This window comes from Drosophila obscura, unplaced genomic scaffold (assembly GCF_018151105.1).
Source record: "Drosophila obscura isolate BZ-5 IFL unplaced genomic scaffold, ASM1815110v1 contig_109, whole genome shotgun sequence".
Classification (NCBI taxonomy): Eukaryota; Metazoa; Arthropoda; class Insecta; order Diptera; family Drosophilidae; genus Drosophila; species Drosophila obscura.
Genome location: NW_024542690.1, coordinates 95,398 through 167,486, shown reverse-complemented (window position 1 = coordinate 167,486; position 72,089 = coordinate 95,398). Strand labels below are relative to the sequence as shown.

At 43.5% G+C, this 72,089-nt stretch overlaps 3 protein-coding genes across 3 annotated transcripts; all 3 read right to left on the bottom strand.

The window, feature by feature from the left end:
* Positions 1 to 23,574: 23,574 nt before the first annotated feature.
* Positions 23,575 to 28,431, bottom strand: LOC121404913. Its single transcript, XM_041595336.1, has 3 exons — positions 28,214 to 28,431; positions 23,779 to 24,807; positions 23,575 to 23,701 (listed from the first exon to the last, which is right to left on the bottom strand). The coding sequence occupies exons 1-3, from the start codon at positions 28,268 to 28,270 to the stop codon at positions 23,693 to 23,695; spliced, it is 1,095 nt and encodes a 364-aa protein (XP_041451270.1). The 5' UTR covers positions 28,271 to 28,431; the 3' UTR covers positions 23,575 to 23,692.
* On the bottom strand, positions 26,982 to 27,668 carry LOC121404918. Its single transcript, XM_041595342.1, has 2 exons — positions 27,186 to 27,668; positions 26,982 to 27,108 (listed from the first exon to the last, which is right to left on the bottom strand). Exons 1-2 carry the CDS (start codon positions 27,645 to 27,647, stop codon positions 27,100 to 27,102), a joined length of 471 nt encoding a protein of 156 aa, XP_041451276.1. The 5' UTR covers positions 27,648 to 27,668; the 3' UTR covers positions 26,982 to 27,099.
* A 7,019-nt stretch (positions 28,432 to 35,450) lies between the features above and the next one.
* Positions 35,451 to 39,356, bottom strand: LOC121404834. Its single transcript, XM_041595207.1, has 3 exons — positions 39,247 to 39,356; positions 35,829 to 37,815; positions 35,451 to 35,690 (listed from the first exon to the last, which is right to left on the bottom strand). The coding sequence occupies exons 1-3, from the start codon at positions 39,354 to 39,356 to the stop codon at positions 35,451 to 35,453; spliced, it is 2,337 nt and encodes a 778-aa protein (XP_041451141.1).
* Between the last annotated feature and the right edge of the window lie 32,733 nt (positions 39,357 to 72,089).

Genomic DNA, 72,089 nt, shown 5'->3' with positions numbered 1-72,089 from the left:
GGTTGCACCAACAACACTAAAACAACTACATAGTTTTCTGGGGCTAGCATCGTGGTATCGAAGGTTCGTACCTACCTTCACCGAGAGAGCGAAGCCACTACAGGAACTACTGAAGAAAGGACAGAAATTTACGTGGGGAGAAGCCCAAGACAGCGCTTTCAACGACCTGAAACACTGTTTAACAGAGGCACCCATTCTGGCCTGCCCAGATTTCAGAAAAACCTTCATCCTACAAACAGACGCAAGCGATTGCGGACTAGGAGCGGTTTTAACACAGGAGGATGCAGACGGAGAACACGTAATCTCATACGCAAGCCGCAAGCTAAAAAGCGAAGAAACTAAATATTCCGCTACAGAGAAAGAATGTCTCGCCATCTACTGGGGAATTCACAAAATGAGGATGTACCTTGAGGGATACCAGTTTGTAGTGATAACGGACCACTTAGCCCTGAAATGGTTAAATTCCATCGAAAGCCCATCCGGCCGAGTAGCAAGATGGGCGTTGGGACTACAACCATTCACATTCGAAATACGCTATCGGAAGGGGAAGCTTCGCTTACCACGCGAAGAGGTGAGAATCACAGAGCTGGTGGAATGCGCTTGGTACGAAGCAAAGTGGAAACAGATACAAACAAACCCGAAAATAGCAGAAGACTACACTATAAAACACGGACGATTATACCGACACATACCAAGCCAAACGGATGAAGACATCCAACCATGGAAGCTATGCGTGCCAAAACAAGAAAGGCATAGGGTATTAACGGAAAACCATACGAACCCAACGGCAGGCCACCTAGGGATACGACGCACAAAAATAAGGATCCGACAGCGATATTTTTGGTCAGGGATAAGCAGAGATGTAACAAAATTCATCAGAGAATGTGAAAGCTGCCAAAAATTCAAAATCTCGCAACAAGCAGCGGCGGGAAAAATGCTAACAAAAGTCGCCGAGGCCCCGTGGGAAACGATATGCGTCGATTTCGTAGGACCCCTACCAAGAACATCGCACGGGAACACAGTACTCGTCGTATTCATCGATAAATTTTCGAAATCGATAGAGGTGACACCAGCGAGGAAAGCAACCGCCGATACATTCATAAAAGCGTTCCGAGAAAAAATACTAGCACGAGGAGGAACACCAAAACAGCTGATATCAGACAACGGCGTGCAATTCACAAGCAGGAAAACCAAACAGGTAATGCAGTTATGGGGAATTAAGCAGCAATTCACGGCACCATACACGCCCCAAGAAAACCCGACCGAAAGAGCGAATCGATAATTGAAAACCATGATAGCACAGTACGCGGGGGGAAAACATAATAAGTGGGACGAGCACTTAGCAGAATTAACACTCGCGATCAACAGCAGTCGATCGGAATCAACAGGATTTACGCCAGCATATTTATTGTTCGGACGAGAGCTACGGCTGCCAGGAAATCTGTTTGACGAAGTAACATTAGGATCAGGGCTCACAGAACTAACGACACAAGAAAGTGCAGAAGCGCGACAAAGCGCGGAAGCAGTAGCCAGACAAAACATGGAGGAAGCAGCAGCAAAACAGACGAGACACTACAACTTAAGAAGACGAGACTGGAAACCAAAGATAGGGGACATAGTATGGGTCAGAACTCACCCTCTCTCAAAAAAAATCGACAAAACAACTGCAAAACTCGAGCCAAAATACAACGGTCCTTGTAAGGTCCTCGAACTCTTGTCCCCAGTAATAGTAACAGTCAAAGACACCTCTACTAACAAAAAAATTCGAGCGCACATATCACATCTAAAACCCGCAAGCAAAGAAGAGCAAGAAACAGTCACAATAACGACAACTCTCTTTCTTTGCAGAACCATGGACAAATTTAATAATAGCGCACGGAAATTCAAGCAACAAATGGAGGAAAGTAAGGCGAAGCAACGCAAGGTGGAAGTCATACCAGCGCCGCCACAGCTAGGAGGAAGGATGAGGGTGTCCGGCACCAGAGTTGTGGCACCACGAACAACAGCAAAAGCCAGCGAGACCACGGCCAGTCCAGCAACCATGTCACTAGAGGCGGCAGGGACCGAAGGGACCAGAAAGAAGAGGATAAGCTGGGCCAACAACACCAGACCCGAACCGGCTCAACCAAGGGCCACTGAGCGGATCAGCTGGGCACGACAAGTCGAGCTGGAAGAAATAGACAACGACATATTGGACATCGGAGGACCAGCCAAGAGTCAAAACACAGAAGTACGGAGGCCAGATCCGACACCAAACACGGCTGTTCATGCCGAAAAGCATGCACCATGCGCCCGATCATCTCTGCCAGCAACTCAAACTCAAACCTCAAACTCAAACCTCAATCTCACACGTACAACCCGAAAGCTCTGAGCTGAGCAGCGGCCTGCGCGCCCGACTAGAGTAAGAACTTAGAGCTTAGAATAAAATTAGTGTCACGAATAAACATAACTGAAGCAGACGCACGCGCACCCTTTTTACTTTCGGCGATACAGCTATTTTTGCTTGTCATATTTTCCTTCCCAACTTACTGGCGAACCTCCCCCCACGAACATTGGTCCTTCGAGCCGGATACTCATCATTGGATTTTTTATTTTTCACCGAAAAATCACGGAGATCATCCCCCCAATCCGCTCGCCCCAGCTTGCTCAAGAGGAATTGCCAGCTAAGTATATAAAAGCCGTCCAATTTGCAACCAAAAAGGTTCTGTGTAGTGTATAGTGTGTGGAGAAACTCCATAGTGAAAAAGTGAAAGTGAAGACGAAAAAAAAAACCGCTATTTGTTTCCCTTTTTTTTCCCTTTCCAAACGTACCTGGCATATGTACATAACGGCCTATTTCCATATATATAACCTCGCCATCTTTTTTTCCGCCAAAAATCGGACAAGTGCAACGACCCATCAGGCGCACATATGTACGTACTTATATACATAGGCACACGCTGATCTCCGCTAATTCCATTCCGCTTAGAGAAGCACTGCATCGAACCTAGTGCATCGAACATGTTGGATCGCGACTAGGGTGGCGAACATACATATGCACATACATACGGTTTTTTTCTTTGGCGCTCTCGTCTCTTGCACTGTACACACATATGCATAATCCGCACAAATTATTTTAAATAAGAACCAAACAAAAAAAAATTCATAAAATAAAATAACGTTTAAGTGCATGTACATAGTACCACCTTTTTTGTAGGTGTACTTTATGTTTTTGTTCCTTTTCCTCCGCCAAAACTAACTCCATTCACCCAATCACCTTATATTATTTAAGTGCATGCTACATCCATTTAATACTTCAGCAATTTTGAACCATCCGCAGCCTGCAATAAAATAAAATATACACAGCGCTTTTCCTCTATTAAAACAACGCATATCCACACAGTACGGGACCAGCCTCAAGCATTTACATACGTACATACATACATACCGCGAGCTTAGCTTACAGCAGCTGCTCCATTCCTCTTTGTGCTTATGGTGATACCCTGTACGACGCGGGTATATAGTTTTCATGAAAAGGTACGGCACTTGGGACATTTCCAAATATTTATTTATTTTTTTTAATTTTTTTTAATAAATTTTGTTGCCAATCGTGAACCTCTTTGAACGTTCCATTCCACTGTTCCGGAAGGAATAATAATACGAAATCAAAGAGGGCTTTGGGAAAAAAAAAAGAACTAAACTAAAACTTTGTGCCAAGTACTTTTGGGTGACACTCCATAAATCTCTCACTCGAACGGTACATGTTCCATTCCACCGTTCCAGAATTTTTGGTACATATACAGTATAAATACAAAATATAATTGTAACATAATAACCTCTCGTTTTTCCAAATTATTGCTCATACCATCTCCGTTTCGTTTCCACCGTTCCACTTTCATACGCGTCGCTGATAGCTTATTATGTCCAGTGAGCGCGACGCGAAGAAACGCCTCACAGTTCCAAGCACGCGACCATCGCCACATTCCAAGACTCCATCGTCCTCCGTTAGGAAAGATCCTTCGGGTTCATCGAAAGACGAATCCAAACTTACTCCAGTCAGCATTACTCGCGCCCTGGGACAAAGACTTGCGGAGGTCAAGAGAATGGCATTAGCGGACTTTATCGCGGCATCAGACCGACTCGGCAGTTTCGAGGCGAGGCTCGCTACTCCATCCTCTGTGGTGGTGTCCACGTTCACCCTTAAGATCCGCCTAGACGAAGTGAGGACATTGTGGGAAAAGGTACGGCTAGAGTGCGAGCGTTGCACCAAGGCTCTCAGTGAAACTGAACCCGATGGTGATGCTATGCAATCCATGCAGGCCAAATATGAGCATTGCTACTCAGTATATGAGAGGTGCGCTACAAGCCTACAGAGCAAATCGAGAGCGCTTTGGCCCCCCCCTATCCTATTTAGTTTCTCCCCTATCCAAAATGAATCCGGGGCCGCTTTAAAAGAGCTCCAAAGTGCCATCCAGGGATGCCTCACGGCCTTAGAACACTCAGAGGTGCCCATTGATAATCGGTTCGCGGACGGCGTTCTGGTGTTTCTGGTTTCCTCAAAGTTGCCGAAAGTGACCTTGTCTCTTTGGGAACAGTCACTTCCGAGCAAGAGCGAGATACCGTCGTGGAGCGCCATGAACAAATTCCTGAGTGAGCGATATTTATCTCTCGAAGCAATGGAGAACGCGAATGCCTCCATGCAAGCGCTTTCCAGGCCCGAAAGAAGGGAAAAGAACGGGAAAAAGGTTAATTCTTTTGAGGCAAAAGTAAGCGCCGACCTCCGCCAAAGCTCCGTCAAGATTCGCACCTGCAATCTTTGTTCCAAAGAAAACCACCCGGTGCGCCAATGCCCACGCTTTCTCCAAATGTCAGCTCATGATCGAGCCGACTACATCAAGCAGCAAAAGCTATGCATGAACTGTTTTGCAAGAGGGCACCAAATAAAAGAGTGCACAAGTCAGCATAATTGCTTCACGTGCAAACGTCGCCACCACACGCTTCTGCACCGTGGCAGCCCTCCTCCAGATCCCTCTACCACAGTTCCTCCCAAATCAAACCCAATTCAAGACATACAGTCCACTCCATCCTCCAATGTCCAAAGTTATTACACAGCAAACACACAAGCTGTTCTGCTAGGCACGGCTATAATAAACGTGTGCCACTTGGGCACTAATTATAAAGCTCGTGCGTTGATCGATTCTGGGTCAGAGGCGACGTTCATCTCAGAGCGCCTCTTCAGAATCATCAAGCTTCCGTTTCAACCAGTTCAAGTTCAAGTTGCGGGCTTGAACCAAGCAATCGCCGCCAGGCCTCAAAAGATATGCCACTTCCAAATCGGCTCCCCATCCAAACCGAGGGTTCATGTAGAAACCTCGGCATTCGTACTTCCAAATGTGGCCGGCGCCGTACCCTCGTATCCAATTCCGCAAGGGTTCATAAAGGACCTGCCAAATCTTCCATTGGCTGATCCTTCTTTCCACAAAAGCTCGCAGATAGATGTGCTCCTAGGTGCAGATATCCTTCCATCCATTTTGCTTGGCGGCTCTCAACACAACATTTGCGGATCACTACTCGGCCAAGAGACCATTTTTGGATGGATCCTTACCGGACCAGTAGCTGAGTCAACTCGCACCTCAATTTCCTCATTTGCTACAAGGATCAATGTCAGCGCAGAACAGCGTTTAGAAAACCTTCTAACGAAGTTTTGGGAGGTGGAGGATCTTCCAGCCAGTCGGGTTGAAGATTCTTCGGAGTCTTTCTGCGAGGACAATTTTGTTCGAACCACCCGTAGAGATGCAAGTGGCAGATATACGGTGTCGTTGCCCTTTCGGAATCCCGAATGCATAAACTTAGGGCATTCAAGATCAATTGCGCTAGCTCAGTTGCTAAAAAACGAAAGTCGGTTGAAACGAAACGTTCCGTTGAAAGAGCAGTACGATCGAGTCCTCCAGGAGTACCTAGACTTAGGTCATATGCGCCAAGTGCCACCAAGCAACGATTCCGATAACTTCTATCTGCCCCATCACGCTGTCCAAAAGCCGGACAGCACCACTACAAAATTGCGGGTAGTCTTTAACGCCTCCAGTAAGTCCTCGAACGGCAACAGCTTAAACGATATGCTTCATCCAGGTCCTGTTCTCCAATCCGATCTGACCATTCAAATACTAAAATGGCGATTCTTCCGATATGCCTTTGGTGCTGACATCACAAAAATGTATCGGCAAATTACCCTCGACCCTTCGCATACAAGATTCCAACGAATTCTGTCTAGGAATAAAAATGGCGAGCTCTGTGATTATGAGCTCACCACTGTTACTTTCGGGGTAAACTGCGCTCCATTCTTGGCCATTCGTGTGCTGAAGGACCTTGCGCAAGAAATCCTAAAGCGATTCCCACTGGCAAGCGACATCATATCCAATTCGATGTATGTCGACGATGTGCTTGCGGGTGCCCACACAATACAAGGTGCAATAGCATCTATAAAAGAGCTTCGCGCTGCACTTGACGGTGCGGGTTTTCCGCTGAGGAAGTGGACTTCGAATGCAAAGCCGGTCCTCCAAGACATTCCTACGGACCATTTACTGCGTGCCGATTTCCTTGAGATGGAGAACTCTAGTTCCGCGAAGACCTTAGGTATACGGTGGCAGGCGGATAGTGATGAATTCTTTTTTCGGCCATCCGGGGTAGCCATAAGCTCCTCCTACACAAAAAGAGAAGTTCTATCCCAAATATCCAAATTATTCGATCCAGCAGGATGGCTGGCTCCCTTCATAGTCCGAGCAAAGATCTTTATGCAGGAAATCTGGCTTAAAGAGCTCGGGTGGGATGACTCTCTGCCAAAAGACCTCCTCACAAGATGGCAGGACTTCCTCCTTAGCTATCCTGCTCTTCAACAAATTCGCATTCCGAGATGGGTGCAGTATCACCCTCGCACGAAACTACAATTTCATGGGTTTTGTGACGCATCCCAGCGCGCTTTCGGTGCTGCCATCTACGTTCGTGTAGAGAGGGATACCCAGATCTCCGTCCATCTACTAACAGCAAAGACGAGAGTTGCTCCTGTGAAGACCGTGTCTTTACCACGCTTGGAATTGTGTCGGGCCGTTCTTCTCGCTGAGCTGTCCTCGTCTCTTCTTCCTCAACTGTCCCTTGAGAGCTACGAATGCTTTTATTGGACAGACTCCACAATTGTGCTAGCCTGGCTAAACAAAGCTCCATGTAGATGGACAACCTTTGTGGCCAACAGGGTGACTAGAATCACACAGTCCGTCATCCAGGGAACATGGTCTCACGTAAGATCGGAGCAAAACCCAGCGGATCTAGCTAGCAGAGGGGTTTCATCCCAAGATCTGGCGAGCAGCGATCTATGGTGGCACGGGCCAGAATGGTTGCAACTCAAGCAAGACCAATGGCCCATCCCAGCTGAACCTCCGCACGAGACGGAACTGGAGCAACGCACGGTGAAGTGCAACTTGTCCAAGCCGTCACCGGAACCCAATGTAATCGACCGCTTCTCAGATTTCGGAAAGGCCATGAGGGTCCTATCCTATGTCTTCCGTTTTATAAAGCTGTGTCAGAAGCCCGATCCTATAGTTCCAGTCCAGCTCAGTAGCAACGAGCTCTCCGAAACTCAAGAGCGTATGGTCATCTGTGCTCAACGTGCCGAGTATGCAAAGGAATTCCAGCGCTTGCTAGACAAGCAGTCACTTCCAGCGTCCAGCACCATCAGTAACCTCAACCCCATTATAGACCAAAAAGGTGTCCTCAGGGCATGCGGTCGGGTGCGAACCTCCGAGTCATTGAGTTATGATGAGAAACACCCGATCATTCTTCCTTATTCCTGCGTACTCGCGCGTCTCCTCGTTCGGTTTACTCATCGCATCCCCTTGCACGGTGGAAACCAACTTGTGATGAGGCTTGTCCGATCCAAATACTGGGTCCCGAAACTGCGGACCTTAGTGAAGACGACTATTAATTCCTGCCGAGTTTGCACGATTTATCGCCAAAAATTGCAAACCCAGCTTATGGGGGACTTGCCCAAGGAGAGGACATCCTTCTCTCGCCCATTTATTCGAACGGGTGTCGATTTTGCGGGACCGTTCGATGTCAAGACATACACTGGTCGAGCGTGCCGTATAACCAAGGGATATGTTTGTGTCTTTGTGTGCTTCAGCACGAAGGCGATCCATTTAGAAGCAACCTCCGACCTTACAACCGAAAGGTTCCTCGCCGCCTTTCACCGGTTTGTGGCAAGACGTGGTTGCCCTCAGCAAATATACTCCGACAATGGAAAAACGTTCGTAGGAGCCTCAAAAGCCCTGTCCCATGACTTCCTAGTAGCCACAAGAGAGTGTTTTATTTCCGCCTATCCTCAACAGAACCTCACGTGGCGTTTCAATCCACCAAGCGCACCTCACATGGGTGGCTTGTGGGAAGCGGGAGTGAAAAGTTTCAAGACGCTTTTCTACAAGTCCACGTCGACATCGAAGTACACTTTTGAAGAGTTGTCGACCCTCCTCTCCAAGATTGAAGCGTGCTTGAATTCGCGGCCGATTTCTCCCATGTCAGAAGATCCGACTGACCTCCTAGCCCTTAGTCCAGGCCACTTTCTGGTTGGCGGTCCGCTGATCTCCATTGCAGAGCCAGAAATAAAAGATGAAGCAGGGTCAATAATCAATAGATGGCAGCGTCTGAAGGCTCAAAACCAGCAGTTTTGTCTCCGTTGGAAGGACGAATACCTAAAAGAGTTACACAAAAGGAATAAGTGGCAACTCCCAACAAGAAATCTTCAAGCAGGCGACATGGTTGTCATCAAGGAAGACAACCTACCCCTCAGTGAATGGCGCCTAGGAAGAATTGAGCGAACGTATCCAGGGGTCGATGGCATGGTCCGCGTGGTCGACGTTTTAACTGTCCGCGGCACCATTAAGCGGCCAGTAGCGAAACTCATTCTTCTTCCGGTAGACAGTGCTGTCCACGTCCCAGTATCCAACTAACCAATATGTTTGATGTTGTTTGTTGAAAATGATCCACTCGCTAATATTCCACGATCTCTCTTTTTCAAGCATGACACCTCGCCAACGTCCAGTACAGCGCAACCAGCCGAGGGGATCCAACAGCTTCCGCTGTCGGGTCTGCCGAGGAGTCCACGCGCTAAGGAAGTGCCAACGGTTCCTGAAGCTGACCGCGGAGAAACGACTACGGGCAGTGCTGATCAACAAGTACTGCCACAATTGCCTGGCTCACCAGCACTCCGGTCGCTCATGCCGAAGCGGCGACAGATGCCGGGTGTGCGGAAAGGCTCACCACACACTCCTCCACCTGGGCGGAACGCCCCAGACTTCACGTCCGAAGTCACGCTCTCTTCCATCAAGGGAAGGCACTCCGCCAGCTAGATCGACCGCAAGATCCACTGCTCCTCCGACGACACTAGCATCGCTCCTGCAATCCAGGAGCACCAGCATCCTCCCGACGGCATGGGTCGTCGTCGATGCAGGGCACAAGACCTTCGAGGCTGGCGCACTTATTGATCCGTGCAGCCCAACCAGCTGCATCAACGCATCATTGGCAACGGCCTTTGGGCTTTCCGTCACTCGCGTTGGTGCCGAAGGTGCTTGCACCGCCTTCATCCAATCAAGGACAAGGAGCGATGTCAGGCTGGAGGTCGTGCTGTCTGTAAGACCTCAACTCCAGATAAGGACTCCGGCGAGACCCTTGGACGATCACGTCAAGGACCACTTCGCTAACATGCACTTGGCGAATGAGAACTTTCATCGGCCGAGCACGGTGTCAGTGGTACTAGGGGCAGATGTCTACCCCAAGATTATTCTGCCGGGAGTGATCCCAAGCAGTGAAGGCTTCCCTGTGGCCCAGAACACGGTGTTCGGATGGACCCTCTCCGGAACATGCAGCACGGCTTAACGGAGAGACGAATGTCCTCCCCCGTTCCTGTTGCGCCCCCTTCTTGTTGCAATTATATTGCAAGGGGGGGAGGATGTTCATGCACCATGCGCCCGATCATCTCTGCCAGCAACTCAAACTCAAACCTCAAACTCAAACCTCAATCTCACACGTACAACCCGAAAGCTCTGAGCTGAGCAGCGGCCTGCGCGCCCGACTAGAGTAAGAACTTAGAGCTTAGAATAAAATTAGTGTCACGAATAAACATAACTGAAGCAGACGCACGCGCACCCTTTTTACTTTCGGCGATACAGCTATTTTTGCTTGTCATATTTTCCTTCCCAACTTACTGGCGAACCTCCCCCCACGAACAACGGCATCTCAGGGTCGACCACCACGAAAAGCAGAGGCACAGACATCCGGCCAGGAGACAACAAGGACCCACAAAACATGCATAAAGGCCGCCATACCCAGCAACTGGGAGGTTCCCCAAGGTTCAACGCAACGGGGACATCCGGAAGACCCACCCTAGAAGGGGAGGGGGGAGTGTGACGCCCAGCTCGACCCAGCGCCAAGCGTCACAAAAACAACAACATTCCGCAGAGTATTATGACATTATTATTTCATTATTCATTATTCATTATTATTCATTATAACCGTTACTTAGACTTAAGAGAAACAACATGAAGATTAATTTAATTAAAAAAGAAAACAAGCAAAAACAACAAACAACCTGACTTTTAAATGTGACCAGCGATCAGAACCACACGGCCACACTACAAAATTTAAATCTTCGCGCCGACAATGTGACCAGCGATCAGAACCACACGGCCACACTACAAAATTCAAATCTACGCGCCAACAGTGTGCCCAGCCCTCCGAACCAAACGGCCACACTAGCAGCTGATCATAACAACGCGTTAGTACCAGAGACCGGACCCAACAGCTGACTTTTGGCAATAAAAGCAACCGCAACAGAGCCATCAGGACCATTCCATTCTTGGACTGCCAAGGGTTGATTCGCTCCCCAAGGCTTTTGGTAAGCATTGATTGCTGTGGTTCTTAGAGCGTACGATTCCTCTATAACCCCACTATCCCTGCTATATACCGTCCATTTCGTTGGAATGCATTGATCACCGTGTTAGAGCGTACGATTCCTCTACCCGGTAATCTTTGCTGGTCTTCTTCAGATACATTCTCGGAGTGCATTGTCCTCCGGCTTTCCCCTTCCTACTCAGAGCGCATTTTCCTCTGTCTCCCCAACCTTCTCCTCGGAGCGCATTATCCTCCGCAACGAACACTTCTCCTCGGAGCGCATTATCCTCCGCAACGAACACTTCTCCTCGAGCGCATTCCCCCACACCCGGCCCCCACACCACCCCCTCGGAGCGCATTATCCTCCGCAACGACCACTTCTCTCGGAGCGCATTATCCTCCGCAACGCCCACTTCTCTCGGAGCGCATTTTCCTCCGCAACACACTTCTCTCTCGGAGCGCATTTTCCTCCGCAACGCATCTCTCTCTCGGAGCGCATTATCCTCCGCAACACACTTCTCTCTCGGAGCGCATTGTCCTACGCAACGCATCTCTCTCCCGGAGCGCATTATCCTCCGCCACGCATCTCTCTCTCTCGGAGCACTTTATCCTCCGCAACCCACTGATCGCCCGGAGCGCATTATACTCCGCGACCGATCCCCACCAGGTACGACCTGCACGCTGCGAGTAGCCACGTGCGGCCCTGTCGACCCTGAAGGAGGACATCAAGGACGATCCAGTGAACCATTCGAGCCATATAAAAACTCTGTACGATTAAGCTAAATAAACATAGAAACCTACTTTTGTCACCCTACCCGTGTCGCCTTCTTCTTGAACCTAGAGCCTTTCTTTCAGCTACCACATCCAGAGATCCAACAAATTTCTGTGAACCCCGGCGCGGCGAGCATACCCCGGCCAAAGCGCCGTCACAGGGTAGCGCGTCACTTTCCAACTGAGAGCCAAAACAATATACCCTAAGAATGCAGGGTAGCGCGTCACTTGCGAAGTGACAAGAAAAACAATATACCCTCGAAAAACAGGGTAGCGCGTCACTTGGCGCTCCGTTTTGATCAAGCGCGGCAACGAAATTCTCCCACCAAATACACAGCAAGCAACGGTGGATAAGCGAAAGCGAGAGACGAAAAGAATGCACCGGTGCAGCTGCTTGTATGTATGTATGTATGTATGGAAGTAAGTGTTATACACCGCGGCTTGGGTTAACGAACCAACTTTTTGGCGAATTTCACACAACGAGAGGGGAAAGGGGGGTAAACGATATATATATAATTGTGCGTCCAAATAGCGGTTCAAATAGAGTATGGTATGGTTTTTGTACATATGTGTTATATGGTGTTATATATGTATGTATGTGCACTAATAAATTAAATGCATGCAAATCAAACTCTACTATATCATACGGCTGTGCCAAGAATTGAAAGCGAGGTGCAATTTTTTCAGCACATAACAATTTATATATGTATTTATGTATGTCTTCGGCTCTAGCTTTCAATTTTTTTGCACAACGAACGCTCTGCGTTCGGATCTTTAAGTCCAGCTGCCACTTTCCTCTTGCAGTCCGTGCAATCACAAGGGGCCATAGGTCTTCTAGGTTGCAGCTACGGGGTCTGTTTGGGAAGCAGCAGGTATGGCGGTGAAACAGCAAGTATAGGCAGGGTAGCAGCAACGGTGAAGCAGCAGGTATGACGGAAGGGTAGCAGCCGCGATCAGCAACAGGCGGTGAGGGTATTGCGCGGCCGACACGATGGTTTTGGCAAGGATTTGGATACACAAACGACACTTTTATTCTATAATAAAATAAACTAGTTATATTTATTATAACTTTCTGTATGTGTACGTATTTTTTTTTTGTTACACTCTTTTTACACTGTGTCACTGTCACTTTTATTTGTTGCCTTTTTAATTTATTCTTTACGTCCACCCGGGGGCGCCATGAAAATTTAGAATAGTTTTTCTAATAACACAAAACCGAAATACTTGGGTGGCGTAAAGATTTATTAAAAGCGGGGACGAAATAATTTAGGTGCACTCGATCGAATTCAATTTCAACGATTATTCTAAAAATTCATTACACTTCATTCTATGCCTAACTAACCTACGGTGGCAAAGCGGGGCGAATTCGCCTTGAGCGAAAGAGCGAGCTTTTATTGCGCTCCCGCCTTGCCCTAACCTACTTACACTAGACTTCAAAACAATTCAAAAATAATCTTAACTTAAAACATTGACTAAGACGACGACATGACGAAACAACAGGCCCTCAAGAAAATTTGGTCTTTGTTCATACCGCTCCAGCAATCCTTTGACGAATATGTCAGTAGAATCCTGATTCATATTTTGAAGGTTGCTTGTGGATTTGAGCATTCGAACTCGTTGCTCTGGAGGGAAAGTATTTACTTGAACACGTTTGTTGCTGGTTCCGGACAATGGAATGCCTAGACAACAGTATACGGCTTCCTGAGCAGATATCTCAGTGCCAGAAATAAATGTATGACCAATGTGCTGTAAGCTTTTCTCTGATCGTGTAATTGCCCCCTTGAACTTCGCTTACCGCCGCGCGCATAAGCTTTGAAATACCCCTTTGGGATTTATTTATATAGTTAATTATATAGCTACAGCACGCATAAGGGTCCAAAATGTATTTGATATCCATATTGGCCCTTTGCATTGAAAGAATGTGTTTATTATAAGCATTAATATTAATCTCAGCAAATGACCTTTTTAGAAAAATTGTTGGTTTCTTCAAACCAGAACATATTGCATATTTGTAGTCCTCGTAATTGAGGCTCACTTGTTCGTGCGAAAGAATGTTTTCAAATATGCTCAAGTGATCAATCATATCAGGGGATTGATCAGAATTTAATAGGTCTTTAATTTTCTTAAAATTCCCTTGGTGAAAATCAAGGTTTGGAGTTTCCTCCGGCAATGGACTCAATATCTCCGTTTGGGGCATTGGAGGGTATGGAATACCGAATCTACAAACTTTGTTTCCACTTTTACCAACTGTCTTAAGACATGACCTGTTTGTGTGCTTATGCTTTTGGTATTCAACATACGGAGCTAATTCTGAGTCTGTTATATCTACTGTAATATGTTTATTAATGAAGGCTACAACTGTTGAAATTGACTCAGTACTGGTTAAGTCCACTGCTGGGGCATCTTTCAGCCAAAACATGCCGTGAATATGGGGAGAACCTCTCTGTTGAAATTCAACACGCCAATAGAATTTGATGACAAAGTTTTCTCCGAAAATGCCCTCTGGACTCCTCATAACTTTTAAAACCTCGCGATACCTATAATCGAAATACCTAGCACAAGTAACTGGATCTGCCCTAATAAGACGCGCCTTTTCATCCCAAACTAAATCAATTGCCGCTTCTTCGCTTATTACACTAGTCAACACGATTTTTCCTCAAGGAACAAAACCAACTTTTTATTAAAGATTTGGGGCTTAGAAATGGTTTGATGATTTTTTTTTTTTTCTATGGCAGAACTTTTTTTTGAAGAATTTTTTTAATCTGGTATTTTTTTTAAAGCTTTTTTCAGAGGTAGCGATAGTTTTTTTCACATAACTTTAGTATCTTACGTCTGGTTGTAAAGAACTTTGCTATTGTGAAAAGATAATTAAAACAGCTAGAAGTTAAGCCCAAACACTTTGTGATTACAGCTTACCGTCTGGGAAATATAAAGCATTGAAATGCAAAAATGATGATTTTTGTGCGGTATTTTTTACGAAATTTTGACTTTAAAAACTCAGGAAAAGTCGAAGAAAAATTATATCTTGTGTCCTCTTCTTTTTTGTGTATAGGTGCGTTAATTTGGCGCGTTTAAGGTATCGCTCATTAAAATCTATGGAGAGACTTTGGAGCTAAAATTCGTTAACCAAACCTAAAATATGGAAAAAATAGCAAAAAAAACCTTTTGTGAGTGGCCCAACTACCAATTCGAAAAAAAGCGAAAGAAAAAGGGTTGTACATTTGGTACCTGATCGCGTTCCTTTGTTCCCAATGGGCAGTTGAGTTCGCAACCTTCCAAAAGGTATTTTTTGTTAACTATCGCTACCTCTGAAAAAAGCTAAAAAAAAAATACCAGACTTCAAAAATTCTTCAAAAAAAAGTTCTGCCATAGAAAAAAAACCATAATTCTTTAAAAAATTTTAAATCCCCATATCTATCAGAAAAAGTCGGTTTGGATCCTTGAGGAAAAAAAAAGTTCGATTTTGTCGAGTAGTGTTATCACTCTATCTACGTTTTTTTTGAGCAAAACAAGCAACTCTGGCCACCGCGTCTCAGCAGCAGACAGAGTGATGAAAAAAGTCGGCAGGCCGAACTGACGAATCATGGCCATAACCTTCTTCTTCTCATCCTCCCAGTGAGCCGGAGACGAGCGAATATCTCGAAGTATCCTATATCCCTCATCGTGGTTAATAAGTCCCCCTATGAAATTCTCATTAAGAGCGTTGGCTGCCGTTACTGCACAGGAAGTGCTCCGCTTACGTAAGCAGATTGAAATGTTATTGCGAATCTTAATGAGTTCTAACTTCTTGTAATTAAAAAACAATTTATCAGTTCTACAACCTCTCCTATCTACATTTCGAAGCTCTGATCTAACTATGGTTGTATAACTTTCGGAGCAGGGTCTCTTGACGCCTGCGTAAATGGTGGGAAAGGATAACTCTTCCGAGTCAATATCTAGGACCATATCGAGAGGTCTTTGGCCTTCGCCTGGTGCTGTGGTTACAGGTCTATCATTAAATGCGATGTTATTTTGAAGCAGAGTTTCCTGACCTCCAGGGTTGAGCTGTTCAGCTTCCAAATCCTCGTCAGGATGGGCTGGCTCTGCGTCTACATTCCTATCTCTATTTTGCATCTCTTCTAATACGACAGCGTCTGCCTGAGATGCTACAAATTGAACATTATCGGATGTAACTCTAGACATCCATTCCACGTTAACTATAACATCATGCTTTTTATATAAATCTGTGGTAACTAAATAACTGAGAGCCTCATAAACCTTTAAAGGTCTAATGGTTTCAGCCATGAAATCAGGACCAATTGTCCTTCTACGTTTCAGGTGGAGCTGAACAACCTTCACGGCTGTGTTTATCGAAATAGGGACGTTTACTACTGCTCCTTTTATGGCATTTTGGCCTAGTCTTTTGTGTAATAGACTCATAATTATCATAAATGGAAGTCGAGGAGAAATCAGTCGTTCCTCTAATGTTGTAAGCCCCTTTAAGCAGTCGGGCAGTATGGGGAAATCTAATCCATTTTGGAAGAAAAGCTTAGGTTTTTGACGTTTTTTTATGTTGCTGTGACATGTTCTGCAGAATTTTAATGTTTGGCAGTCCGAAGGGAATTCTAGAAGGCTTTCAAGGGCGAAAATTTCAGCACTAAACTCGCAATTATCTTCCAAAAAGTTGCGTTTTATTTTACAAATTTGCTTGGGGAACCACAGGCCTTTACAAGAAAGGCAAACCTGATCAGGACCCAGCTTCGTTCATTATTCCTATGTATGCGCTGTCGCCTCTCTGAGATAATTGCTCTTTCCTGCTGCTTGGAGGCGTCTCAGTTTTCTCAACCTGTTGCTGCTACCTGGGGCCCGCCCTCCTAATGGCGATAGCGCTGACACGGCACTGCTCGTGTCTCGCCTGCTCTGCTATTTTCTTTCTTGGGCCTGCCTCTATCCTGCTCTCTTCTAACATCCGTCTCCGAGTGGACCGATGCGCAGTATTGGCCGCTTGCTCCTCACGTCTAATCTGCGCGTCCGTTCTTCTAACTATATGTTCTACTGTATTTTGCGCCTGCTCTCTATTCCTATAGTCTAAGTCCTGTCTCCGAGTGGACCGATGCGCAGTATCGGCCACTTGCTCCTCACGTCTAATCTGCGCGTCTGTTCGTCTCACTATATGCCCTACTGTGTTTTGTTCCTGTTCTCTAATCCTATAGTCCAGGTCCTGCCTTCGTGTGGACCGACGCACAGTATTGGCCGCTTGCTCCTCACGTCTAATCTGCGCGTCAGTTCTTCTAACTATATGTTCTATTGTATTTTGCGCCTGCTCTCTATTCCTATAGTCTAAGTCCTGTCTCCGAGTGGACCGATGCGGAGTATTGGCCGCTTGCTCCTCACGTCTAATCTGCGCGTCCGTTCTTCTAACTACAAAAAAATACTCCCCAAAGCGGAGCGAGCAGCAGCGACGTCCGTGGGAAGGCAGCGACGTCCGTTGGAAGGCAGCAGCGACGTCAGCAGCGACGGCAGCAGCGGCACCGAAAAGCGCGCGCGATTGCACTGACGGAGTTAGCAACTGCTTATAGCGTCTAACTCACGATCGGCGCTGAAAAACTAAGTCCCTATATCACTCCCTACCAAGCACTACTTTTAGCTATTAATCTAAGAGCTAAACTAGTTTAAATATGATTAATTAACGCACTTTATCGCAATCGGCAATCGGAAAGTCTCTATCGCTCACGGTGGCTCGATATCGACTGGTCAAACCAATACAATTGCTTACTGAGATTCCGCGGTTTTTTTACTCAAGAGCAAGTAAAAAAGTAGAGCGCAAAAGGAAGAAAAAACCGAGTCAAAACATGCATGCGTAACGGACAATTCAATGCATATGTATGATGTATTTACATATATACCGAAGAAGACCAATCTGTCTGAGCCATTTTTATGCAAATTTTTTAACTAGAATATGTTTATACTTCTAATTGCATTCCTATGGCGTGGGGTGGTGGGTGGTAAATGATTTAATTTACTATTTCTCTTTGCTATCGCTGTTCGCTGTATGTATGTGCATGCATGTGTGTAAATATACAGCCGCGCATATTCTCAATTGAGAGAGCACTTGCCTGAGTGGGCAGAGAACTCTCAAGTGGAAACAGAGAGATAGAGAGAAAGACTCAAAGACATTTCGGCGTTTTTTTTTCTCATTCCTTTCACAGGAATTTTAAGAGTCAAAACATTTGCGTGTCACCCCTCCCCTACGTAAATAAACGGCTGATTTTAACAGCGCATGTAAAGGCTAAATGAAAGATTGGCAATATCTTAAATATATATTTAATATTAATATATTTTATTACTAACATAATTATGTAAATATACATGTACGTGTAGTCATACGTGCATATGCATGTAAATTTATGAAATTGCCAACAAATTGTTTACCAATTGCTGGGGTGGAAGGAGAAGATGCTCTATCTCTCTCTCTCTCCCTCTCGTTGGTCGCGCTGTTGGCAAAAGGGCCATATTGAAATGTTGGTTAACGCGGGAGGAGAGGAAGATCATGCAAAAGACATGGAAAAGCAAACAGACAGCGCATCGCGCATCTCTCTTTTGAAATTGTGGACAGGGCCGGAGTTACGTGTTGGCCAAATTGCCAAATATAAACGAAATATTTCGCATTCCATCGAGCTATACTAATATACATTTTCAATAAATTTCCCTTCGGAATCTGGCGGCCCCTTAAATTTTGCGCCCAGGCCCTGAAACCGGCCCTGATTGTGGAAGGGATAATATAGAGAGTGTGAGAGAGAGAGCGCGCTTGGCAGTTTGGTGTTTTAGATTTTGTTTTAGCGGAAAATTCTCATTCTTTTCCAGGGCATGTTTAGATGAAAACCTCCATTCGCTGGCCCCCCTCCCCCATCCTGAATATATAACGGCTGATTTAAACAGCTGCATGTATGTTGAACCTACATTGATATGTAGATATGTATGTGAACATATGTATGTATGTACATATATGTACGTATGTATTATTGTCGCAGAATATCCACGGATGTTTATTTAATTCTTTGATTTGTTCCGCAGGTCAAATGTTAGTACCCCTCTCAATTTCGTTCAGCCAGGAAGTCCTCTGTCTCCCTCGCTCCGATCTCTCGTTTAGTGTCAATCGATACTTATACGACCAAGACGATATTTTACGCAAGGTGCAAGAGTCGATATTATGTGGGTTAACAATACTAGTGATATTCCCTCTCTGACCTAATTCCACATAGTTCTAGATCGCAGAACTAGAACTATCGAAACTTATTACGATATTTTATACAAGGTGCAAGAGTAAATGTAAATACAATTGTAGGTTAACGATAATAATAGTAATACAATCTAACAGCTCGGCCATCCTGACAATTAGATCGTCCTCGATCGTGAGTTTGTAATTAAGGTTAATTGTAATTATATGTGTATATATATAAAATGTTAACTACTTAGGTTGGAGTTATTTTCACACTGATTACGCCAATCGGCCCATTTCCTCAACCGGCATGCCTCTACAACACCGTCATACGGGATTTGACTTATCTGGCAATTTTCAATGTCGTTTAACACGTATCTGTCATTCGGCAATACCTTCCTGACGATGTACGGACCCCTGTATTTAGGAACAAATTTTTTATTTGTACCGATTGTGGTGTCAATGTTTCTCATTACAACGAAATCTCCCTCTAAGAACTCAATGTGGTTTTTGTGCTTCCTTTCAAAATACTCTTCACTCTTCTGCTGACTATGCTCAATTGTATCTAAAGATTTCTTACGTATTGATTCTAAATCACCTTGCGGTTGGTCTTGCTTGTCATCTAAATATTCTGTCAACGCGTCAATATTACAACCCCTTTGCTGAACTCCAAATAACAAAACTGTGGGCAATTCTTTCGTGGTCGAGTGCACTGAGTTGTTAATTGCAAATTCTGCCTATATCAAGAGTTTACTCCAATCTTCGTGGTTTATTGGCTCAGTTATTTTGGCCAACATAGCTTTTATGGTTCTGTTCACCCGTTCTACCTGACCATTCGCTTGAGGTGACGCAGTTGCTACTTTCACATGTTCTTTATTATTTTCTAACAGAAATTTACTAAATTCTAATGATGTAAAACATGATCCTCTATCACTTTTAATTCTACGTGGACGACTATAGAATTGAAAATACTTTAAAAAACAACTGTTGACTTCTTTCGTGCTTTTCGTATTTACAGAAAACAATTTTACAAATTTCGTAAACGCGTCAATAATGACTAGCACATGCTTTTTCTTTGATATAATAGCGGGAAGTGGTCCAAAATGATCTACGTGTAATGTATCAAATGGGATTAGTCGCTTAGGAATATTGTGAAGTATTCGGTTGTTTGCGTGTGTGGGCACTGAAAACATTATGCAATTTAAGCAGTTTCCTATAAATGAATCAATTTTAGATCTCATATTCGGAAAGCAATAGTGCCTTAGGATTTCTTTCATACATTTTTCAGTTCCCAAATGACATAACTTCTCGTGAACTCTTCTGATTATGTGCGTTTCCATTTCAGCTGGGACATAAAATAATTCGACGTCATTCTCATTTAATCTATACACAATTCCATCACTCAAAGAAAATTTCTTAACAGGTCCATGTTCCAATTGTTCTTTCAATTTCTCTATATAGTTGTCTCTGTTTTGTGTTATCTGAAGCTGAAGACTAATGTCATCAATGTCAATTACGGAAACTATTCGGTCTTTGTTATAACTTTCATGACTTGTAACTACTGGCTCATATTCAAAATCTTGATTAAGCGCTGAAGGATATCTACTAAGCGTGTCAACATGGGCCATATATTTTGCACTGCGATGTTTCAGAGTGTAATTATAATTAGCTAACTCCATGGCCCATCTGGCAATACTTGAATTAAGGCGTCTGTTCGGCTAAGCGCCGGCCCGGCGCACAGGTAGTTGATCATCTCCTAACTAAGCCTCTTTATACCGTTTGTTGCTTGTACTATGCCTGCTGGTGCGTTGCCTCCGGCGTTAGCAGCCGCTGGGGGGGGCCACAGAGCGACACACTCAACGATCACACCGTAGTAAACGTTTGGCGCTGGCGCCGCCTGCCACGTTCTCTAACCCCATAAACATATCAACTTCACAGTCTTGAACCGGCCCCCCCTCGACCCATCATTAACCCGCATTAATCGCACACCTTTCGCTGCCGGATAATCTATACATACTTGTTAATTGGATATTACTGACAACACGCCTTTTATACCCGCTACGGGCCGTAGCCAACAGCGTCCTTTTCCTAAACATAAGACTACTGCGTTACAATCCGTTATAATTTTGAACGGAATTCATTCTAAATAGATTCTAAACTTCCTTAATGAATAAATCACTGCTAATGTTTCGAGCTTGAAACTTTCATATCTTGCTTCTAGTTTGGTCGCTCTCTGTGAAAAAAATGCCGTTGGGTGAAACTTATCATCATTTTGTTTCTGCAACAAAATTCCACCAAAACCTTCACTACTTACATCACAATGCAGCTCTGTTTCTCGATTTGGATTATGAAGAGCCAATACTGGGAACGAAACTAGTTTCTCTCGCAGATATTCAAAAATTTGTATGCACTTGTCTTGAAGTTCAAACTTAGCCCCTGGTTTCGTAAGTTCCTGTAATGGTTTTGCTATTTTTGAGTACGCCGGAATAAAACGCCTAAAATAGGAGAATAATCCTAAACACTTTTGCATTTCATGGCGATCCTTTGGCAACGGAAGATTCTTAATTGTTGCTGTGTGCTCGCAGTTTGGGCTTATTCCTTTTCCACTAAGTGTATATCCTAAGAATTCAATACTTTCATAACCAAATTGACATTTACTAATCTTAATTTCTAATCGATATTCAGCGAGAATTCTTAATACTCTACCTACTGTTATGAAGTGATCATTTAACGTTTTGGAACCTATAGCAATATCGTCCATATAAACTACTACATTACCTTCGCGAATTAATGGTTGCAAGATAAAATTAATAAATCTCATAAATACTTCTGGTGAATTCATAAGTCCGAAGGGCATTCTTGTATATTCATACTGACCACTAGGTATGACAAAACTTGTATACTGCACCGAATTCTCTGATACTTTTACCTGGTGATATCCGTGTTTCAAATCTAAAATTGTAAAAATTGTATTCCCTTCCAATCTCTCTAAACAGTCATCTCTTATAGGCAACGGATATCCATCACGAATGCATATCTTATTAAGCTGCCTGTAATCTACACACATTCTATTTTCTCCTGATTTTTTCTTAACTAATACTATTGCAGAAGTATAGGGCGAGTTACTTTCTCTTATAAAGCCTCTTTTCAATAATTCATCTATTTGGTCATCTACTTCTTTTTTCTCTTGGTATGAAAGTCTTCTTGGAACGGAGCGTACAGGTTCTTCTGTCTTCAGTTTTAGATTCATTTCATAATTATGCTGAATTGCTGGGATATTACTTAAATCTGAATAGTTAAATTTGATCACTTCAAGGATTTACTACGTTCTTCATCACTCCGCCTCGGGTCTATATTGAAGCAGTCATCTTCATTTGTTATATCAATACTATATATATATGGTATATCTATGTCAGATATTCCTAATGTTTCCCTTGCCATATGCTCATTATCTTTTAAAAAATAGTCACTACTTTTTAAATTTAGCTGGTCACTAATCTTATTATCATCATTTCCATCCTTCACTAAATCATTGTTATTGCTATCTGATAATCTCAACTCATTATTTATATTTGTCAATACTATGTTTTCAATTGGGTCGCCGTCAATGTTTACCAATATTTTATTTTCAATTTCACTGTCAATGTTTACTAATACTCTTTTTTCAATTAAGTCACTGTCACTTATTTCTACAGTTCTGTTTTCTATTAAGTCCCTGTCACTGTTCACTATTTCCTATTAAGTCACTGTCACTGTTCACTAATATTCTATCTTCCATACTGACTTGCATTACTCGTTTTAAATTTTCAATTCTATTTTCAACGAGAAGGAACGTGTGAGTCGCTTCTGGGGACGCGACTCTACTTATACCCGTACTCAGTCAGTATATACATTTTTGAGCATGATTTTTTAGAATTTTAGAATTAAAAAAAAAATTTTACATTTTACATTTTTTTGCTACATTTGTTATCTACATCTCATCTACAATGTCTATTCTACATCTAACATGTAGATTGTACATGTTCCATTCATATTCTACATCTCCTCCGCTAGGGGTTGCTCGCGCACTGAACGCGGCAGAGTGTGCGAGCGAGAAGGAAAATTAGTTGCGTTGTCGTTGGCGGGAGGGGGGGGGGAAGCAACTGAAAATTAATTTCTTCATTCTGGCTATAATTATGATCCGATCTGATTCAGATTCGGCAATCTGGTAGATATGGGCATTCTCTACGATACTGCGTTTTTAGTTTTATCGTATCTTTAAAACTGTGCCTGCCACAGATTTTCGTCTTTTGTGTGGGCGGAAGGGGGCGGGGCGAAATTTTGAAATACACTTGTAGCAGTGTGATATCACATGAGTCTGGAAACCAAATTTGGTTTCTCTAGCTCTTATAGTCTCTGAGATCCAGGCGCTCATCAAGACGGACGGACGGACAGACGGACATGGCTATATAGACTCGGCTATTGATGCTGATCAAGAATATATATACTTTATGGGGTTTCCTTCTCTGCGTTGCACACATCCACTTTTACCACAAATCTAATATACCCCTTAACTCTTTTTGGAGTACGGGTATAAAAATCAATTTTATTCCATAATGTTCAAGGAAACTACGCCCCAGAAGGACATTACTAGATACATAATCATTGGGTACAACGTAAAATATGAGTTCTTTCTCTATGTTATAAAAATTTACTTTAACAACTATTTTTCCAAAAGTGCTTATTCTTGAACCATTTACTCCACAATACTCAGTTGGTCTTAGTACATCATCAAAATTTACATAAGGCATCGCCGCACGCTGCATCAAATTAATAGCGCTACCGGTGTCCAACATGGCAGAAAGAAATTTAATATGATACCTGCGTTTTATATCAGTGTAAAAATATACCCCTACCTGATTCATAATAGGAACAAACATATTGTGCTGCTCTCCGTCGTCCATCATCGGCTGGTTGCTGGCTGTATTCACGGATCGTTGAGTTGGCACAGGCTTCTGTTGGCAATCCTTCACCTTGTGCTGCATGGACCCACACTGGAAGCACGATCCCTTCTCCCGCAGAGGTGCGGGACACGATGAAGCGTAATGTCCATGCGCTGAACAATTATAGCAGCGCACCTGGTTCTGGTCAGGTCCTGATGCACTCATCTCAGACCGCTTGAAAGTCGGTTGGGTACTCTTCCTTAAAGCCTCGTATTGACGGGCCAGCTCCTTAAGTTTTCCAATGGTCGTCGCTGAATACAATAAGGCGATACTGGTAGAACGATCGCGAAAACCATCAATGATAAACTGAACCGTTAATTTTTCTTCGATGTCGGCACGCATAGCAATTTCTTCCATCAGAAGAATGTATCCCATTACGGAGTTCTTCCCTGGATTGAAAGTGGTTTCCTTCAAGAGCAGTACCACATCAGCAGTTGAATTACTGCGACCAAAAGTTTTCAGGAAGTTTTCTTTAAACTCATCGTAAGTCTTCGATTTGTCGACACGCATGAACAAGTCCGCCTCGGTTCCCGCTTTCATCAACATTCGCACACAGCGAAGTCGAAAATGGTTGCTTTCGTTCACGCCTCTGCACATCCGTTCAAAATCCAAGATCCATTTGGAGCCTTCATCATTTTCACTGGCGGAAAATGGGACAACAAGCTGCTTAACCATTAGGATATCGTCCGTCACATTATTATCCATTGTCATTAGAGCAGCTAGTTTCTTCTTCTTCTCAGCCACCCTTATTGCTGCGTCGAGCAAGTCTTCTTCTTCTTTTAAATCGTCCATCTGATCGCTTTCAGACACTTTTCCCTCTATGTTAACGTTATGGTGGTTTTCAATTTCCAATTTCTTCAGACTTCCAGATACCTCCTCCATTCCACCACTTATGGCAAGTTTGCGTAGCTGTCTTAGTGTTGCGCTGGCTGGAAAAATTATCTCATTCTCCATGGCGATCCTTTGGCAACGGAAGATTCTTAATTGTTGCTGTGTGCTCGCAGTTTGGGCTTATTCCTTTTCCACTAAGTGTATATCCTAAGAATTCAATACTTTCATAACCAAATTGACATTTACTAATCTTAATTTCTAATCGATATTCAGCGAGAATTCTTAATACTCTACCTACTGTTATGAAGTGATCATTTAACGTTTTGGAACCTATAGCAATATCGTCCATATAAACTACTACATTACCTTCGCGAATTAATGGTTGCAAGATAAAATTAATAAATCTCATAAATACTTCTGGTGAATTCATAAGTCCGAAGGGCATTCTTGTATATTCATACTGACCACTAGGTATGACAAAACTTGTATACTGCACCGAATTCTCTGATACTTTTACCTGGTGATATCCGTGTTTCAAATCTAAAATTGTAAAAATTGTATTCCCTTCCAATCTCTCTAAACAGTCATCTCTTATAGGCAACGGATATCCATCACGAATGCATATCTTATTAAGCTGCCTGTAATCTACACACATTCTATTTTCTCCTGATTTTTTCTTAACTAATACTATTGCAGAAGTATAGGGCGAGTTACTTTCTCTTATAAAGCCTCTTTTCAATAATTCATCTATTTGGTCATCTACTTCTTTTTTCTCTTGGTATGAAAGTCTTCTTGGAACGGAGCGTACAGGTTCTTCTGTCTTCAGTTTTAGATTCATTTCATAATTATGCTGAATTGCTGGGATATTACTTAAATCTGAATAGTTAAATTTGATCACTTCAAGGATTTACTACGTTCTTCATCACTCCGCCCCGGGTCTATATTGAAGCAGTCATCTTCATTTGTTATATCAATACTATATATATATGGTATATCTATGTCAGATATTCCTAATGTTTCCCTTGCCATATGCTCATTATCTTTTAAAAAATAGTCACTACTTTTTAAATTTAGCTGGTCACTAATCTTATTATCATCATTTCCATCCTTCACTAAATCATTGTTATTGCTATCTGATAATCTCAACTCATTATTTATATTTGTCAATACTATGTTTTCAATTGGGTCGCCGTCAATGTTTACCAATATTTTATTTTCAATTTCACTGTCAATGTTTACTAATACTCTTTTTTCAATTAAGTCACTGTCACTTATTTCTACAGTTCTGTTTTCTATTAAGTCCCTGTCACTGTTCACTATTTCCTATTAAGTCACTGTCACTGTTCACTAATATTCTATCTTCCATACTGACTTGCATTACTCGTTTTAAATTTTCAATTCTATTTTCAACGAGAAGGAACGTGTGAGTCGCTTCTGGGGACGCGACTCTACTTATACCCGTACTCAGTCAGTATATACATTTTTGAGCATGATTTTTTAGAATTTTAGAATTAAAAAAAAAATTTTACATTTTACATTTTTTTGCTACATTTGTTATCTACATCTCATCTACAATGTCTATTCTACATCTAACATGTAGATTGTACATGTTCCATTCATATTCTACATCTCCTCCGCTAGGGGTTGCTCGCGCACTGAACGCGGCAGAGTGTGCGAGCGAGAAGGAAAATTAGTTGCGTTGTCGTTGGCGGGAGGGGGAGGGGAAGCAACTGAAAATTAATTTCTTCATTCTGGCTATAATTATGATCCGATCTGATTCAGATTCGGCAATCTGGTAGATATGGGCATTCTCTACGATACTGCGTTTTTAGTTTTATCGTATCTTTAAAACTGTGCCTGCCACAGATTTTCGTCTTTTGTGTGGGCGGAAGGGGGCGGGGCGAAATTTTGAAATACACTTGTAGCAGTGTGATATCACATGAGTCTGGAAACCAAATTTGGTTTCTCTAGCTCTTATAGTCTCTGAGATCCAGGCGCTCATCAAGACGGACGGACGGACAGACGGACAGACGCATGGCTATATAGACTCGGCTATTGATGCTGATCAAGAATATATATACTTTATGGGGTTTCCTTCTCTGCGTTGCACACATCCACTTTTACCACAAATCTAATATACCCCTTAACTCTTTTTGGAGTACGGGTATAAAAATCAATTTTATTCCATAATGTTCAAGGAAACTACGCCCCAGAAGGACATTACTAGATACATAATCATTGGGTACAACGTAAAATATGAGTTCTTTCTCTATGTTATAAAAATTTACTTTAACAACTATTTTTCCAAAAGTGCTTATTCTTGAACCATTTACTCCACAATACTCAGTTGGTCTTAGTACATCATCAAAATTTACATAAGGCATCGCCGCACGCTGCATCAAATTAATAGCGCTACCGGTGTCCAACATGGCAGAAAGAAATTTAATATGATACCTGCGTTTTATATCAGTGTAAAAATATACCCCTACCTGATTCATAATAGGAACAAACATATTGTGCTGCTCTCCGTCGTCCATCATCGGCTGGTTGCTGGCTGTATTCACGGATCGTTGAGTTGGCACAGGCTTCTGTTGGCAATCCTTCACCTTGTGCTGCATGGACCCACACTGGAAGCACGATCCCTTCTCCCGCAGAGGTGCGGGACACGATGAAGCGTAATGTCCATGCGCTGAACAATTATAGCAGCGCACCTGGTTCTGGTCAGGTCCTGATGCACTCATCTCAGACCGCTTGAAAGTCGGTTGGGTACTCTTCCTTAAAGCCTCGTATTGACGGGCCAGCTCCTTAAGTTTTCCAATGGTCGTCGCTGAATACAATAAGGCGATACTGGTAGAACGATCGCGAAAACCATCAATGATAAACTGAACCGTTAATTTTTCTTCGATGTCGGCACGCATAGCAATTTCTTCCATCAGAAGAATGTATCCCATTACGGAGTTCTTCCTGGATTGAAAGTGGTTTCCTTCAAGAGCAGTACCACATCAGCAGTTGAATTACTGCGACCAAAAGTTTTCAGGAAGTTTTCTTTAAACTCATCGTAAGTCTTCGATTTGTCGACACGCATGAACAAGTCCGCCTCGGTTCCCGCTTTCATCAACATTCGCACACAGCGAAGTCGAAAATGGTTGCTTTCGTTCACGCCTCTGCACATCCGTTCAAAATCCAAGATCCATTTGGAGCCTTCATCATTTTCACTGGCGGAAAATGGGACAACAAGCTGCTTAACCATTAGGATATCGTCCGTCACATTATTATCCATTGTCATTAGAGCAGCTAGTTTCTTCTTCTTCTCAGCCACCCTTATTGCTGCGTCGAGCAAGTCTTCTTCTTCTTTTAAATCGTCCATCTGATCGCTTTCAGACACTTTTCCCTCTATGTTAACGTTATGGTGGTTTTCAATTTCCAATTTCTTCAGACTTCCAGATACCTCCTCCATTCCACCACTTATGGCAAGTTTGCGTAGCTGTCTTAGTGTTGCGCTGGCTGGAAAAATTATCTCATTCTCCAGCAGCCACTCTGTAATTTTTTCTTTGTCCATCATTTCATCAGCCATTTATGAAATGATGAAAATACTTATTGTCGTGGATGCCACTGATCCTATACTTATGTAGGCTTGTACTTTAAAGTGTCTCGATCCCACTTCTGAAGTTATTGTCGCAGAATATCCACGGATGTTTATTTAATTCTTTGATTTGTTCCGCAGGTCAAATGTTAGTACCCCTCTCAATTTCGTTCAGCCAGGAAGTCCTCTGTCTCCCTCGCTCCGATCTCTCGTTTAGTGTCAATCAATACTTATACGACCAAGACGATATTTTACGCAAGGTGCAAGAGTCGATATTATGTGGGTTAACAATACTAGTGATATTCCCTCTCTGACCTAATTCCACATAGTTCTAGTTCGCAGAACTAGACCTATCGAAACTTATTACGATATTTTATACAAGGTGCGGTGGGTGGTTGTTGTCTTTTTTAAAACACGTGATATCGCAAGGCATGCTTTTTCTATCTCTCTCTTTCTGTCTCCCAATTTTGCCTGGTTGTTTCAAAAGGGACACACTGATTTGTTTATGTGGGAGGGGCTGATTGTTTTAAGTCTTAGAATCTAAGACATTAACAAGCAGACTACGCTTCTTGGTCACAATATCTAACAGAGATAGAGTGCGCCGCCCAACAGTAGGGTTTGTGGTTTAATTGCGTGGGATTAATATTACTCATTGATGGTAACGGAGCAGTGCAGGGGTAAAGCAGACCGCACACTACATGCTGAAGAGTGTGTGAGTGAGAGACAATGAGTAAGCGCATGGGGTAGGTTAGCTATGGAAAAACAATTTATTTTTTCTTGCTATAATAATGATCCGATCTGATCTAGAGTCTGGTAGATATGGGCATTCTCTACGATTCTTCGTTTTTAGTTTTATCGTATCTTTAAAATTGTGCCTGCCACAGATTTTCGTTCTTTGTGTGGGCGGAAGGGGGCGGGGCGAAATTTTGATATACACTTGTAGCAGTAGGATATCACATGAGTCTGGAAACCAAATTTGGTTGTCCTAGCTCTTATAGTTTCTGAGATCTAGGCGCTCATCGAGACAGACAGACAGACAGACGGACAGACAGACATGGCTATATCGACTCGGCTATTGATGCTGATCAAGAATATATATACTTTATGGGGTCGGAAAATTTTCCTTCTCTGCGTTACACACATCCACTTTTACCACAAATCTAATATACCCCTTAACTCTTTTTTGAGTACGGGTATAAAAAACCCACTGGAAAATAGGATAGTTCATTCGAACCCACATCAGTCATGGTCAGGTAAAAGTCTCTATAGGACTTCACCTGCTATCCTAAGCTTGAATAGCGAATGAAATTTAGCGGAAATTAAAGGTAAATCATCAAGCTGCTTTGGTGACACTATCCAGTGCACAAAAAAACGAGAAGGAACGTGTGAGTCGCTTCTGGGGACGCGACTCTACTTATACCCGTACTCAGTCAGTATATACATTTTTGAGCATATGATTTTTTAGAATCTTAGAAAAAAAAAAAATTTTACATATTACATTTTTTTGCTACATCTGTTATCTACATCTACATATTTTATGTATATTCTACATCTAACATGTAGATTATATATGTACCATTTAGATTCTACATCTCCTCCGCTAGGGGTTGCTCGCGCACTGAACGCGGCAGAGTGTGCGAGCGAGAAGGAAAATGAGTTGCGTTGTCGTTTGCTGGAGGGGGCAGGGGAAGCAACTGAAAATCATTTCTTCATTTTGGCTATAATTATGATCCGATCTGATTCAGATTCGGTAGTCTGGTAGATATGGGTATTTATCGTATCTTTAAAATTGTGGCTGCCACAGATTTTCGTCCTATGTGGGGGCGAAAGCGGGCGGGGCGAAATTTTGAAATACACTTGTAGCAGTGTGATATCACATGAGTCCGGAAACAAAATTTGGTTCCTCTAGCTTTTATAGTCTCTGAGATCCAGGCGTCAAACAAGACAGACAGACGGACAGACAGACATGGCTCTATCGACTCGGCTATTGATGCTGATCAAGAATATATATACCTTATGGGGTCGGAAACGTTTCCTTCTCTGCGTTACACACATCCACTTTTACCACAAATCTAATATACCCCTTAACTTTTTTTTGAGTACGGGTATAAAAACATAATTAACAGCTTTAAATAATTATATTTAGTTTCCTATTTCTGTGAATAATGTTTTATACAAATAACATAATTTTGATATTTATATCGAATTAATAATACTGTCTGCCAAACTCTTTTTTAACGAGAGGGAATGTTGTGAGTCCAGCGAGTTACCGTACCGGTACCCGGCCACCCGCCGGCCAAACCTCCTCGAGCTACACTGCAATCGTCGGCAGAGGGGTGACGCAAGTTCAGTGCTCCAGACCAAAATGCAACGTCAGCATTTTGACCAGATGGCAGGCAGACCACTACTCGACACAACGTGACAACAAAGTCACTATAAAAACATACAAACAAACATACATATGATAAGATATAAGAAACATAAGCAAAAGCTTTTATTGTAATAAAGATCAGTCGAAACAGGAACATTGAACGACGAAGAGTCTTAAATTATTTGCGGATTAGCATAATTACTATAGTTTGAACGGTCACCTCAGCCGGAAGTACAAGCGTGGATACCTGGAAAATCTGGAATACCCGGAGGACTGAGGACTGGACCATGATCTGGATCATCAGTATATTAATTATCAGTAAACAGTGATTAAATAGAAGGGCGGAAGTGAGGTTCGCTTCAGCACGTTGTGTAGCCAAGTGTATTAGGATACCACTGTATCGCGCAAGGGTATCTGAATAACACTATGAAAAAAAAAGTAAATAAATATGTGTGTAACAAAATTGAAGGGAATAAGGTTAAAACTGCATCGCGCAAGGGTACCTGACAGCCACTATGGAAAAAAAATCAAATAAAAAAATAAAAAAAATAAATAAATATGCGTGTAAATTAAAAATTGAAGGGAATAAGGTTACCACTGCCAAAATGTTGAAGTAAATAAGGGTATCACTGCATTGCGCAAGGGTACCTGACAATCACTATATAGAAAAAAAATAAAAAATTAAATAAAGATGTATATAAATGGAAAATTAAAGAATATAAGGGTATCTACCAATCAGGTTATCGCAACGGCACAAAAGAATAAACAAAGACTCGGCTATTGATGCTGATCAAGAATATATATACTTTATGGGGTCGGAAACGTTTCCTTCTCTGCGTTACACACATCCACTTTTACCACAAATCTAATATACCCCTTAACTCTTTTTTGAGTACGGGTATAAAAACATAATTAAAATCGAACTGTTGAGGCAAATCACTTGCCCTTGTTTAAAAAGGGTATAAAAAGGCTTCACTTTACTGATCTTTGAAATTGATCGTGAAACAAAAAGGAAGATAGTAGTTGGCCATCAGCAATGTAAAGTGAGCCTCTTTCGTTTTCATTTATATAAAACAAATACGTTGTGGCCCCACGTTGGGCGCCAAATATATATAATTCATATTTTATAATCATTATTGTAATGGATAACGATTGGTAGGCAAGATGGTTAACCCAGAGATTGACCCCCACGCTGTTATTCCGGCTACTGTCTCGTCGGCTTTTATAGTCAACTCTTCTATAGTCAACTCTTAGACCTACGTGTGATATATATAATAAAAAAACAGTGCGAAAACATTTAAAGCCATAAACAAGAACATTTACAGAACCGGAGAGAAAAAAAACTTTTGGCCAATAGACTTCACTCATACGTAACACACGTAACAAAAACGAACGTACACGTCCTCAGATGGTATGGAGGAACACGCCCACCCTTCCTTGGTCATTTATTGCCAGCTTCCAATCATTATTACCCCTTTCTCAGGGCCTACAACTACAGGGCTGGGTATCGAAGATCATTAAAGATTTTTTTCTACTCAAACATTATAAACGATATTTATTAATATTAAAAATGACATTTAACTTTTTCGAAATTCTTTATTTTTCGATATCGCTCAGCAACAGCTAATCGCTCTCTCCGCACTCTGAGCTCTGGCTATATGCTCCCCTATATGGTCATTGACCTATTCAAATTCCTGACTCCAATCAAAATGTGTAAATGAAATAAAAATCACTTCGGTGTAACCGAGTACGACAAACAATATGCAACAATAAAATCTTACTCACTCTTTGCGGTCCATCGGCGAAAGCGCTTTCACGTAGCCCGCTGTGAATTTGGAAGGTTATGTACTTTTTGACAAGGTCTACCTAGATATTTATTTCACACACACCACTCAGAAACACAAAAAATAAAAAATAAAGAAACTAATGCACTTAAATATTTACCGTAATCTAATGCACTAACATACTAGATTTCGTGTTCTCTCTTCGCACTTTTCCCTTCTCCTCTTTATGCTCCCCTCGTATGCCGAAAATTCGAAATGCTCTCTCGCACTATATGCGCTCGGTGGCACCGTGGGACATAAAACCCTTTTCTTACGTTGCAATTTCCATTTAAAACTTCTGATTAACTAATCTTTTAAATGTTTTTTTAACTTCGGGATTGTAATATTCACATACTTAATGTGAGGGAGAAAGTAACCCGCTAATCTCGAGCTCTCTTCTACCGTAGGGCCATGCCCCCTATTAGGTTAGGAACATTTTTTTTCTCTCTTCTCTCACTCAACAATTATTTCCACTTTCACACTTTTTACACGCGACGATCTTTTCTTTTAATTTATGCTTAAATCATAAAATATTCACTATTTTTCCCCGACGTAACCCCGAAAAAGCATATACTGCTCGTTGCGGCTCCGCTCTGCCGTCTGTCCCTAACTTTGGAGCCCCTCTGCCTAGCTCGAATTTTCGAACTCGCTCTCGATGGCCGTTCCCCTGGTTTTTGTTTCCCCGCAGCTTTACATTCCCCTCTTGATCGGATGCACTGCTGATATTTCGCTGCTTATCGCTGCCTTTTGCATGAGTAAAACTCTAAATTGGGTGCCAAACCCGTGGATCTGGCACCATAGAAAATGTGAAATTCCTTCCGTTCGACTGCTAAGAGTATCCGTTAATAGCGCACTCGCTTCAGGCTAAAAGTGCACCTCTATATACTCTATATAAGTAGGTACCACTAACACTGGTCTTCACTTGTCGGCGTCCACAAAAGAAAATACCGATCGCCATTCTGCGTCGACTCTCTAAACCTACTTTTCTTTTTCGACCCTTCACCTATCAACTTTGGTCTCCTTTCACCCAAATGTGCAACTCGACCACTAGATGGCGTGGCTGGCCCTTTCTGCGCTGTTAAGGCGCACAGTTTCAAATCCACTGGGTACTTTAAAACATTTAACGCCCTACAGTTACGGGTAGCTTACAAAGATTTGAATAGAAAATAAAAATTGGCTAAATACGTGTTTATTCAATAATGGCAATTTTGTTCATATCGTTGTTATTTATTGTATATGATATAATCAAATTGAACTATGGGCAGAACTAAAAACATAATTTAAATCTTATTATAAATTAATTTTAACAATTTATAAACTAAACAGCTTTAAATAATTATATTTAGTTTCCTATTTCTGTGAATAATGTTTTATACAAATAACATAATTTTGATATTTATATCGAATTAATAATACTGTCTGTTTGAGCGAAGAGGCGTCTCAGGGTGTCCACCAGAGAGTCCCAAGATAAAAGGCGATAGAGTCCGGGTTCTTCAAATATATATTTCGGGGGTTTGTTCTGTATATGTATATGTCGCGAGCAAAAGCCGGCCGTTTTGCGTTGGGTGGAAAAGCGAATTGAAGCTCGATCGGTTGTACTCCAGCTGCCGAGGGCTGTCGGCGGCGAGAGCGGGAGCGTGAGCGTGGGCGGGAGCGCCAGCGTGGTGAATATGCGCGCGAGAGCGTGTCGCCGGGGGGAAAAATGCTCTTAAGTACGAGGGCGAGAGCGAGGGCGACCGCTTGGGTAGCTGGAACGCTAACAGCGATGTGTGGCTGGAATGCCCACAAGCGGTTGCCCCGCCAGCGCCATCCTCACTCTGAACATTCTCCTCCCCCTTGCAGGAATGCAAAGATTTTTTACGTCTGCATGCACGCACCAGACACGATCCATCCAAACACCGTGCTTTGAGCCACGGGAAGGCCGTCTGCGCGGGCGAGGAACCCCGGTTGAATGACCCTTGGATACAAATCTGCACCCAAGACGAGCGAGATGGTGGTCGGCTTGTGGAACTCCTCGTTGGCCAACTTCAAGTCGCCGAAGCGAGCACGGACGGTGTCGCTCAGTGGACGGATCGGCGTACGGATGCGCAGACGGGGCTCGATCTTGAAGACTGCCTCCACCTTAAAATCTCCTATCTTCGCCCGGATCATGGCGGTGCACACCCGCTCGTCCCCGATGCAAGTAGTGGGCAATTTCAGCTCCCTAGCCACCTCGGCGTCGATGCAGCTGACCGGCGTGCAGGGGTCGATCAGCGCACTCATCATCTTGGTGCCTGCGAGGACCACCATTGCCGTCGGGAGGACGTTGATGCTCCGGTGCTGGAGCAAGGAGTTTGCGGTCGGGATTGGAATTCCGACGACAGGGCGGCTGACCGGAAGACGAGGGCGTGGTTTGGCGCGGGAAGACTTAGGTGAAGTCAACGGAGCCAAGGAAGAACCAGCAGGGCGCCGAGACGGAGGTGACGTCGACGGAGCCGAAGAGGAGCCAGCAGGGCGCCGAGACCCGGGTGAAGTCAACGGAGCCGAAGAGGAGCCAGCAGGGCGCCGAGACCCCCCGGGCAGGTGGAGCAGAGTGTGGTGGTTCCGGGAGCACACCTTACAGAGGTCTCCACTGCGGCAGTCCTTGCCCGAGTGCTCGTGAGCCAGGCAGTTCGAGCAGTATTTGTGCAGGAGGACGGCTCGGAGCCTCTGCTCGACGCTCAACCGGATAAACTTCCGGCAGTTCCTTAGTGGGTGAACTCCGGGGCACACTCGACACTGGAAGGAAGTCTTCCCTCGTGCCCGTGAGCGATCCGACCTGCGGCTGGATCGGGAACGTGATGCGGTCTGAGGGGCCATATCTACCTTCTGGAAAAAACTAGGATGAAAGAAAGGAATCACCGGAGCATTAGTAAAAAACTGGCATGGGTTGGCATACGGATACGGATACGGGTACGGATAACTACGTTGGATTTAAGCAGAACAAAAGGACGGAGGCTTATGAATCGGAGCCTCCGCGCGAGTAGGTGGACAGGACATCCGATTCCATAGGCAGCAGAACCACCTTCATGATCGGTCTCTTAATAAGGCCGCGGGCCGTGAGTAGGTCTACCACACGGACCTTATCATCGGCTCCAGGATACGCGTTCTGCACACGGCCGAGACGCCATTCCTGAGTGGGGATGTTCTCCTCCTTGATCACCACGAGGTCTCCAACCTCGAGGTTTCTTGTCGGATGCTGCCATTTGTTGCGCTTGTGCAACTCTCGCAGGTACTCTGTCTTCCAGCGCGAACAGAATTGCTGGTTGAGAGCCTTGAGATGTTGCCAGCGGTTTAGGATGGAGGAGGCGCTCGCTTGTATTTCTGGCTCGGCCACGGATAGTAGCGGACCACCAATCAGGAAATGGCCTGGGCTCAAGGCCAACGGATCAGTTGGATCCTCAGACATAGGAGAGATTGGTCGCGAGTTAAGGCATGCCTCAATCTTGGAGAGAAAGGTCGCGAACTCCTCTAATGTGTATTTGGAAGTACACATCGACCGTTGGAAAAGAGCCTTGAAGCTCTTCACACCCGCTTCCCATAAGCCCCCCATATGTGGGGCCCCTGGAGGGATGAATCGCCACGTGAGCCCCTGCTGGCTGTACACCGCGGAGGTCCGAGTGCGGAGGGCCTCGAGAAGGTCCACAGCCAGAGAGCGGGATGCGCCGACAAAATTCCTCCCGTTGTCGGAGTGGACTTCGTGGGGACAGCCTCGTCTCGCGACGAACCGGGCGAAGGCGGCTAGGAAAGTGTCGGTGGACAAGTCGGACGTAGCCTCCAAATGGATGGCCTTCGTGGTAAAACAAACGAAAACGCACACATACCCCTTGGAGATGCGACAGGCGCGTCCTGTGAAACTTTTCACGTCGAACGGCCCGGCGAAGTCGACTCCGGTGTATGTGAACGGCCGCGAAAATGTAACTCGTGAGGAAGGAAGGTCGCCCATTAATTGGGTTTGGAGTCGCTTGCGATGGATGACGCAGACCTTACAGGAGTGGATTACTGCCCTCACGACGTGACGTAGTCGAGGGATCCAGTATGTTGCCCGGAGAAGGCGGATGACCAGCTGGTTCCCACCATGTAGGGATACGTGATGGGTGAATCGAACCAGCAGGCGAACCAGGAGGCATGCGGGTGGCAACAGGATTGGATGCCGCTCGTTGTAGGTCATGGATGCCGAGGCTCGGACCCGGCCACATGCCCGCATGACCCCGTTCTGGTCCAGGAACGGATTGAGGTTCTGAAGAGAGCTCGTAGTCGGAAGTGGCTGCTTGTTTACAAGACAGCGATGCTCCGCCGTATAATGGAAGCGTTGGGTCGTGATGGTGACAGCTTGGAGAGCTGCAGCGACCTCTTTATTGTCTAGCTCTGTGGAGACGTGGACTGGCGTTGCTTGCCCTCTGACGCGCTGGCCAAACCGCCGAACGTAGGCGATCACGCGCAGAGCGCGTCCGAATTCGGAGAATCGGCTGAGAATGTCCGAGGCGGTGTCAGTGGCGTGGTGAACCTTGACGGCTCGTTTCTCCAAGTCGGTCTCAAGGATTGAGCCTCGTGGACAAGGCCACTCCGACTGCGGACCACGCAGCCACGCAGGGCCATGCCACCACATGTCATTGCCGACCAGTTCAGTGGGTCCGAGCCCTCGACTGGCGAGGTCGGCCGGGTTGTCCTCGGATCGGACGTGGCTCCATCGTTCGCGGGGCCAACAGCGAGTGATTTTGGCGACTCGATTCCCTCCAAACGTGGTCCAATCACATGCCGGCCTGTTCAACCAGGCCAACACAATAGTGGAATCGGTCCAAAAGTACACCTGGCTGGCGTCGAGCGGCATTTGAGGAAGGATGGCCACGGAGAGTTCTGTCAGAAGGACAGCTCCGCACAGCTCGAGTCGAGGCAACGAGACTGTTTTCACGGGGGCAACGCGGGTTTTGGCTGTGAGCAGGGTACACACAATGCCCTGCGGACGCTCAACTCGGACGTAAATCGCTGCCCCATAGGCACGTTGAGACGCGTCGCAGAACCCATGAATCTGTACCTTGGCCATCGGGCAGACGTGTAACCACCGCGGAATGCGGATCCCTTGGATGGCCGGAAAGCTTTTCAGGAATGTCTCCCAGGCTTGAGACAGATCGTTAGGAAGGACGTCATCCCATCCTAACTCTCTCAACCAAATCTCCTGCATAAATATTTTCGCTTGGACGACGAAGGGGGCAAGCCATTTCGCTGGTTCAAAGAGCTGCGCGATCTGGGACAGCACATTGCGCTTCGTGCAGGATTGTCGCTCGTTTAAAGCGGGAGGCGAAAAGAAGAACTCGTGGAAGGGTCTGCCAATTGGAGGTTTGGAAGGTTATCCAAGAAGTGCTGCGGATATGAAGGAAGGTTGCCTGCTAATTGAGGCAGAACATATGCCGTGGTCTCGATCTTGAGGCCCGGCCTGGAGGCGGCCCCGATCATGAAGTGGCAACGCTTTTGCGCCCTAGCCGCTACGGTTTGGTTTAAACCCGCGACTTGGGCCTGGATAGCTTCGAACGGTGGCTTAATGATGTTAAAGAGGCGTTCAGTGATGAACGTCGCTTCGGAGCCTGAGTCGATCAGAGCGCGGGCACGGAAATTGGTCCCCAGGTGGCAAATATTAATGAGTGCTGTGCCCAGAAGAACGGTACTTGTGCTTGAGGAGAAATAGCTCTGTACGTTGGGCTGAGAATTGGACGAGCTGGGGGTTTGGGCGGATGTCGAAGCCGCCATGTTGGACGGAGGCGCGGAACGATGCAGAAGCGTGTTATGCCTGGCTCCACAAGTGGAACAATTGTGGCTGCTTGAGCAGTCGCGAAGCTGATGGCCTCTTGCGAAGCAATTTAGGCACAGCTGTTTTGTCTTGATGCAATTGGAACGTGCATCAGCGGACATGTTGAGAAAGCGCGGACATAGTCGGATCGGGTGATTCTCCTTGGAACAGAGATCACACGTCCTCTTCTTCGGACTCACTTGGTTCTTGAAAGAAAGAACCTTGTTCGGCACCGAACTGCCGTGCGACCGGAATGGATTGGATCGGTTGCAAGAAGTGGATGGATTCTGGCCGCCTTGGGAGGGTGGTGGATTCGTAGCCACTCGGGAAGTGGAAGTGGTCGCTCTCAATAGCTTCGAGCGTCAAATAGCGCTGAGTGAGGAAGGAGTCGATTTCCTTCCAGGGCGGCACTTCCTTCTTGTCCGTCACGGACGCTTCCCATAAGGCGCGGCTTAGCTTCGGCAATTTTGAAGCGCAGATCGTTACAAGCAGACTATCCCAATTGTCCGTGCAAACGTTGGAGACCGCTAGCGCATTTAGGACTCCCTGCATCGTACTTTGAAGTTCCTTCAAAGCACGACTGCATTCGGAAGTTACGCGGGGCAAGAAGAGGAGAATGTTAATTTGGTTGGTCACCAGAAGCCGATTGTTCTCATATCGGCTGCGGAGAGCCAACCAGGCGGACTCGAAACCGTCATTCGTGAGGGGGGACTTTTCTACAATGGCCTTTGGGTCGCCCCTGGTCTTCTCGGTGAGGTAGTATAACTTCTCTACCGGAGATAATTTTGGATTGTTTATCACGACCGCGGTGGACAGATCCCGGAATGTGGGCCAGCGGACGTAGTCCCCTGAGAAAACCTCAATATTGACGGGAGGCAGTCGACAGCCGCCCTGTTGGAGTGGATGTGCGGGAGGAAGGACTGCGGAGGGGGCCAGCTGGGCATTGAGGTCGCTGAGACACTGCTCAAACACCCCATAGCATTCGCCATATGTTTCCCGGATGTCCGCTTGGATTTCTGGATCCTCGTCAGCCATCACCGCGGAACAGGCCTTGTATTCGGCCTCGACGTCCGTCCACATGCTGAGGATTTGGCCTCGGCGGACCTCGGACAGAGAGGCGGATGGGGCGGAAGTGATACGCTCTGCCAGGTGGGATAGTCGGCCAATGGCGGCTACCAATTTGGTCCGAGCGGCAGAGGTGGCGGATTGAGCCATTGTGGTGAAGTGGCGAGAGCTGATGGGACTAGTGATGCAGCCTTTCGGATCCTGTTTAGTCACCGATGGAACCTTAAGGGTCACCGGAGACGGGAACAAAACCGATTTGGTCCTTGCCGCAGGGCTGCTACTGGCTGCTCTCGGAGTGAGGGATGCCTTGATTGGCTGTGTCGGAGTAGTTCCGGAGGCGGACGAGGTGCGTAGCCGGTTGAACGAGGTCACAGGCAAAAGTTGTTTGCCGTCCTTGTGACCTGTTGGCATAATTTAAAAGGACCCACGCGAGAAAAAATCGTTTTTTTTTTGGAAGTCTGTGAGGGACTGCAGACTGGTCTGAGTAGAGTTGACTCGGAACTCAGGAAACACCCGTAACCCAAACACGGACTATCAGACAAAAGGCCTCAAGCTAGCTGGAAGGCAATAATCGGAACGACTCGGATTGTTTGAGATCACCTGTAGGTGAGAAATCTCAAACAATGAGTGACCCTATATTGAGCCGAGCTGAGGAGAGGAACGGTCACACTGGAGTAGCAATATTTGGAAATATTGACTGAGCGATGCTCCTCCGTTTACCCCTTGACACAGTCGTGAGCGGAACTGGGTTACTATCGGATGGAAGGAAGCAATGAAAGCAGACACGGACACCTCACAGAAACGGAACAACAATAATTTCTTTATCGAAACAAAAAAATATTTTTTTGTTTGTGACCCAAAAAAAAAAAAAGACTTGGAGGTTTTTCTTGGACGTGGTCGGAGTATTTAATTATTTAATTAATTTATTTTTTTTTCTCTATTCGGATGAACACCGGGTTCGGATGCCGATAGTTTTTGGGCCACCTCTCACTCTCGGAACAAAAAAAAAAATATCAAAACACGCAACACAATTTGCCAATTTGTAATGTAAATTGCCAAATAATTACGGAAAATGCGCCGTGCCTGGGTCGCGAGTAATTAATTTGGACTCTGGAGAATGTGGGAGAAATTGGGACCTTGCGAAAAGTGGCTGGAGGGCACGAATTTCACTTAATCGCGGATTTTCAAATATGGCACTTGCGCGGAGTGGTGGAATGCGGTATTTAATTGTTTGGTATTTTTGTTGAATGTGTGTATGTATGTATATAGTTGGGAGCCAACTATGCAAGTAAATGTAATAAATAAATAAATAAAATAAATAATAAATTTAATTAAGAAAACACAGGTAGCTGGATGGATACTTTTATTGCTGCTGTAATGTGTATATAGGTTGGTATGTGTGTGTGTTCACTTGCACTTGGAGTGTGCCAGTGTATATTGTATTAGGGTAGGGCGCGGATGGAATGCTCTTGGAGACCTGTATATTAATGTCAATGTATATATTATTGGGGTAGGCCGCGAATGGAACGCACTGAAGAAATATTAGTGTATGTGTGTGTGAATTCACTTGCACTTGGAGCGTGCCAAGGTATATTTTATTGGGGTGGGTCGTGCTGGAATGCACCTGTTGAGACACGGATGTAGATGTGTGTGTATGTACGCAAGCCGCTCTTATGGGCTGGAATGTGCGTACATACATATGCGCGGAATGCACTTATTTTGGTTTTAATTAATTTTTTTTTTTTATTTAATTTGTCCGCAAATCATGGACAGACACAAGTAATCGGAAAAAACTACCGTATCACTGGTAGTTGAAGGTGAATGACGGGAGAACGGCAGGAATCGCCGATAATATGGCGGTGTCGAAAAAAGAAGAGACACGGATAACGGATGGCACAGAATGAAGGAATAAGTGCATATATAAGAATATATATATGTACTTATATGGCGGAACTCGGACTTTTCGGAATTTTGGAACACAAATCGCGAACGAAAGGGACTTGTGGCACACGAAAATCGTACTTATCTTGGGATCCTGGTGTGGTGAAGGCGATGCCGTGCTCGAAGGCTGGATCTAGTTGGGGAAGGCGAAGGAATCCGGCTCGAAGGACCAATGTTTGAGCGAAGAGGCGTCTCAGGGTGTCCACCAGAGAGTCCCAAGATAAAAGGCGATAGAGTCCGGGTTCTTCAAATATATATTTCGGGGGTTTGTTCTGTATATGTATATGTATATGTCGCGAGCAAAAGCCGGCCGTTTTGCGTTGGGTGGAAAAGCGAATTGAAGCTCGATCGGTTGTACTCCAGCTGCCGAGGGCTGTCGGCGGCGAGAGCGGGAGCGTGAGCGTGGGCGGGAGCGCCAGCGTGGTGAATATGCACGCGAGAGCGCGTCGCCGGGGGGAAAAATGCTCTTAAGTACGAGGGCGAGAGCGAGGGCGACCGCTTGGGTAGCTGGAACGCTAACAGCGATGTGTGGCTGGAATGCCCACAAGCGGTTGCCCCGCCAGCGCCATCCTCACTCTGAACACTGTCTGCCAAACTCTTTTTTAACGAGAGGGAATGTTGTGAGTCCAGCGAGTTACCGTACCGGTACCCGGCCACCCGCCGGCCAAACCTCCTCGAGCTACACTGCAATCGTCGGCAGAGGGGTGACGCAAGTTCAGTGCTCCAGACCAAAATGCAACATCAGCATTTTGACCGGATGGCAGGCAGACCACTACTCGACACAACGTGACAACAAAGTCACTATAAAAACATACAAACAAACATACATATGATAAGATATAAGAAACATAAGCAAAAGCTTTTATTGTAATAAAGATCAGTCGAAACAGGAACATTGAACGACGAAGAGTCTTAAATTATTTGCGGATTAGCATAATTACTATAGTTTGAACGGTCACCTCAGCCGGAAGTACAAGCGTGGATACCTGGAAAATCTGGAATACCCGGAGGACTGAGGACTGGACTATGATCTGGATCATCAAAAGATTAGGCGGAAACCCTAAAAGGTCAAGTTTTTGTGCTAAAAGGGAATGGTTTACAGAATCAAATGCTTTGCTAAAATCAGTGTAAATGACATCCGTCTGCAAGTTACCTTGAAAGCCTTTAATGATAAAAGAGGTAAACTCTAATAAGTTTGTGGTTGTTGATCGTCGCCTTATAAATCCGTGCTGGGACGGAGATATAAGTGATTTGCAGAGATGTTGCAAGTGCGGAGTTAAAATTTTTTCAAACATTTTAGGAATAGCGGATAACTTAGATATACCCCTATAATTATTTGCATCAGACTTGCTACCTTTCTTATGGAGCGGAATAATAAAAGATTCCTTCCAGATGGGGGGAAGCATGAAGAGTTAATGGATAGGGTGAATAGTTTAAGCAAGGGTCCACACAGAGCGTCGGAACAGTACCTGAGTACACAGCCGGGAACTCCGTCGGGACCTGGTGAAAACACCGGCTTAACTAGTCGAAGATCATGAAGCAGTGAGCTTTCATTTAACAAGGGGCTGAAGATGCCATTCGACCTTGGTAAACTGTATGGATACGGCTGACCAGAGTAGCTTTCATGAGAATAGGTTGTTTGGAAAAATTTGGCAAAAAGATCGGCAATTGCCTGATCATTGTTTGCTGACATATTGAGAAAAGATAACGAGGATGGATGTGCGGACGTTCTACGCTTACTATTTACGAAGCTGTAAAACTGTTTAGGGTCCTGTGAAAATCGTATCCTGCATCGAGATAGGTAGTTTTTATAGCATTGAGCGTTAAGAACGGAGAAATTTGACCGAGCTATTACAAGGTGAGAAAGAGAAGAGGGAGAACCAACTTCTCGAAATTTTTTATAAAGCCTTGGTTTTACATTTTTTAGACTGGATAACTCTTTGGTAAACCAAGGAGGCTTTACAGATCTAATCGGACAAGAAAGTGGGACACAAGAATCAAAAAATGTGTCAAGTACATTGTAAAAAATGTTTGTGCCTTTCATAACGTCAGTGCACAAATACAGAGCGGACCAATCAAAATCACTAATGAGGTTATTAAGCTTCGTAAACTCGGCTTTACGAAAGCAGCGGACACGTTCAGATAGCCTACCCATTCTATCCAATACAGTAGGGCCAATATCGACTGACACTTCGAATGTAGGATGGTAGGAGTCTTAAGGTATAGTGAGCGGAAGGGCTCGGGTTAACAACGCTATGGTCGGATCCGAGACAAAGCACAGATCAAGCAATCGACCCAAGGAATTTTTCACATGGTTGACTTGAGACAGGGATAGGTCTAGCAAGCCGTCGACAAAGTCATGTCGTGACATGTGCACAAGATTATTAGAATCGTTTACCGAAAACCAAACAGTACCTGGCAAACTAAAATCACCAAGAACTATCATATGGTCTTTATCTGATAGCGAGGAAGAAACTGTTTTTAAAGCGGACAGGTGATGCTCGTATATTAAGATATCCGAGGAAGGTGGAATATACGAGCAAGTAATGAAAATGGAAAAGCCTGGGAGAATCAGTTTTACGCACAGGAATTCTAGGTCTTGTTGAACCTGGACCATGAAATGTTCCGACGTGAAGTTTGAGTCCACTGCAATAAGGACCCCACCTCCACGTCGAGACAAACGGTCATTTCTAAAAATTGTGTACCGACCTGCCAAAACTTCGGAACTAAGGATGTCCGGCTTTAACCAGGTCTCGGTGAACACAATAACGTGGGATGAGAATGCGAAACTCTCAAGGAAAAGAGTGCTGAGCTTACTACGCAAGCCTCTAGCATTCTGGTAGGTAACTACAAGAGAGGAAGTTAGTTTTTTGGATGGGTGGAAGTAGAGGTGGAAGATGAGGATGGAGATGGAGCACTGGTCTGAATGCTAGGAAGAGTAATGGGGGGCCTATTCTTTTTCTTAGCCTTAAACTCTTTAACCACCAAATGCTCTGGCCAAACTTGGCGGAACAAATGGTTTCAAATTGAGTTGGGGAGACGCTTATCTTGAAGGAAGATATCTCCCTGGCGTAAGAAAAGTTAAATTTTTCCACCTTTAAGCCGACGGCTTTTATTTTGCTTTGTATAAAAGCGGTCACATCATTGGATGTGAGGTCAGGGGCTAGCCGCGAGACAAAAACTTGTCGCTTTGGTGGGACTCCTACCAGTGGTTTTGGCACCACAGGCCTAGTACCTGTGATGGCAGTATCCGGTGGTCCTGGACATCTATTAGCTGGTGGGAACGAAACTGAGGGGACAGTTAAGGGTGCGGACTCGATGGACACGGACTCTACAGACATTTCTAACTGCATACTCTCCGAAGTGACGCATTCGGCTCCCGAATCTGCATCACCAGCAGCGATCGTTGCCCTTGGAGTAGCAAACGTATTCAACTGCTGCACTAAGGAAGTGGTCGGAGTAAGTTTTTCAGATGCAGGCGGACATGACGCAGTCGGCACTTGCAAGTCCCGCGGAGTAGACTTCTTGCGCCTCGGAGACTCAGCCAGCAGCTGTAAACTGCTGAACTGAGTGTTCATGGCCAAGAGCCGATCATACTGCTGTTTAAAGCCTACGATCAGCTCTTTGAAGCCACTCCGCGTCTGCCTCATGAACGAACGCATGTCGTTTTCCACAGCACGGCATTCCTCACAACTATAATGTAGGCCGTTGTTTTGGGAAATGGCGTCTCCTACACGGCCCGAGATCCCTACACATTTTGCGTGCACTACGCTTTCGCAAAGCCAGCAGGGGATATTGGGCTGGTCATGGGTGATCTGTTTCTTGCAGGTTTTTTTGGCACAGACGACAGAAAATTCCATATTTATGTCTTTTATTTTTTTTTTACTTCGGGAAAAAAAAGTTCAAAACAAATAGCAATCAGACCACTATGCAGAGCAAATGCTTAGAGCAATGCTTAAAGCGAAATCGGAATAAAAGAGAGAGAAATGGTGGTTGCAGCAACAGCTTATAAGTGAGAGCGTTACTGCACAAAAGGTTACAAGAGCGAGAGCGAAAGAACAGTTATTGAGAGTTAGGTGATAGAGAGAGTGATAGAAGGCAATAACTACGACAAAGAGCGGCTAAATGTAATGAGAGGGCGTACTTACGAAAAGCAACAACACAAACACACGACTAACCGACGCACAAAATTTATTAAATAAGTTGTGTTTTTACACAATTAACAGGCATGCACCCGCGGTAAAAGAATGATTTTAATGTATGTTAGTAAGAGAGTTAAATTATAGATAAAAAACACCGGCTGTTTAAGTTAAACAAAAGGAAAATGCGGAGCGCAAAACAAAAACACGTCTGGTCAATACGAAAGAGAACGAACGATTGGATGATATCGGATGTGATCCGTTCTATGCCTATATATGAAGGGAGTTCTGAGACGTTGAATGAATTCATACTAAACGTAGAAGAGATTCTTTTAATGATTAGGGGAGCAGACCAGACCTACACGGGGCTCATGGTCTTGAGGACGATTAGAAACAAGATACAAGGTAGGGCTAAATTGTAGCTAAATTGGGACGAGATAAAAAGAGTGCTAGTGGGGCAATTTGCGGATAGACGAACGGAACAAGACCTGTTGAGGGAATTGAATCAGCTAGGGCTAAAGAGACTATCTGTGGAGAAGTTTCATGACGAGGTTTCAGATGTGCATAAGGCACTGTGTAACATTGTTGACAGAAACGAAACGAATATGATTGCTGTAGACACCAAGAAGAAATTTTTTGAGATCACTTGCCTTGATACCTTCCTTCTTGCGGGGACAGGTAGGCGAGATGGAGGTAAAACTGGCCGAGCAAGCAAATCAAAGCATTGCTTGTGACCTGCGGGTACACGGTGTTCCTCTTAGCCAGGAGGAGAATCTGAAAACTCAATTTCACTCACTGTGTTTTGCTTTAAAGCTCACACCGCCACCGAGAATTAAAGAAATTTTCCGCATCACACGGCACAACAAAAACGCTGCCACTGATCCAACTATAATTGTTAGACTGGAGCACGTGCGAGATAAGGTCGCTCTGTTGCGAGCAGTTGGCAATTATCGGCGGGAGCTTTAACAACCGCTAACCCTGCAGCTTTTGGGTATAAACTCTCAAGCTGCCTTCTACATTAACGAGCAGCTCTCAAGAGAGTCGTATGAAATCTTTAAAGAGGCAATGCGCTTAAAAAAGCTCAAGTGTCTCTCTTTGGTTTTCACACGTCGTGCAGTAGTGCATGTAACTCAATCTGCGGGAGCGGAGGTAATGATGATATTTAATTTGAAAGAGCTCCATGCATTACGCGTCCAACCTCCCTTAATTAATGCTAATACTAGGCACAGTGAAGAGAATAGAGAAGAGCAGGCAAATACTCGTAAAAATGATGATAGCTTTCGCTAAACCGATGCTCTCCTATGCTCTCTTACCTGTCAAGTTCAGTGTTAGTTCTGTAAGTACTATATGTTTCGCATTAAATGTTTTGTTTATATATTTACACCTAATTTGTAAATTGCGTGTGCTACTGATAGGGAAAATATGCACACTAATATAAGAAGATCCACAGAGAATAGCAACACAATTATCAAGGTTCTTGCTAAGCAGAAAATCGGCTTACAAATATGCCATATGCACAAAGTCTTTGCCAAAAAATTGATGAGTTCAGGTATTTGTTTGTGTCTTTATAGACCTAATCGTTCTATTGACTATTCAGACGCAATTGACACAATTACGACTCTATCTTTAAGTTACGAAGACACAGTCATAACTGGAGACCTTAACAGCAATATGCTTACTGAACGACACCTTGCCGATGCAATGTCGTCTTTGGGTTTAAACCTTGTTAATTCGTCCATGCCAACACACTTTTCTAATACTATTAATACGCTACTAGATGTTTTTTTCGTTAGCGATATTAATAAAATTCTATTATATGACCAAATTGACGTACCAGTATTTTCTAAGCATGATTTAATTTACCTGACGTATGAATTTAACCCACATCTGACTGACCAAATCAGTAGTACCTGTGATGGCAGTATCCGGTGGTCCTGGACATCTATTAGCTGGTGGGAACGAAACTGAGGGGACAGTTAAGGGTGCGGACTCGATGGACACGGACTCTACAGACATTTCTAACTGCATACTCTCCGAAGTGACGCATTCGGCTCCCGAATCTGCATCACCAGCAGCGATCGTTGCCCTTGGAGTAGCAAACGTATTCAACTGCTGCACTAAGGAAGTGGTCGGAGTAAGTTTTTCAGATGCAGGCGGACATGACGCAGTCGGCACTTGCAAGTCCCGCGGAGTAGACTTCTTGCGCCTCGGAGACTCAGCCAGCAGCTGTAAACTGCTGAACTGAGTGTTCATGGCCAAGAGCCGATCATACTGCTGTTTAAAGCCTACGATCAGCTCTTTGAAGCCACTCCGCGTCTGCCTCATGAACGAACGCATGTCGTTTTCCACAGCACGGCATTCCTCACAACTATAATGTAGGCCGTTGTTTTGGGAAATGGCGTCTCCTACACGGCCCGAGATCCCTACACATTTTGCGTGCACTACGCTTTCGCAAAGCCAGCAGGGGATATTGGGCTGGTCATGGGTGATCTGTTTCTTGCAGGTTTTTTTGGCACAGACGACAGAAAATTCCATATTTATGTCTTTTATTTTTTTTTTACTTCGGGAAAAAAAAGTTCAAAACAAATAGCAATCAGACCACTATGCAGAGCAAATGCTTAGAGCAATGCTTAAAGCGAAATCGGAATAAAAGAGAGAGAGGAGAGTGGTTGCAGCAACAGCTTATAAGTGAGAGCGTTACTGCACAAAAGGTTACAAGAGCGAGAGCGAAAGAACAGTTATTGAGAGTTAGGTGATAGAGAGAGTGATAGAAGGCAATAACTACGACAAAGAGCGGCTAAATGTAATGAGAGGGCGTACTTACGAAAAGCAACAACACAAACACACGACTAACCGACGCACAAAATTTATTAAATAAGTTGTGTTTTTACACAATTAACAGGCATGCACCCGCGGTAAAAGAATGATTTTAATGTATGTTAGTAAGAGAGTTAAATTATAGATAAAAAACACCGGCTGTTTAAGTTAAACAAAAGGAAAATGCGGAGCGCAAAACAAAAACACGTCTGGTCAATACGAAAGAGAACGAACGATTGGATGATATCGGATGTGATCCGTTCTATGCCTATATATGAAGGGAGTTCTGAGACGTTGAATGAATTCATACTAAACGTAGAAGAGATTCTTTTAATGATTAGGGGAGCAGACCAGACCTACACGGGGCTCATGGTCTTGAGGACGATTAGAAACAAGATACAAGGTAGGGCTAAATTGTAGCTAAATTGGGACGAGATAAAAAGAGTGCTAGTGGGGCAATTTGCGGATAGACGAACGGAACAAGACCTGTTGAGGGAATTGAATCAGCTAGGGCTAAAGAGACTATCTGTGGAGAAGTTTCATGACGAGGTTTCAGATGTGCATAAGGCACTGTGTAACATTGTTGACAGAAACGAAACGAATATGATTGCTGTAGACACCAAGAAGAAATTTTTTGAGATCACTTGCCTTGATACCTTCCTTCTTGCGGGGACAGGTAGGCGAGATGGAGGTAAAACTGGCCGAGCAAGCAAATCAAAGCATTGCTTGTGACCTGCGGGTACACGGTGTTCCTCTTAGCCAGGAGGAGAATCTGAAAACTCAATTTCACTCACTGTGTTTTGCTTTAAAGCTCACACCGCCACCGAGAATTAAAGAAATTTTCCGCATCACACGGCACAACAAAAACGCTGCCACTGATCCAACTATAATTGTTAGACTGGAGCACGTGCGAGATAAGCTCGCTCTGTTGCGAGCAGTTGGCAATTATCGGCGGGAGCTTTAACAACCGCTAACCCTGCAGCTTTTGGGTATAAACTCTCAAGCTGCCTTCTACATTAACGAGCAGCTCTCAAGAGAGTCGTATGAAATCTTTAAAGAGGCAATGCGCTTAAAAAAGCTCAAGTGTCTCTCTTTGGTTTTCACACGTCGTGCAGTAGTGCATGTAACTCAATCTGCGGGAGCGGAGGTAATGATGATATTTAATTTGAAAGAGCTCCATGCATTACGCGTCCAACCTCCCTTAATTAATGCTAATACGAGGCACAGTGAAGAGAATAGAGAAGAGCAGGCAAATACTCGTAAAAATGATGATAGCTTTCGCTAAACCGATGCTCTCCTATGCTCTCTTACCTGTCAAGTTCAGTGTTAGTTCTGTAAGTACTATATGTTTCGCATTAAATGTTTTGTTTATATATTTACACCTAATTTGTAAATTGCGTGTGCTACTGATAGGGAAAATATGCACACTAATATAAGAAGATCCACAGAGAATAGCAACACAATTATCAAGGTTCTTGCTAAGCAGAAAATCGGCTTACTAATATGCCATATGCACAAAGTCTTTGCCAAAAAATTGATGAGTTCAGGTATTTGTTTGTGTCTTTATAGACCTAATCGTTCTATTGACTATTCAGACGCAATTGACACAATTACGACTCTATCTTTAAGTTACGAAGACACAGTCATAACTGGAGACCTTAACAGCAATATGCTTACTGAACGACACCTTGCCGATGCAATGTCGTCTTTGGGTTTAAACCTTGTTAATTCGTCCATGCCAACACACTTTTCTAATACTATTAATACGCTACTAGATGTTTTTTTCGTTAGCGATATTAATAAAATTCTATTATATGACCAAATTGACGTACCAGTATTTTCTAAGCATGATTTAATTTACCTGACGTATGAATTTAACCCACATCTGACTGACCAAATCATTTATTTAAGGGACTTTAAGAACATTAATATTAGGCTACTTTGTACTGAAATTGACTTATATAATTGACTAACGGACGTAAACTCTCAATTAAGACAATTGTCCGCGTACATTGACGCACTGTATGATAGGCATGTACCTTTAAAAAGGAAAACTCTTAAAGCTAGCCAAAAACCTTGGTTCAATCGAGGTATTGCTTGTAAAATAAGGGAACGTAATATTGCATATTCTAAGTGGAAGAGATACAAGACTCCTGAGCATTACCAGCAGTTTAAAATTTTAAGACGGACAGTAAATAAAATGATCTCAACTGAAAAAAGTCACCATTACGCTGAAAAATTCAACAACGTCATATCAACTAAGCAAAGATGGGGTGAGCTTAAAAAACTTTGCATAGGAAACCTGAAAGCTTCCCCTAAAATTACTGCTGATGCCAACGAACTGAAAAGAAAATTTGTGCAATCGACCGTACCTGAAATCATGACTAACCCTTACATTGACGCCGTAACAAATACTGACTGTGATAATAGCTTTAGTTTTATGTGCGTAACTCCCTGTGATGTCCTGAGTTCCGCCCTTAAAATTAAGTCAAAGGCTGTTGGTATGGATAATCAGCATCCCAAATTTATTAAAATGATTTTGCCTAGGATAATCAATCATGTAACTCATATATGCAACACAGCGCTTACAACATCAAGTTTCCCAGATCAGTGGAAATTGGCCAAAGTAATTCCAATACCAAAGGCAAAAAATGACTACAGGCCAATATCTATCCTGCCCTACCGATCAAAGGTACTCGAAAATCTCATGGCACAACAAATCAATAATTACCTAGTACAACATTCGTTATTGTGCAATAAACAATCCGGCTTCCGTAAATTCCGAAGCTGTACTACTGCCATTTTAGACGTCACAGAAAACATTAGAGAGGAACTTGACGATAGTAAGGTTACATTTCTGACACTCTTGGACTTTAGTAAAGCTTTTGACACGGTAGACCACAATATCCTATGTACTAAGTTAAACAAATTCTTTAATTTTACTAACACTGCAGTAAAACTAATATCGTCCTATCTGCATGGAAGAAGCCAAGCTGTGAAAACTGACAGTGAAATATCAACATTTCTACCTGTGAGACGCGGAGTACCCCAAGGTTCAATCCTTGGTCCATTTTTGGAAATTGTGATAGGGCATCTCAGCACAGACTAAAAGTGGCATACAATAATGTAGCTAGATATGTCTTCAATGTTAAGAGGGGTGAACACATATCCAGTTTGGCTGACAGCATCAATCAGATGAAGTTTGAAACTTGGAAAGACTACAGAACTTTAATAATGTTGCATAAAATCGTTTATACAAGAGAACCGAGCTATTTATATGAAAAGCTGCGTTTTGGTGTGTCTGCAAGAACCAACAATATTATTAATATTCGTTACAAGCCTGGCTGTTCCGAGCGGCAATTTTTTATACATGCTATTCGTCTGTGGAATCAGCTACCACAAAACCTAAAGAAAATTAGTAGTGCATCGCAATATAGGGAAAAATTAAATTTATACTTAAAAAACAATTAATAGTAATATAAGTAAAAATAATAAAAACAGTAATAGTAAAATAAATATAATAAAACTACAAATTAAATAAATAAAAAATCAAAAAATTAACATAAAATATAAATAAATAGGCTAAGTAGGTTAATCATATCGACTCACACCCAAACAAAGAATTATTTTCTTTCACGTTTCATGTTTTGTGACTAGTGCATTAATTTATAAAAAACTTTCTTGTCGCACTAGGAAATAAGTAAATAAATAGAAATTGCTGATCAGCGAACAGGGTTGAAGGGTAACTTGGGTAGTGCCGTTAGGAACAGAGAACCAGAGTATTTGCAAAAGGCGTATGAGATAGCTCTGAAGGAAAGAGATATATATTATAGAAACAGGGACCCTGTAGGTCCGAGTAACCCCAGCAGGCAACAGAACCAAGGGTACAACGGGGACCGTTGTATTACGGCAACAGAGGAAATGGGAATTATAACGATCGGTATAGGCAGCAGGGGACGTTCAATAGAAGAGACAATTACAGATGGAATAGAGATAATAATGAAAGAAACCGTAGAACCACTCGGAAGGTGGAAGCACTGGGTACAATAGGAAAGCTATTATGCCGAAGCAGGAGGTAGCTGAATATACTCCATCTGGGTCAAAGTCGAATCGCTGCAATACGGCGAAATCACAGACCTGCTGGTGACAGAGGGCAGCAACTGCATAATATTCAAGAGGAAGGAAATTTATAAGGAAAGGTTCGCATAATATACGAACTTATGTCAGAGACATACGTATTAAGGAATTAAGTGCAACAGAAAAATTCGATATGTTCTTATTTGATTTTTATTCGTACTTTGACGGGTTGGTAGGCATGGATATACTAACTCGATTAGGAGCGAGCTAAGATTTAGAAAACTTGATGTTGAGAACACGGGACGCAGTAGTAGAAGTTCACTTGCGACAAAATAAAGCAAGAGAAGTGCATGTATTGGCGGAAGCATCGAGGGCATTGGTTAAACTACCGGTCACAATACATGACGGGCCATTATATATGTATACAATAGTTGTGGAAGACGGAGTAGAAATAACCGGTGGAATATACACAGCAAAGAAAGGACAGGCAGAAATCGAAGTCACAGATGAGGAGAAAAAGATGTATTTGGAGGAACCCTTAGTAGCGACACGGTACAAACCGGAGGAGCATGTAGAAATAGAGATGCTAGAGCCCTGTAAGCGAACAGTGCACGAAACAGAGTTAAATATAATAACAAGCAGTGCAGAGGACATGACAGAGAGAAGAAACTTGAAGAAAGAGATAAGGATGGAACATTTAAACGCAGAGGAAGCAAAAGGGTTGTGGGAGCTTTTTTCTAAGTATCCCAATATATTCCATTCAAATGGGGATAAATTGACATTCACCAATATTGTCAAGAACGCGATTCCAACAACGGACGATATACCAGTGTATACGAAGCCGTATAGGTCAAACAAAGAGAGGAGATAAAAAACCAAGTGGAAGAATTACTAAAACAGAAAGTGATCAGGCACAGCCATTCCCCTTGGAGCGCACCAGTATGGCTGGTTCCAAAAAAATTGGATATGTCCGGCAAGCAAAAATGGAGGCTCGTGGTAGATTTTAGAAAAGTAAACGAAAAGACAATAAAGGACAGATATCCGATGCCTGTAATTGGGGAGGTGTTGGACAAGTTAGGAAAGGCGACATATTTTTCAGTCCTGGATCTAGCGAGTGGTTAACATCAGATTGAGATGAAAGAACAAGATGTACCAAAGACTGCTTTTACAACTGAAAGCGGTCATTTTGAGTACGTTAGAATGCCGTTCGGATTAACAAATGCCCCGGCGACCTTCCAGAGGGTAATGAATAATATGATGGGAGATCTGATTGGGAAGATATGTCTGGTGTACATGGACGATATTATCGTCTATTCACCCTCTCCTCAGAGCCACATGCAGGATCTGCGCACAGTGTTCCAGAAGCTTAGTGACGCGAGATTCAAATTACAAACAGATAAAACAGACTTTTTGAGGAAAGAAATTGAGTATTTAGGGCATGTAGTAACAGAGGACGGGGTTAAACCCAATTCTAAGAAAATTGAATTGATTAAGCGATTCCCAATGCCAAAGACGGCAAAAGAAATAAAATCCTTTTTGGGACTAGCAGATTATTATAGGAAGTTTATTAAAGATTTTGCGAGAATCACTAAGCCATTGACAAAAAGATTAAAGGGGAAACAAAAAATTGAAATAGATGACGAATATGTCAAAATCTTTAAATATTGCAAGACTCTTTTGTGTAATGACCCTGTGCTGAGATACCCAGACTTTACAAAACCATTCATATTGACAACGGATGCTAGCAATTTTGCTATAGGAGCGGTGTTGTCCCAAGGGGCAATGGGCGCTGATAGACCCATAGCGTTTGCAAGCAGAACGTTGAATGACGCCGAAGCGAATTATTCGACGGTAGAAAAAGAGATGCTTGCAATTGTTTGGGGGATAAAGTACTTCAGGCCCTACCTATTCGGACATAGGTTCACAATAGTTAAAGATCACCGACCGTTAACGTGGCTTATGGGATTTAAGGAACCGAATTCTAAGTTGGTCAGGTGGAAACTACAGTTACTGAAGTACGACTATGACGTAGTGTACAATAAGGGGTCGCAAAATGTGGCAGCTGACGCATTAAGCAGAGTAGAGTTAGAAGTTCACACCAGTGAGCAAGACTCAGAGCAAGCGACATGTGCTGACCACATTAAAGACATGGAGGTAAACAACAGAATTCATGTAGCTGAAAAACCGATTAATGACTTTAATATACAGATCATATTTGAAATAGGACCCATGTCCAAGCGCACGGCAACGACACCGTTCAAGAATAAATTGAGACAGGTAATCATAGAACCGAAATTTGATAAGGAAGGGATGGCTAGACTTTTGAAAGAGTTAGTTAGACTTCATAGGACTTGCGCGATATACGCCCCTGACGATATATTCGAAATAATTCAGGATGTATACATAGACTACTTTAGTCAAGCCAAGTTGTATAGGATGCTGAGATGCTTGACGAGGTTGGACGAAATACAAGAACGGGATGACCAAGATAACGAGATCGCGAAGTATCACACAGCGGGGAATCATAGGGGAATAGATGAAACCTTTTGGCGCATGAGGCGACATGTCTATTTTCCATACATGAGAAACAAAATAGCACAGATTATTAACGGGTGTGAGATTTGTCAAACGCTGAAGTATGATAGGCAGCCACAGAAGTTGGTATTTCAAAAAACAGAGACACCAGAAAAGCCATTAGACATAGTACACACGGATTTGTACTCAGTTAATAAGCAGTAAGTAATGACCATAATAGACAAGTTTTCAAAGTATGCCAATGACATATGCCAATGCAAATGACATAATATATAGAAAGGAGAATAGGAGAAATAAGTTGACGCCTAGATTCACAACCCAAAAGGCAGATGAGGATAAAGGAATAACCTTGGTTACGAAAAGGAAACAGAAAATACACAAATCAAAAATGAGAAAAAGAATAAGGAAGCAATAATTTTGCAATTACGACATTACAGATTGGATGTGAGTCATGGACAGACCATGGACACTCGGAAGTTACAACCGGAAGAAGCGATGGCAAAGATGGACCTCGGATCGGCAAGGGTCGTTATGGGAGAAAAAATATTTGACCATGTCATAAACTTTAAGAACTATAAGAAAAATATTGGACAAATCAGAGAGGCTTAAGATGCCATTCAAGACATCAAATTTTCGGGAGAAATGGTAGGAATTTTAAGCGCAAAATTAAATCAGTTAGAGGGAAGGCTAAGTACACTAATGCCGAAGAACAGGACAAGGAGAGGAATATTTAATGGATTAGGAAGCGTAATTAAAGTAGTAACAGGAAACATGGATGATGGAGATGCGCAAGAAATAGATGCAAAAATTAAAACTATAAATAATAAAACTGAAATCATGGAAGAGGAGATCATAGGACAGGAACATTTTAATCAAGAGATACTAAACAGATTCAAAAACATAACCGAACACATTAATAGAGAGCAGGAGGAGATTAAAAGTTTCATTAATAATTACAAAAGCAACGTTTTTGGAAAACTAACGCAGGAGCATAATGAGATCCACATTATGAACAGAACAAGCTTCAACAAAGATCTATTAACCATGCACCTAGACAGTGTAGCAGAAAGCATTTTGTTATCAAAATTAAAGATAATACCTAGGTTTATATTGTCCGAAGAAGAAGTAAAAAGGATATCGGAATTCATAAAAAACCAAGATATAGAGATGTTACAGATGAGCAGCCATATAGATTATTGCAAATGGAAGCATTAGTAAATGAAACCGATGTAATCTTTAGGATTAAAGCCCCAATTTTTAAAAATAGAAATTACAAATTTTTTCATGTAATTCCGTTAACGATTAATTACACAAAAAATGTTATAATTCCACAATATGTGGCTATTAATAATTATGAGATAAGTTCATTTCAAAACAAAAGTCCAAAAGTACATAACAAATTCATATGTGAGGAAGAAGAGTCGAGTGTCGGCATCCAAGGAAAGGAGTGTTTAAAGAGCATCTTACTGAACCAGCCATCAACATGCGCGTCAAGAGAAATATATACAAAGGAAATAATATTAACACCCGAGGTTGGTCACATTTTCGTGTTCAATGCAAAAGAGCAAAGTTTGAGCTCGAAATGTGGTGGACCCATGAGGATTCAAGGGTCAACGATTATTAAATACAAAGATTGCATAATAGAGATCAATGGCAATATATATGATGATAAAGTACCACAAGGAAGGGAAGATTACATAAAACTCACAACAATGATAAACGACAAGATAATTATTAATGACACCATAGGTGACCTAAACCTTGAACAAATCCATTTTGCTGATATTCAAAAACTCGAATCAACCGCACTTGCGATTATATATCAAAATCGCCATCTAACGGCAATATACATAATCCTGATAATCATCTGCATAACTGTGATCATTATCTGGAGAGTTAACAAGTCAAGGACGACCTTCTACCCAACCAACATGTTTCATGATGTCGCGATGGACATTCCATCATTGTGGCCATCGCTCCATTCTCGGGGGGAGGAGTTACCGTACCGGTACCCGGCCACCCGCCGGCCAAACCTCCTCGAGCTACCCTGCAATCGTCGGCAGAGGGGTGACGCAAGTTCAGTGCTCCAGACCAAAATGCAACATCAGCATTTTGACCGGATGGCAGGCAGACCACTACTCGACACAACGTAACAACAAAGTCACTATAAAAACATACAAACAAACATACATATGTACATAGATATAAGAACCATAAGCAAAAGCTTTTATTGTAATAATGATCAGTCGAAAGAGGAACATTGAACGACAAAGAGTCTTAAATTATTTGCGGATTAACATAATTACTATAGTTTGAACGACGAAGAGTCTTAAACCACTTACTGACTAACATAACTCGCGCATATGCTGCGGCTCTACTTTTATACCCGGTGCTCAGTCAGTATAACTGTGAGCTTATGATTTTTGTCGAATTTAAAAATATTTTATCTGTTTACATTTTTTGATCATCTGTCATCTACATCTACAACGTAGATTCTACATCACCTCCGCCAGAGGTCGCACTCTGTGCGAGGCCGATTTTGTGTGAGCGAGAAAGAGAGAATGAGTAGCGCTGCAGTCCAGAGCTGCAGGGGTAGATCCGATATGGTTCTGCAATCTGGTATTTTTCTTTCCTCAACGTTTCGTTGTGTGCGTCGAAAGAAAACGAGCAGGTCAGAATATCCGTCTTTGTCTGACCCACTACTAGCTGAAGCTGTGGGTATAGCGCCGTTGTCCAAGTCTCCAGAAATTCGCCAATGCCCTTTAATGCTTCGTAGACTTCGTTTTTTGTGGGGTTTTTTAACTGCGCCTTGATTGCCGACTATTGGTCCATGTCCACGCTCAAAAGCGTGTAGTTATTAATGTCGGACCATCCATGCTTATTGTTTTACCCAGTAGCTTTTTGTTAAGAGGGAATTTTTACTTTAGTGGGCGTTTATTCAACCACTTCTGAAATTGTAGTCTGGACAGCCATTCATAACGCTTTCCTTTTTCCTTTTCTTTCCTTTTTCCTTCTTATTCTTTGCGCTCACTCTACATTGAGAGTGAGTTTACAATGGGCTTAATAGTTAATATTATATGTATGTACACTGGTATTAGGGGATAGTACTGCTACAATATCATGTTTAATTTTTAGCGCCATCTATTGGGCCATCGATTATGCATAATAAATTTTCTCGTATCTTAACCCTCTAAGCCTACTTTCCAGAATAATGAAAGAAACGAATTCAAATAATTTTTTCTAAAGTGAATTGGGGCTCTTGAACTTAAATATGTACTCAGAAAAAGTGCAAAAGCTTTCGTTTACCTGTAAGGTGAGAAAAAGTGAATAAGTGTCTCAAGACACTCTTGGGCTCCAAGTGTAAAAAAAACACTGAAAAACAATTTTTTTTTTATGCGCAACACAAATGCAGTTTACATTTTGTGCAAATGCACTGCATTTGAGAAATTGTACAGTGTTTGCACCATTTTCTTCCATTGTCTCGATCCAACCAATCTGGAAAATGGTTTAGCTGGTCAAACCGCAAGTCCCATATTGGATGGTTCGCTTTTGCGCCTAGTTTGCGGTTTAGCTGCGAAGGTCTCTGAGAGAGTGGAGACTGCATTGTCCACTCTGTCTGAGAGGATGGTGACTGTGTTGTCCGCCCTGATAGAGTGGATGGAGACTGGGTTGTCCGTCCTTGTGAAGATCGATTGATTGGACGACCTGAAAAGTTTTTGGTTTGAAATGTCACCAGACCTTCAGCAATCGATTCGCGAAATTCCGGGAGTTCAAGCGATTTGCCCATGTTCTCCCTTTCCTTTTCTATTCGCCTATATAAAACATAAGCGTTTGTTGCTGCCATATCAATCAAGTGGTAAAAAATTCGAGTGGCAGCATCCCGAGTTTTAGCTCTGATATGATAGCGGCCCAAAAGTCCATCCATTAGGTCTACGCCACCCATGTGAGCGTTATATTCGCGAATAATTTGTGGGCAATCAACTTCGATGTTTCGCTTAGATTTCCTGTCGTAACGAGCAAACTTTGCTATTCCTTCATGCGAATTAGCCCTTTCAAATGGCTGAACACCCACATAAGTCGACAACAAGCGAACTGCCTTGTTGTCTCTCCACAGCACATTACTTATTTCGACTCCATATGAGGAGCCTACGTACTCGGTCAAAAAACCCCTTGGTTTGTTTTTGATAGTACTATCGTTTGGAAGCTTGCAATTAGGGATACGATTTACACGCACTGTACCAAGGCTATAAATACCTTTCGCAAGCAGATAGACCATCAAAGACAGCGACGTATAAAAGTTATCAAAGTAAATAATGTGGTGCTTGAAAGTTTTTACGGTTTTTGTTAAACGTACAACAATGTTGGCCGAAGCACCAAGATCTGGGTGACCAGGCAAGATCACGTTATCACCTGCGCCGCTGTATATCTCAAAGCGGTATGCATAGCCAAAAGAATCGCACAAAACAAATAGCTTTATACCCCACTTATGTGGCTTATTGGGCATATATTGCCTCAAGTGGTGCTTCATTTTGGTGCTGCACATTTGCTCGTCATCACAAAGGCGGGCTTGCTTTGGAACGGAGTCAAACCTTTGGTTAAGACAGTCGACAAGTTTTCGCGTGCGGAACAGTGGAACGTATCCTGGCTCACCCTTTTTGATCCGCTCGCCCTCATCTCGCAGTGAGAAGAACTGTTTAATTCCCTCGAATTTGGTTCGGGTCATGCAGGTTTCAGCTTTTCAGATTTGGATAGCGATAATGGACATATACATCAAAATACCGATGTAACGGTGGATATCATTACTGTTAATTTTGAACTTATTTGATATATTATTCGTTAAAGCTGCACGCATGGTTTCCTCCGTGTTCATATTCATTATTTCTGAATTGAAAAAATAGCAAAATAGCTGTGATGAAGTTCTAAGCTTCACTAATTCAGCTGGCAGCAAAGAATCTCCTCGAAAGACTATGTCGTTCGCATGCAACTGCAAACATTGCTGTCGCCACACAATCTTACTCGGCTCCTTTGTTATTGATTCAATACCTATGTATGTATACATACATAAATTAGTTACTCGTATAACATATCGCAAATATGTTTGCTTACCAAAACCATTGAAGCCACCAGATGATGGCGAAGATATGTTTGCTGAATCGTCCGTAATTGGTAATGGCGATCGAGGCCTTTTGGCGGTTTTCCGTGATGGCCCAGGTTCCTGTACCACATTTTGCATATTTTCAACATTACTGTCTATAAATGATACAGTCTCATCGTCCTCTAGTGCATTGGTCAGAGCTTCTTCCAAATTCAAGTCGTCGTCCCCGTCGTCACTTGATATGTCTGACACTTCCTCATCCGACGGGACTGACTCAAACAAGTCCAGCAACTGTTCATCAGTCAAGTCGGACAACTTGTAACGAATCCGTTTTGCCATATTTTCTAATATTTAACCTTTCTATTAAGAAAAATCATACAAAAAACAAAAACCAACACAAAAATTGAACGCAGCTGTGAAACAGCTGCTGAAAAAAAAAGATAGCTTGGAGCCCCAAAAGAGCCTTCAGACACTTATCACTATTTCTCAGCTACAACACACATCTTTCTTATATTTGAGTGCCTGTAACTTGATTTTAAAAGCTAATAAACATACCTTTCACGAAAAAAAATAATGATCTCGATTAGTTTTATATATAAGTTAACACTCCCCACCAGCTGCAGGGTATCAGCGGAATTCCAGAAGTGGAAGACCTCTGATGCTGACTCAAGTGGACGGGGGTCCTCAAGTTACATTGTTGCATAAACATCCGCTGGAGAGCGGACCGTCGGCTCGAGGCGCTGAGGTTGCAGAACGTCGGCCCGCTGCATGGGCAGCGCTGCCGTCTGGGGGGCAACTTTAAGAATATCATTTTATATTTCATTTCTTGTACTAGAGAATTAATCTCATACTTGACCGAGCCAGTCGTGCCGGTAATAAACTTTAAAACGTAATCTCGTCTTCCTTGCCGGTGGCCGAGCCCCGGTACATATAAACGGGATAAATAATATTTAATTGGCGCCCAACGGGTCAAAAGAACCCAAGTTAACGCGAGTATAAAAAGTGCTGAAGAATTCAACAATCAAAAGAAAATTCGAAATAAATAATAAAAGTGGAAAACATACCAACGAGTGCATCTCATGTTTTTACTTGTGTCAGTGAAATAAGAAAGATACCCCTAGTGGCCCAAAAGAAAATCTCCCGGTGGGAACAAACAAATCAACAGAAAAAGAATGAAAAATTAAAAAAGAAAATAAGTGAGAAGTTTTTTTTTGTTGTCAAACCCTAGTGGCCCTTAAAAGAAAAAAGCTCCCTGTGGGCACAAACAAATCAACAGAAAAGGAATGAAAAATTAAAGAAAAAATAAGTGAGAAGTTTTGGTTGTCAAACCCCCCCGCCCAAAAAAATACATCAGTGTGTGCAAATTTTTTTTTGTTCTTCGCCAAAACCAAAAGGGCTACTGAAAAATACTTCTGTTTCATGTGCGCTACAACCAAGCATTAAGAATCAAAAAAAAAAAAATTACAAAAAAACACCCAACTACGCGGGAGCTGACACCAGAGGAACAAACACAAGGAGCTGTAGGGAAATCCCTCGCTTCCACCCAATATCTACGAAGGAAAAAATAGGCTGAAGGGCCCTCCCTCGCCTCACCTTACCAAAAATCAACAAAAGTCTACGCGGGCTGCAGGGAATTCCCTCGCCCAGCCCAACCATCTCAGCGTGAAAGGCTCCCGACGCTCAACCGAAGACCAATAGGCAGGGGCTAGATCAGACTCCCTTCACCCTACAATCAGAGAACATGTAAGTGAATTTTTCATGTGTTAACATTTCCTATGTCAGTGATAACGCAATAAGTATCGATAACAGCGAAAGATCCGCTATTTTTGGCAAATTTTGGTCAAAATTTAAAGTAAACCGCGAATGAGCAAACACCCTTCGACCCGCGTTTTTAAGAATTAGGAACGTAAGATAAACCTTTATAGGGTAGTTCTGCCGAAACAAATCGCACCACATGAGCCATAGGGAGGGCGACAGCGACAGTGACGATAGCCTTAGTTCCCTCATAGAGGGGCTCGATTTAACAGCACTGGACAGTCGACCAGCAAAAGAAAAACCAAAAGACATGGACGTGACGTCATTCAACAATGCCTTACAGGCCGCATTAGATAATCAAGCCAAAGGTTTTCAGGCTCACTTAGAGCGACTACAAGACGAGGTGGCCCAAGCAAACCAGGCTGCAGCCCAAGCAAACCAGGCTGCAGCCCAAGCACAAGAGGCTGCAGCCCTAGCGGGCCAAGCTACTGCACTTCGTGCGGAAATGCTCGCACTGCGGGAACAAGTTAACCAATCGAGCGCAGGACCATCTGTGCCGGTAGTAGAGGTTTTTAAGAGTGCGGAAATTCTTCCCGGGGTCCAATGCGATCAGTGCTTGGACATGGTCAAGTCTTTACCAGACTTTGACGGCAAACAGCTGGAATACGTCGGTTGGCGCCAGGCAGCTATGGCCGCGTATTCGGTGTTCGAGCCTTACCAAGGCAGCTCCAAACACTTCATGGCCACGGGCATCATTAGGAATAAGGTTAAAGGAGCAGCGAACAATGTGTTGTCGTCCTTCAACACAGTGCTCAATTTTAAGGCCATAATAAACAGGCTAGACAGCTCTTATTCAGATAAGACGCCTGTAGGGGTGATCCAGCAGAGGCTGGCAACCATGAGACAAGGGAACCTGTCTCTAACTGACTACTATGACGCAATAGAGAAACAGGTCTCCCTCATCACCAACAAAAACGTGATGATGCGCACCGCAGAAGCAGCGGATGTGCTCAACCAAAAAGCTAGGGAAGACGCCTTAGAGGTGTTCATATCAGGTTTGAGAAGGCCCCTGAAGGCAGCAGTCTTTCCGGCGAGGCCAAAGGATTTGCCAACCGCACTGGCCTTAGCCCAGTCGGCGGAATCCAGCGAAGATCGCAGCATTCTGGCTGCGAACTACGCAAAGGCCATAGAAGAAAAATCCTTCCGAACAGGCGAGCGCAATTACCAAGCGCCACAACAGGGTAACGGGAGGCAAAACAGACCGCAAGACCCAAATTCGTTTAAGAGCCCTCATTATGTTAGGAGCCAGGGCAACTCGAATCAACAACAAAGAGCTACGGGCCAGGCCCCCGAGCCAATGGACGTAGACCCTTCATCCTCCAAATTTAGACAGGCCACGGCTTACCAAAAGCCAGGGGGGACGGGTAAGCGCGACAGCGGTTTCGGAAGAAAACCAAATTCGTCAGAGCGTACGTCAGGAAACTGGCGGCAGAGGGTGGAACACATTGCCACCTCAAGTGACCGGTCCCCGGCGGCCTACACTGAGGCCGCCGCTGAGGCGGTCGCAGAAATAGAGGCCGACGCCGAACTCGGATACGAGAGCGACTCGGTTAATTTTTTAGGGATGCTCCCTGCTGCCATTCGTTTGGCGGAAAGTAGCAGGGGTCAACATAAAACTTCTGATCGACACGGGTGCGTCCAAAAATTACATCAAGCCATTCATGTGGCTTCCTGGCGTTACCCCGGTTGAATCACCGTTCCCCGTTCACTCTATTAACGGGTCCAACAACATTACACAGAAATGTCCCCTGTCAATATTCGGCAAAATCACGCCGTTTTTTCTACTAAAAACATTAACAACCTTTGATGGCATCATTGGCCTGGACCTGCTCACGCAGGTAGGGGCCACGCTATCTCTGAGAAATGGAACGCTCACTTTCGGCAACACAACCGAGACAATCAAGTTCCATGAGTGCACAGATGTCAACCATACTAACGTTGTTGACATCGACGCACCTGCTGCCATAAAGGCAAGCTTCATGCAAATGCTGAAGAAAAGAAACAAGGCCTTCGCCGACCCTAACGGGTCGCTGCCCTATAACACTTCGGTCGTGGCCACTATTCGCACAGTGGACGACGAACCAATTTATTCCAAGCTTTACCCCTACCCGATGGGTGTAGCTGATTTTGTCGATGCCGAGGTTAAAAGCCTCTTGAAGGACAAAATCATACAGAAATCAAGGTCGCCATATAACAACCCGATATGGGTGGTCGACAAAAAAGGCACTGATGAGAAGGGCAATAAGAAGAAACGTCTCGTAATGGACTTTCGGAAGCTCAATCAGAAAACGATAGCCGACAAATACCCCATGCCATGCATCTCAATGATATTGGCAAATTTAGGTACTGCAAAGTACTTCACTACTCTTGACCTGAAATCCGGGTACCACCAAATAACTTTGGCGGAACGCGACAGGGAAAAAACTTCCTTTTCCGTAAATGGAGGGAGTATGAGTTTTGCCGACTGCCCTTCGGTCTAAGAAATGCTGGCAGCATTTTCCAGAGGGCAATCGATGACGTTTTGCGCGAACAAATCGGCAAAACATGTTATGTTTACGTCGATGACGTAATCATATTCTCCAAGTCTCAGGACGAGCACGTTAAACACGTCGACTGGGTACTGAAAAGCCTCTATGATGCCAACATGAGAGTGGCTCAAGAGAAGTCGCAGTTCTTTAAGACAAGCGTAGAATACCTTGGCTTTATTGTAACTAGCGAAGGCACAAGAACGGACCCGGAAAAGGTGAAAGCCATCCAGGAGTACGTCGAGCCAACAACGCTATTCGGGCTAAGATCATTCTTAGGCCTAGCAAGCTACTACAGATGTTTTGTGAAAGATTTCGCGGCGATCGCCCGCCCTCTCTCAAACATCCTAAAAGGGGAAAACGGTTCAGTTAGCAAATATAAGTCTAAAAAAACCCCCATTATCTTCAACGAAGATCAAAGACGGGCGTTCCAGAAACTTAGGAACATTCTGGCATCGGAAAACGTAATGCTGATGTACCCAGATTACAAAAAGCCCTTCGATCTGACCACCGACGCTTCTGCTTACGGCATCGGAGCGGTACTGTCTCAGGGGGGTCGACCGATCACAATGATCTCAAGGACCCTCAAGGACTGTGAGCTGAACTACGCCACTAACGAGCGAGAGCTGTTAGCGATTGTATGGGCCTTGGGAAAGTTGCGCCATTACATTTATGGCGTCAAAGAAATAAACGTATTTACTGATCACCAGCCGCTCACGTTCGCGGTGTCAGAGGGGAACCCCAACGCAAAAATCAAGCGTTGGAAGGCGCGAATCGATGAAATCGGCGCCAGGCTATTCTACAAGCCGGGGAAAGAAAACTTCGTCGCGGACGCACTGTCCCGGCAGAATATTTACGCGCTGGGAAGCAGCGCACCGCGCTCAGACGCAGCAACGATCCACAGTGAAGTTTCAATGACTTACACGATAGAATCGTCTGAAAAACCTGTAAACTGCTTCAGGAACCAGATCATTCTGGAAGAGGCGCGCTTTCCCCTGAAGCAAATGTTTGTGCTCTTTGGGGAAAAAACGCGCCACATAATACATTTCCCAAACAGGGACGCTCTAATTGAGACCGTCAAGTCTCTGGTGAACCCACAAGTTGTGAACGCAATCCATTGCGAACTCCCAGTTCTAGCTTTCATACAGCATGAACTAGTAAAATCTTTTCCGGCGACGAAATTCTGGCATTGCAGGAATCTTGTCGCCGACATTGTCGACGATAATGAAAAAAGAGAAATTATCAACGTCGAGCACAACCGGGCCCATAGAGCCGCTCAAGAAAACGTCAAACAAATCATGTCCGACTACTATTTCCCAAAAATGACGAAACTCGCAAGCGAAGTGGTCATGAATTGCAAAATTTGCTCCAAAGCAAAATACGACAGGCACCCTAAGAAACAGGAGCTAGGGCCGACACCGGTCCCCTCGTTCACGGGAGAAATGCTTCATGTCGACATATTTTCGACGGACAGAAAATATTTTCTGACATGTGTGGACAAATTCTCCAAATTTGCCATAGTACAGCCTATAGCTTCCCGCACCATAGCGGATATTAAGACTCCCCTCTTACAACTCATGAACATTTTTCCCAACACCAAACAGATTTACTGTGACAACGAACCATCACTAAGTTCAGAGACCATCAGATCGCTGTTGCACAACAATTTCGGGGTCCGCATCGCTAACGCGCCACCCCTCCACAGTACATCGAACGGACAAGTGGAAAGATTCCATAGTACACTCGTGGAAATCGCCAGGTGCCTTAAAATGGCCAAGGGAATCACCGACACGGTAGACCTATTCCTTCAAGCAACGGCGGAATACAATAGATCGGTGCACTCGGTCACCGACAAAAGACCCATCGACATCCTGCATGCAGTGGCTGCAGAAAGTAACAAAGAAGTTCAGAACAAAGTGCAAAAGGCCCAGATTGTACAAAACAATCGAGTCAACCAAGCACGGCAAAACAGAAACTTCAGTGTAGGCGAGAAGGTGTTGGTTAAAACCAACAGACGCCTGGGGAATAAGCTCTCCCCCTTGTATGTCGAAGAAACAATTGAAGCGGACTTGGGGACAACAGTCCTAATTAGAGGGAGGGTGGTCCACAAGGACAACCTCAGATAGATATCCCGACTAAATATAAGTTAATTTGGTGAAGGAATTATAGCTGTTATTGGTAGACACTACGACTAGGCTTAAGGAAAACGATTGGTGGCGGTGTTGTGTTAGTTTTATTCCCCATATTTCATACGTATTTTTATCTACAGGGTTATCTGGGTACTTCACATCCTCACCATAGTCGCGGCTCGCGTCACCGACTACTCAAACTCAAATTACATTCCCATCACGGACGGAACGGTACTGATATGGGAAGGGCTTGATTACGTCAAGCACACGGCAAATCTGACCGAATATGGTCGCATTGTCGAGGAAACCGCCAAAATGGCGGACCTATTCCCAAAATCGCACATGAGACAGTTGCTAGACGCGGACTGCAATCACATTAGAGATATGTTGTCCGATATCAGTATCCACCACAGGCTGGCGAGAAGTCTAGACTTCCTGGGAACCGCCCTTAAAGTAGTGGCCGGCACGCCAGACGCGTCCGATTTAGAAAACACCAGGTTTACAGAAGCACAACTGGTGCAAGCAAACAATAGGCAAATTCAGATAAACACCAAGGTTCAGAACCAATTAAATTCACTCACTAGCTTGGTAAACAAGATCATCAGCATAGAAAAAAAGGCACAAATCGACACAGCCCACTTGTACGAGACTTTGCTCGCTAGAAACAGAATTATTATTACAGAAATAGGCAACCTGATGCTCACTATAACCCTGGCAAAGGCCAACGTAGTGAACCCGGCCATTTTAGATCACACTGACATAGAATCTGTTCTCACTGACCAATTCACAGGGGTCACAGTAGCAAACCTACTAGAAGTATCTAAGATTAAAATCCTACAATCTAATAACATAATCCACTTTATAATAGAATACCCTAGAGTTAGCATAGCTTGTAGAAAGGTGACGATATTCCCGGTTGAGCACGACGGAAAGGTACTGCAGCTGACAGAGAACATTGTAGCTGAGTGCGGAAACCAGGTGTGGGCCGTCACGAGCTGCGCCCCCACAACCACCACCACGTTCTGCAAAAAGGAAGTAAGAGGTTCCTGTGCCCAGGGATTACACTCCGGGGGCACCGCTCATTGCCTTTCGCAACCGAGCCATCTGGAGCCCATCACCCTCGTCGACGACGGCATGATCATCGTCAATAACCGGCCGGCAAAGATCAGCTGTGACTCGGACACGGTGGTTACGACCGCCGGAACGCAGCTCATCACCTTCAATGACTGCGCAACCGTAAATGGCACCCGATTCCGAAATCGCAATAACATCCAACAGCGATTTCCAGGCATCGCATCAGTACCCGCTCTGAACATCTCCGGGCACGAGACTATCCTGAGCCTCCCGTTCTTACACCAGCTCAGCGAGGACAACCTCAACTACATCAAGGAGGTCGAGCAGGCCACCATGGCCAAGCTCAGCCCGCTCCACGCGTTTGGACTGGGCATGGCTCTGTGCGGAGCATTGGGGGGAATCATCTACCTCAGATTCCACCTCAATAGGAAGAGAGATGCGAGGCAAATCAAGGAGATGATAGACGGATTGAGAGCAGCGAGGACGCCCGCTCTTTAAGAGGGGGAGTAGTTAACACTCCCCACCAGCTGCAGGGTATCAGCGGAATTCCAGAAGTGGAAGACCTCTGATGCTGACTCAAGTGGACGGGGGTCCTCAAGTTACATTGTTGCATAAACATCCGCTGGAGAGCGGACCGTCGGCTCGAGGCGCTGAGGTTGCAGAACGTCGGCCCGCTGCATGGGCAGCGCTGCCGTCTGGGGGGCAACTTTAAGAATATCATTTTATATTTCATTTCTTGTACTAGAGAATTAATCTCATACTTGACCGAGCCAGTCGTGCCGGTAATAAACTTTAAAACGTAATCTCGTCTTTCCTTGCCGGTGGCCGAGCCCCGGTACATATAAACGGGATAAATAATATTTTAAAAAAATTTTAAAAAAAAAAAAAAAAAAAAAAAAAAAATTGCCAAAATTTACGCGCGAAATAACACATGTTCTGTGCACATGAACAAAAAAATCATAGCATAAAGCTTTTGAGAGCTTTCAAAGCTTCTGCACGTAATTTCGTGTTTGTTGTTAACAGAAAAACAATATTCAAATGACGTAAAAGCTCTTAGTTTTTTAGATAATGTCAATAATATGATAAGTGTCTCAAGACACCCTTACGTGTTAGAGGGTTAAATATTGCGAATGCTGGATGCCAAATCCTTTCAACCTTTGTGGTGACAGAGCAAAATTTAAAAAATAAGCTTGTAACAGTTTGATATCACAAGAGTCTGGATACAAAATGTGGTTCATCTAGCTTTTATAGTCTCTGAGAACTAGGCGACAAACAAGAAGGACGGACAGACGGACAGTCGGACAGACGGACATAGCTTTATCGACTCGGCTATTGATTTGACTTACCAAAACATTAGTACATTTGTTATATTTGGACAATTTTATTGATTCGTGCCTTGTTTTGTTGACAATTAATGCCACTAAATAAAATCTTAAAATTAAGATGAGAAACAGTATAAAATTACAATTTTCATTAAACATTCTTTATATAATATTACACATACTAAATATCTTGTTTAATTTTCAGCGCCATTTTGATGTAATTCTGAGTTTTTACTTTATTTAGCGAAACAAACTTTTAATTTGTCATTTAACTTCAACTGTAAAACGTTGCAAAATATCTTCCACACACAATTCCATACCTATAGACTAAACTGTTATTACAGTTTACTATTGTAAACGAGAAGGAACGTGCGAGTCGCTTCTGGGGAAGCGACTCTACTTATACCCGTACTCAGTCAGTTTATACATTTTTGAGCATATGATTTTTTAGAATTTTAGAAATAAAAAAAAAAATTATACACTTTACTTTTTTTTTGCTACATCTGATATCTACATCTACTATGTATATTTTACATCTAACATGTGGATTATGCATGTACCATTTAGATTCTACATCTCCTCCGCTAGGGGTTGCTCGCGCACTGAACGCGGAAGAGTGTGCGAGCGAGAAAGAGATAGGTAGCGGGTCTCTGTCAGGAGGGGGCGGAAGAACCAACAGAAAATTAATTTCTTCATTCTGGCTATAATTATGATCCGATCTTATTCAGATTTGGCAATCTGGTAGTTTTAGTTTTATCGTATCTTTAAAAATGTGCCTTCCACAGATTTTCGTACTTTGCGTGGGCGGAAGGGGGCGGGGCGAAATTTTGAAATACACTTGTAGCAGTGTGATATCCCATGAGTCTTGAAACCAAATTTGGTTGCCCTAGCTCTTATAGTCTCTGAGATCCAGGCGCTCTTCAAGACGGACTGACGGACAGACGGACATGGCTATATCGACTCGGCTATTGATCCTGATCAAGAATATATATACTTTATGGGGTCGGAAACGTTTCCTTCTCTGCGTTGCACACATCCACTTTTACCACAAATCTAATATACCCCTTAAGTCTTTTTTGAGTACGGGTATAAAAATGCAAATAAGTGTAGCTGCCAGAGTCTGAGAGTTTGATTTCCTTACCAACAGTTCAAAAACTATGCTTCAGGTGATTAACTGTTGCATTGCCAATTAATTTGTACAGAAATTGTTAGCTTAAATTATTCTAAACAAAAATACTTTGAATAAAAAACTTTTATTACAATTTATATTCAAGTGAATTTTAAATTATAAATTAATATTTTTAAAATAGATACAAATAAATTAAAAAACAACTACAAGATTTGAATAAAAAATAAAAATTGGCTAAATACGTGTTTATTCAATAATGGAAATTTGGTTCTTATCGTTGTTATTTATTGTATATGATATAATAAAATTGAACTACGGGCAGAACTAAAAACATAATTAAAATCTTATTTTAAATTAATTTGTACAATTTATAAACTAAACAGCTTTAAATAATTATATTTAGTTTCCTATTTCTGTGAATAATGTTTTATACAAATAACATAATTTTGATATTTATATCGAATTAATAACACTGTCTGCCAAACTCTTTTTTAACGAGAGGGAACGTTGTGAGTCACGCGCATATGCTGCGGCTCTACTATTATACCTGGTGCTCAGTCAGTATAACTGTGAGCTTATGATTTTTGTCGAATCTAAAAATATTTTATTACTTACATTTTTTTGATTCATCCGTTTTCTACATCTACAACGTAGATTCTTCATCACTTCCGCCAGAGGTCGCACTCTGTGCGAGGCCGATTTTGTGTGAGCGAGAAAGAGACAATGAGTAGATCCGATATGGTTCAGCAATCTGGTATATAAGGTCATTTTTATCATATTTTTCGTATCTTTAAAATTTGTGATATTCAATTCCAATTCAATCGGCGATTTTTCTTTCCTCAATTTTTCGTTGTGTGCGTCGAAAGAAAACGAGCAGGTCGGAATATCCGAACATTTGGTCCGACAAGCGTGTTGTTATTAATGTTGAGACCATCCATGCTTATTGTTTTAGTCAGTAGCTTTTTGTTAAGAGGGACTTTTTACTTTAGTGGGCGTTTATTCAACCACTTCTGAAATTGTAGTCTGGACAGCCATTCATAACGCTTTCCTTTTTCCTTTTCTTTCCTTTTTCCTTCTTATTCTTTGCGCTCACTCTACATTGAGAGTGAGTTTACAATTAAAATGGGCTTAATAGTTAATATTATATGTATGTACACTGGTATTAGGGGATAGTACTGCTACAATATCATGTTTAATTTTTAGCGCCATCTATTGGGCCATCGATTATGCATAATAAATTTTCTCGTATCTTAACCCTCTCAGCCTACTTTCCAGAATAATGAAAGAAACGAATTCAAATAATTTTTTCTAAAGTGAATGGGGCTCTTGAACTTAAATATGTACTCAGAAAAAGTGCAAAAGCTTTCGTTTACCTGTAAGGTGAGAAAAAAAAATAAGTACACTCTTGGGGCTCCAAGTGTAAAAAAAACACTGAAAAACAATTTTTTTTTTATGTGCAACACAAATGCAGTTTACATTTTGTGCAAATGCACTGCATTTGAGAAATTGTACAGTATTTGCACCATTTTCTTCCATTATCTCGATCCAACCAATCTGGAAAATGGTTTAGCTGGTCAAACCGCAAGTCCCATATTGGATGGTTCGCTTTTGCGCCTAGTTTGCGGTTTAGCTGCGAAGGTCTCTGAGAGAGTGGAGACTGCATTGTCCACTCTGTCTGAGAGGATGGTGACTGTGTTGTCCGCCCTGATAGAGAGGATGGAGACTGGGTTGTCCGTCCTTGTGAAGATCGATTGATTGGACGACCTGAAAAGTTTTTGGTTTGAAATGTCACCAGACCTTCAGCAATCGATTCGCGAAATTCCGGGAGTTCAAGCGATTTGCCCATGTTCTCCCTTTCCTTTTCTATTCGCCTATATAAAACATAAGCGTTTGTTGCTGCCATATCAATCAAGTGGTAAAAAATTCGAGTGGCAGCATCCCGAGTTTTAGCTCTGATATGATAGCGGCCCAAAAGTCCATCCATTAGGTCTACGCCACCCATGTGAGCGTTATATTTGCGAATAATTTGTGGGCAATCAACTTCGATGTTTCGCTTAGATTTCCTGTCGTAACGAGAAGTCTTTGCTATTCCTTCATGCAAATTAGCCCTTTCAAATGGCTGAACACCCACATAAGTCGACAACAAGCGA

Excerpts from the sequence above, each read along its gene's own strand:
- LOC121404918 (XM_041595342.1), bottom strand. The coding sequence starts at position 27,647 with ATGGGATACATTCTTCTGATGGAAGAAATTGCTATGCGTGCCGACATC.
- LOC121404913 (XM_041595336.1), bottom strand. The coding sequence starts at position 28,270 with ATGGCTGATGAAATGATGGACAAAGAAAAAATTACAGAGTGGCTGCTG. Across the intron at positions 24,808-28,213 it reads AGTGGCTGCTGGAGAATGAG|ATAATTTTTCCAGCCAGCGC; the intron begins ATAATTTTTCCA and ends ATGGAGAATGAG.
- LOC121404834 (XM_041595207.1), bottom strand. The coding sequence starts at position 39,356 with ATGTGGACGGACGTCGAGGCCGAATACAAGGCCTGTTCCGCGGTGATG. Across the intron at positions 37,816-39,246 it reads TATGGCGAATGCTATGGGGT|ACCCTTCCACGAGTTCTTCT; the intron begins GTTTGAGCAGTG and ends TCCAATTGGCAG. Across the intron at positions 35,691-35,828 it reads TTGGTGGTCCGCTACTATCC|CATCCGACAAGAAACCTCGA; the intron begins GTGGCCGAGCCA and ends AACAAATGGCAG.